The 72,089-nt window shown below is 40.2% G+C and overlaps 1 protein-coding gene across 1 annotated transcript; it reads left to right on the top strand.

The window, feature by feature from the left end:
• The first annotated feature begins 14,385 nt into the window (after positions 1–14,385).
• LOC128737499 (uncharacterized) lies at positions 14,386–66,903 on the top strand. The gene is made up of 6 exons (XM_053832151.1): positions 14,386–14,467; positions 56,036–56,354; positions 56,437–56,582; positions 65,489–66,284; positions 66,533–66,620; positions 66,736–66,903. Exons 1-6 carry the CDS (start codon positions 14,386–14,388, stop codon positions 66,901–66,903), a joined length of 1,599 nt encoding a protein of 532 aa, XP_053688126.1.
• The last annotated feature ends 5,186 nt before the right edge of the window (positions 66,904–72,089 follow it).

The following is a 72,089-nucleotide window of genomic DNA, read 5'->3' as shown; positions in this document are numbered from 1 at the left end:
TATTATTTGCAACAAATTACGTCCGCTGTTGAACAACGACTATTGAAGGAAGAAGCTGTGAAGAACTGCTAGCCATCAACGGCGAGCTGAGATAATAGCTTCCAGATTACATCGTCGTTGTCGTCGTCGTCCGTCGTCGCCGCAGCCGTTAAAATCAGCATCCTCTTGATATGGTCATTGTCTTGCAGACTTGCAGACTGGCGCTCGAAGCTAGACCCGACTGTCCGGTGGGTGTCTTCCCGTGTCATAGGAGCGATTGGATATGGGAACAGAAGCATCATTCAAAGCACCGTCCGGTGCGGTGTTGCAAATTGAAAGTGAAATAAACCTTATGAGAGTGCAATGCTTGGGAGGATCGGATCAAACAAGCGCCAGTGGTTGGTTCATGATTATGATGAGCGCATTACTCAATAGGTTATTGTTACGAGCCGGCAGACGGCTGGCTGGTTTGCTATTCACATGTTTGTTTAGCTGATGAACATCGATTTCTGAAGGCATAATGAATAGAATCCGCATTGTGCGGTATAGCGAAAGCGTACGCGGTAATAATATAATGCCGCCCGACTGGGCGGGAGAAAGGGTTTGACCAATTTTATCCGGTTTTCTCATTAACTTCACAGACTGACCGTCTTACGCTCGCTCGCTCGCAACGATGCTGGTGCGAAAATCGCAACCGGCCGATGGATGTTCAGCGAGAGAATTTGCCTCGAATCAGCCGCAGCCGTCAGCTTGCGTGGCTGGGAAATTAAGTACCCCTCGTGTCAGGTGACTACGGCTCCGGGCGGCGGCCCCAAATTAGTATTGTCAATTCGCGTGATGACAGCGGGTGACATAGGGGAAGGCAAACGATCTGTCGAGATGTTTCGCAGCCAGTTTGATCGGATTTGTACAACTGCGGAATGCCAACGGGCAAACGAGGCCGCCTTCTGGTACAATGGCAATGCAATGGTCTCTTCTCATTCGGCAAATGGCCCGGACGTGTTTTGAACTCCAATTGGAGTAATGGAATTTGTAGGTTTCCAAATGGCATGTTTCGTGCGAGTGCCTGCAGTGGAAAGCATCTTTTTTTTTCGAAACAATGTTTGTACGATTGTTAAAGGATAGGCATGATTGGCATTGGAATGAACCTCAACTCGTTACCAACGATCCATATGGTATTTAACTAACACACCTATCTATTTTTTGTTCTTGCTAAATGGTATTTTATATTAAATAATATTTCAACCATTTTTTTAAAATATTACAGGATAATATAAACTATGGTTGATGAATTTCTTTCAATAACAAAAGGCCATATGCGAAGATTAAGTCTACGTTATTGTGCAATCTTCGATTTAGTTGAAAAATTACCTAAGGTCACCGGGGGAAATGAAATCTAAAAAGTGCAGATTTAAGGTTTATTCGGCTGTGTAGTCTATCACCTATCAATATTTTAAAATTCTTGCAGCACAGAAACGCTTTAGTTGCATCACTTCAGAAGTTTAATTACAAAAAAGGCTACCGATTCACATAACATAAATCTTATCGAAACGGCTGCGGCAAGATTGGGCCCTATATTCTAATTTGATTGAAAACCATAAAATAGTAGAAAATTGAGTGTGCCTAATAAATAGCAACGCTAAAGTGTTAAAAACCCAACCAAAGACAATGTTTCTGCTAATGGTTTATCCAAAAATATATTGTTTTTGCACAACGGGTGGCAACCTATAAGCTTATAAGCAGCATTCAAGCTTAATTATATCAACTGTGTCTTCCTAAATCGAATTGGCATCGGAGTAATTCTCGTTAAAATGGGGCCACTATTGACACGAGGTCTTCAAGTATTGGAACTTTTGCACTTAATTGGCTGAAATTGGGTAAAAAAATGACAATTACAATTTTAATATCTCGAATTAGTGGATCCCCCGTTCACCAAGGGGTCTAACAGTTTCAAAAAAAGTTGAAGTTTTTGACGGTCATCTTGGATTTGGTCGCCATATTGAATTTTATCAATAAATCGTCGTTTTCGCCATGAACCTTCCAACTGATTTTTGTTTTAAGACCACCATTGGAAAGCTGAGAAAAATGCAGCAAGAAATATTCATAAAATTAGGTGTGCAACGGCAATCTATACCTATAAAGAAGGATTTCTGTCTGTCTGTCTGTCTGTCTGTCTGTCTGTCCGTATGTTCCTTATAGAATCGAAAACTACTGAACCAATCGACATGAAAATATGCATGTAGAGGTTTTTGGGGCCAGGAAAGGTTTTAGTGATGGTTAGAAACCCCTCCTTCCACTACGAGGGGGGGGGGGCTCCCATACAAATGAAACACAAATTTCTGCATAACTCGACAACTAATCAAGCAAATAGAACAAAATTTGGCATGTGGGTGTTTTCGGTGACAAGAATTTATTCTATAGTAAATTGAGACCCCTCCCCTCTTTATAAGGGGAATTATAACTCCACTCCTCTTTAAAAGGGGGGGCTTCCATACAAATTTCCTCATAACTCGAGAACTAATCAAGCAAATGGAACCAAATTTGGCATGTGAAGGTTTTCGAGGGCAAGAATATTTTCTATAGTAAATTAGGACCCCTCCCCACTTTAAGAGGGGGGGCTCCTGTACCAAAGAAACACAATTTTCCTCATAACTCGAGAAGTAATTAAGCAAATGGAACCAAATTTGGCATGTGAGTGTTTTTGGAGACAAAAATTTTTTTCTATGATGAATTGGGACCCCTCCCCGTTTTAGGAGGGGGGGATCCTATACACATGAAATACAAATTTCCTCATAACTGAAGAACTAATCAAGCAAATGGAACAAAATTTGGCATGTGAATGTTTTCGAGGGCAAGAATATTTTCTGTGGTGAATAAGGACCCCTCCCCACTTTAAGAGGGGGGGGCTCCTATACAAACGAAATACAAATTTCCTCATAATTTCCTCATGCTGAACTTCCGTGCCGTGCAACGTACCCTTCGATCTACTGGTCTGCTCCAGCTCAGCTTCCATCGAACGGCGTTTGGATTTAACGAACCGTTGGCCTCCAGCGTGCGTACCTTTTGCAGAGTGGAGGATTTGTTCGACTTTGGCGTGCCGTCTCACAAATTTTTGCAAAAAATATTATTGTGTAACTTTTAGAATATTAGACACTGTGTTGCTATACTTTCATTAAAACATACAGTCAGATGAATTTTAAATTAATAATAAACAAACAAATAACTCGAGAACTAATCAAGCAAATGGAACAAAATTTGGCACGTGGGTGTTTTCGGAGACAAATTTTTTTTCTATGATGAACTGGGACCCCTCTCCACTTTAGGAAGGGAGGCTCCTATACAAATGAAATGCAAATTTCCTCATAACTCGAGAATTAATCAAGCAAATGGAACCAAATTTGGCATGTGAAAGTTTTCTAGGGCATGAATATTTTCTGTGGTGAATTAGAACCCCTCCCCACTTTAAGAGGGGGGGCTCCTATACAAACGAAATACAAATTTCCTCATAACTCTAGAACTAATCAAGCAAATGGAACCAAATTTGACATGTAAGTGGTTTTGGACGCAAGATTTTTTTTTATGGTGATCTCCCCTTTAAGAGGGTGGGCTTCCATACAAATGAAATGCAAATTTCCTCTTATATCGAGAACTAATCAATCAAATGGAACCAAATTTGGCATGTGGGAGTTTTAGATGGCAGAAATTTTTTCTATGGTGAATTACGACCCCTTCCCCTTTTAAGAGGGGAGCTCCCATACAAATGAAATTCAAATTTCCTTATAACTTGAGAACTAATCAAGCAAATGGAACCAAATTTGGCATGTGGGAGATTTTGGAGTCTTGAATTTATTTTACTATAGTTAGAGACCTCTCACCCCTGTGGTAGGGGGATATGGACTCTCATACAAATAAAACAGAAATTTTTGCGAAACTCAAAAACTAATCGAACTCGAGAAATTCGAGACTCTTCCATAAAACATTAGTCAATACAAGACCACAAAAACTATCTATAGTAACACTAGATCATTCAGGACGAGACGGTCGCGAGTGTTGCCGGTGGCCCGCCGTCGGAAGCACCGCCCACTGGGGGGCTTGCAAAACTCGAGATTGTGACAAAGATCATCCAAGATTCATGATTTATGTACAACACAGGTTAATTTGTGGCAATACGAAGTTTGTCGGGTCAGCTAGTAACTGAATAAAACAATCAGTTATCTGTAGCAAGGTTCACAATTTTCATATAATTAATGTGATATTTCCAAAATTTGCTATGAAACAAATTACAAACGACACGGTTTCGTAAAAAGAAGAGATAGGGCTTTCAAATGAACTAAAAAAATTAGCGGTCATCTTGGTGGTCTCAAGATTTACAATTCTCATATAATGGTATATCTTGCTACAGAAAACTAATTATTTCATTTAGTTAATGCCATTGCACATCTAATTTAATAAACAATGTTTCTTGCGGCATTTTTTCCTCAGCTTTCCGATGGTGGTCTCAAAATTAAAATCGCTTGAGGGGATCATGTCGAAAACGGCGATTTTTTCATAAAACTCTACATGGCGGCCAGATCCAAGATGGCTGCCAATTTTTTTTTGCGACTTGTTCCGATCTGATTTAACCCGAATCATCCCAATGATGCCATAAAATGAAAACAAATCGCTATTTCCATAATTTGGTAACACTATTTTGAAGGCAGTTAGATATAGTTCGACAAGAAATATCACATTAGGTATTTAAGCTCTGGGCCTTGATGCAATAGCATTTCAAAGTTGAAAATTTGACTGATTTTGTGGGGTAATTCTGGGCTGATTCGTGTTTAACAACGACCAATTATTCATCGTTTGTATGTCACCAGAACGGGACAAAACTTTTTGCTCCCGTTACAAACCTTCCAGATAACAGTGAAGGTTTTATTTCACTCTTATAATGGTTTTGACCAAATGGAACCAAATTTGGCATGTGGGGGTTTTAGAAAATAGAATTTTTTTCATGCTGTACTGAGACCCCTTCCCCTTCTAAGAGGGGGGGGGGCTCCCATACAAATGCAATACAAATTTCCTCAAAACTCGAGAACTAATTAAGCAAATGGAACCAAATTTGGCATGAATTTATTTACCTAAAAATAAAAAATAAGAAAACTTATCCAATTTAATTCTACTATGTGTATTTTATTCAATGACAGATACGTATTTCGCCTACGACTTGCAGGCTTCCTCAGTGTCTGTTTTCGAACAGACACGTAGGCGAAATACGTATCTGTCATTGAATAAAATACACATAGTAGAATTAAATTGGATAAGTTTTCTTATTTTTTATTTTTAGGTTTCGTATTCTACTAAGACGCTCCAAAAACTTCAATGAATTTATTTTATGATGGTTGGAGACCCCTCACCCCTGAGATAGGAGGATAAGGACTCTCATCAAATGAAACAGAAATTTTTGCGTATGTGCCATATTTTCTGCTATGTATGCTATGAAAATAAACTAGTAAAACCTTTTCGGAGCAAAAGAAGTGAATCGACGCCGCTAACTTACGTGCCTGTTGCCATTCAAGTCAAAAGAGAAGGACATTCGAATGGCACCATTGCACTGTGGTCCAGAAAGACAAATTAGGTGGAATAAATTGTTTACTTAGCAGTCGTTGATTTTAGGCTATTTACGTGTTAGTAACAAAATCTTGATTTAGGATGCCGCTTTTTTGGCATGAGCTGTTTTAGGGTGACCCTTAAATTACTCAATCTCGAACCGTTTCCATATTGGCGCGTTTTTCCTGAATCAAGTTAGGGTGACTCTGCTATTTTGCGATATTTCTCCATAACTTTTTTATTTTGCATTTCTCGCAAAACATTTCTACAGATGAGGCTCAATAAGACGCAACTTTTGGTGAAAAAAGAAGTTTTCAAATGTTAGTATCTTAGAAAGATGCAAGCAGAATTGAAATCGGTTGATTGCGTTTGAAAGAACCTGATGTTTTGTGTATAATATCAAAAAAGTGGAGAGGGAATTTTTGTCTATCTCAAATAAATCAACTTTGAAAATGTGGGGTTTTAACAGATTTATATAAAAAAAAATTATCGAATCGCCATAACTCCGGAACGCTTTGACTGTTCTACAGTAAATTTGGCGTACATGTTTCTTGACATAAGTAAATTAGCACAGGGAGTTGACAAAAGGGGGGGGGGGGGTAGTCGCTAAAAAGGGGGGCGGGGGAGGTCCAAATAAGTAAAAGTGGCAGCGATTATCTTGCATTTGGACCGTTAGAAGTTGTACAAGTTACTGGGAGATAAGAAGAAGAGCGTGTGAAAAGATGAAAAATGTGAAAAGTTACAACTACGGGAGGAAAACAATATAAGGAAGGCTTTTGTTTCTCTTTCATTATCTTCGGAGAGACGTATTGGTTACTATAGACAAAAGGAGCGCTGACCGAGGAGAGTTATTTAAGGGGAGGGGTAGATATGTCGAAATGAGAAAAAAGCTTTGTTTTTTTGTATTATAAGAATTTGCAAACTGAAACGTAGTGTTGTGAAGCCCGCATTCATGTGGTCCAATTTTCTTCTAACGAATACACATGCATGAGCACTTTTTTCGGATTCCGTTTGTGATGTTTCCATGCACTGCGACAAGTTTTTGCCAGTGTGTATTTAGTTATCAGCCACGGTCGTCGCTCACGCTCGTCATTGCAACCCAGCAGTTGATACCTATCATCGCTCACAATGACCCGCACTCTTACCCGCGTGTGTAAGTGAGGGTGTAAAATGAAGAAGAAAAGAAGTAAAGTAAAATCCGTATCCATACATCGTAGTGTGCCGCTCGTACTCACGACCTGTTGACAGCTCGTGAGCTTTGGCTTCGCGGACGGGTTGTGTAGATAGTTGCTATGAGGTTGTACACTCGCGAGTGTGTAGGTAGCAGAATGTATGCACACAGTACCAGCAGTTGTTTGTCGTAGGCTTGCGTTAGTGGAGTTAGCTTTTTTCTTTTGCCATGTGTGGACTCATTACTGCGACCAGTATAGTTGATCTATTGTAATATCGCTCGGGTGTTTGCTGTATGACCTGAAAATGCATTTCTTTTTGCTATAATCGCTATTGAATGAGCGATATGCTTATTAAATTGTATGCATGCTTGCGTGTATTGGGGTTTACCCTTCCTTCAATGCTTGATCTACTTTACCCACTTATTCCTCGCTGCCAGCACTATCCCATATTATAGCCGTCCCTGGCGAGGACTCATTCGTACCTCTGACCCAGTACACTTAACTATAGGAGGGACATTTGCACTGTCAAGAGGCTTCAGAGGGTTAAATATAGAATTCAGCACGAAGGAAGGGTAAATGGATGGGCCTGAGAATAAACCCATGCTAAAGTCACTTGACATCGAATGGCTTGATTCTACTAAAATTCGAACACACGACCACTCGCTTGTCAAAGCAGACTCGGTAACCTTGCGGCTACGGAGCCCCCTACGGAGTTAGCTTAGGATGCTATGTCTTTCACACTCCTCGCCTGAGATTTTTAACCTTATCGAGAACAGATGTACAAGTGGCTGAAAGGCTGAAATGGTGGCCTCTAATGAAATGGGAGGTGCGAATCACGGAAATCTCCGTTGCAGGTATAAAACTATCTAAACTTCTCATTCGGTAGTTGACTACAATAGACGTGGGTGAGACACAATACGTGTCTAAAAATAACGCAATTCGTGGCACATTAAACTGCTGTAACGCGCGGATCCCTTAGCTTGGTAAAACGAAATGAATTACAAACCTAGTAAGTGTTTCTTCAATGACTTTGCTTCATCTAATTTTCCGCTATTTCCCCTTCACGTCTTATTCCACTCTATGATACTATGAAATACATTTGATTTCATTACTTTGTCTACCATACCCTCCGTTTATTGGAAAGGCTACCACGCGCGCTATATCTCTGCGTATTAGTGTTGATAGGAGGAAATGCTTATCAACTTAGGGACTATATTGGCACGCTTCATTGTGCCTGATTATTATTAATTTTAAGTATAATAAATTTAAGTTTGTCACGAGGTTTTCGAGCCACTGTAAATCTCGCATATGCATGATATTTCTCGATATAAATTTTCAAACCATGGTTCATTATGTAGTACCGTTGCCATTATATTTTAATTATAAAAAGGTGTATTTTTGATCTTAATTTTCCTAATTACTGGCTTTACAAGAAAAATTCCGAATATCCAGGTTCGTCTCATACAACCTGTGCTTAAATACTGAGAATCCTTTTGTAAGGTAATTTAGCATCGTTTGCTTTCGTGTCTCACTCGTGGCATTTTTCCGACAGCATTGTTTTAGAAGGCCGTTTTGAATTCATTTGAGCACACTTAGTAATGGTGCGATTACAAACCGGAACTTTTATTGAAATCTAATAAGCATGCAAAATCGTTAAATCGCTTACCTAAGAACATCGCGCGTTATTTCTAACATATGGTTAGCAAATATTTGTTTATTTGTTTGTTTATTTCCCATTATCAAATATCAAAAGCTTAATGCATTTGTACATCTTAGGGAGTAGTCAGAGTTTTTAAGCAAGTCCTATGATCAAAGGATTCCCAAATGATATCTCACGCAGTCAATGTTTTTGATTAATTGGCAAATAGACACGTTTGTCTCAAGACAGCTTTCGTGCACAGCAACAAAGGTCTATCGGTATTTAATAACTGTCCGCGCGCGATTTCGAACGAATCGAATATGTTGATAGCACATATCTTTCGGTGCAGTAAACTGATTTCTCATAGTTTTTTCTTATATCGGTATGTCGGATCTCCCCTACCTGTTGGCCACGGAACCAAAAACGTCCTCAAATCGTATGCGAACTCGAATGACAGTGATCGCACCACCTGCCTCGGTGGATCGTGATCAATTCCTTTCTACTAACAACAACTCCTTCCTGTGACACTTGTGGATGATGCAGAGGATTCCTCGGTCTCTAGTAGCAGCAAGTGTCGGACTAACATTCCTTTCCCTCCCAAATTGACCTGCATGGGCATGGCCAGCTTTGCTATTGATCATCACAAAGAATTAGATCACCAGAAAATGCACACTGAGAATGATCTGCTACTCCCAAGCATCATTCTGATGGTTCTTTGTGCAATTTTAGCTGATCTAGATCAATCGCGGGCAACTCACGGGCGGTCAAACTATGTTATGCTATGCTATGCTACCCTCCGTTTATTGGAAAGGCTACCGTTTTTAAAGCTTAAGCTGATTATAAAGGTCAAGTCAACAAACATGAAGTTGAGTTTATACATTCGCTGCCACTTTTACTTATTTGTACCTCCCCCTCTTTTTAACGACCACCCCCCTTTTGTCAACCCCCCTGTGCTGATTCACTTATGTCAAGAAACATGTACGCCAAGTTTACTGTAGAACAGTCAAAGCGTTCCGGAGTTATGGCGCAATTCGATAATTTTTATATATATAAATCTTTTGAAACCCCACATATTCAAAGTTGATTTATTTGAGATAGACAAAAATCCCCTCTCCATTTTTTTAATATCATGCACAAAAAATCACGTTCTTTCCAACGCAATCAACCGATTTCAATTCTGCTTGCATCTTTCTAAGATACTAACATTTGAAAACTGCCTATTTTTAACACAAAAGTTAATATAAGTGTAGAAGTAAAGTAGACAGCCAGTTTCTTTTTTCACCAAAATTTGCGTCTTATTGAGCCTCAAAAGTCATCTGAAGACGTATTTTGCACGAAATGCAAAATAAAAAGGTATGAAGAAAAATCCCAAAATAGCTTGATTGATTCAGGAAAAACGCCCTAATATGGAAACGGTTTGAGATAGAGGAATTCCGTCTTCTGCAATATTACTCGAAATACTTCAAGCTATAAAATTGTTGAAGTGAATATCGCTCTATCTTGTTTCGTTTTGAAGGTAATTTCTGGATCTTGGTTAATTTAAGGGTCACCCTAAAATAGCTCATGCCAAAAAAGCGACATCCTAAATCAAGATTTTGTTACGAACACGTAAATAGTCTAAAATCAACGACTACTAAGTAAACAATCTATTCCACTTAATTTGGCTTTCTGGACCATAGTGCATTGCATTCAATAAAGAATTGAATCTGAATATTTCGCTCTTCTCTTTTAAATATTCACTTAAACAATGGTTCTTATAAACATATGTATGAAATGCCAGAAATGCAGTTAGTCTTTGATCTAATGATCTGATATAGTCCTACGTCACCCTTTCGTAAAACCCTTAGCGCTGTATACCTTGTAGTTTTTTTCAAAATCACATTTTTTGCTGCCTTTTTTCTAAGACCTAAAACATTTTTGACTTGCTCATTAGAGATGGTCGGGTCTCGGGTTTTCAGACCCGAAACCCGAAAAAAACCCGAACCCGTCGGGTTCGGGTCGGGTTCGGGCTTGACGCTTTTACCAGGTGTCGGGTTCGGGTCGGGTACGGGTTTGGCCAAAAAAAAATATTCGGGCTCGGGTCGGGTTCGGGCTTAGCGAAAAAAAATAAGTACGGGTTTCGGGTTTGGGTAATGAGAAACCGAACCATCTCCACATTCAGTTCTTGTAAAAATATTATTTTAACGTAATAAAATATTTAGTATGACTCAGATATCAGTTACACTGGACTGATTGCTTTTTAGACAGTTTAGTGTTTTTAGATTTAGATCGAGTTTAGACCAAAAGTTATATATTCCAGAATTCGCCAGAATTCGTTAGTTGGATCATGTTATAACTGCGCCCAAACTAGTGATTGGGTGGACTGACAAAAGACTAGAATTGTCTGCTATCATAAATTATTGGTTTCTATTCCGATTTCCAAAAAGTTTCGTGCCTCGGAATAGTTGTAAGTTTAGCTGTCTTTAACACTAAACATACCGTGAAGCAGAACTGCCACAAATACAGGTATTTGTGCATGCATAAATTTGGGACCCATCAATTATTTCAATTGCTGTGATTTCTGGCTCTACTGAATGTTCCTGAATTTCAAAGTACTTCATAAACTAGTTATGTTATTTAAAAGATTAGATCGAGAAAATAAAATACTCCGGAGAAAACGGTAGGGTCCCAAATTTATGCATGCACAAATATCTGTATTTATGGCAGCTCTGCCGTGAAGGGGTCATTTGACCCATAGCTTTTTTGGTTCATTTTCACGGCGTTATAACACAATTCTGTTTAGCTACTTTTATTAGAAAATATATTTAAAACATAATGCAAAGTTTGGTCCTCTACTATTTCTTTTTTTTATCGAGAAAAATATTAACGCTAATACGTGGAGTTAAGTCGGTATGTTTAGTGTTAAAATCAATCCCTTTTATGTTTGCTACCTTTAAGCTAAGGTGCTAGTGCTTTAGACCAAGAACAAGCTTTCGGTTACCGGTATAACTTAATGAAACAAGATCCAAGCGTTTCAAAATAATTTTTCATGTAAATTTTTCTTTTCGCTTTCATAGAATTCATAGGTTTCATAGAAAACTTAAGAGATATTCCCGCGAAAAGTAAAAGAAACTATTCTAGTGTATAATTTAATTTTTTAGAATTAACTTAAATAACTTTTTAAGAGGGATGAAAAAAAACCTAAAATTTCTAATGAATTTTAGAGCTCGAACGTTATAGAGAATACGAAAAGAAAACTGCCGAGATTTAAATCGAGGTGAGTTTTATGAAAATTAATATAAAATTCAAGTTCAGGGCTTGATTCAAATTTAACATAATATAAAAATTCGGGTTCGGATCGGGTTTTGGTTTAGCCGAAAAAAAAAAATTCGGGTTCGGGTCGGGTTCGGGTTTAACGAAAAAAATAAATCCGGGTTCGGGTCGGGTTCGGGTTTGACTGAAAATAAAATTTCGGGTTCGGGTCGGGCTCGGGTTTGACAGAAAATAAAAATTCGGGTTCGGGTCGGGTCCGGGTTTGACAGTAAAAAAATTTTCGGGCCCGGGTCGGGTTCGGGCTTGGAAAATATGAAACCCGACCATCTCTATTGCTCATCTAATGCAAACTGCATCAAAAATGCGAAATGCAAGAAACTTGCAGACAATATGTCAATCGTAATTAGGTCAACGATACCAATCAAACCAATCCAACCAACCCATGATAAGGCTTGGTGTCGTTTTGTTCGCATAAAATTTCAGTTGCACTTTCAATTTCACATTCTGTCAAACTTTTGATTTCGCACAAAATGAAATTCCTCGAATTCCACACTTTTCTCGGATTTAATTGTCACTCACTGCGTGCCTGGAAAAACATTTTACAATGGACAAAGCCATCAACGGCACACGTCCAACACCTATCCGCTTCAGTCCACCTTCAGTCCTCCTGCCATTCCATACCGGTAGCCCAAGGCAACGTAACGCGTTGTCTGTCTATATGTCCGTCTGCAGTCTGCTTCGCTCACATCAATGACAGCGATGACACGCGCTATTCGCCCGATCTGTCCGACGGTTGTCATGTGCAGTGATAAAAGCCCGACAGACATCACAGTATATTGCGTTTTTCTTCTTGTCAGCCGGCACACACTGAAGCCGCGTGCCGCTGGCTACTCTCTTTCGCACTTTTATTTTTATTACCACGTACCGACAATAATGATGATGATGATGATGATGATGATGACGATGATGACGGCGATGATGATGATAACTCAACGCTACTACTACGGGTATTCTTCTCTCACCGTCGATTCTCATGGTTGGTTACGTTTTGTTTACAAACGCCCGGCTCCCACATTAAAAACTTAACCACTTTTTAAAGCAGGTTTCCGGCCTTTTACTAACGATTTTGTTTCGTTCCTTCTTGCTTGTTATGTTATCGTACGTAAGCCTATTGTTTACCAAGGGAAGCCCCGGCGGAATAGTTGGCGAATTTTTCCGCTGCTTGCTTTCTGGCCCCCCGGGGCGTGGCGGCCAAACAGGAAGGTGTTTTATGTAATTTAGCTAATAAAAAGCATGATTAGTGGTTTAAAATTAGCAGATTATATTGTGACAAATTGATTTATAAACGATGGGAGTAGCCTTTTTCGTAGTCGGCTCGGCTCTCGGCTGATACCAGGGGGGTTCTATCGGTAAGGAATTGTGAAACTTACATGTGAAGGGACAGGCAGGTGACCATAATTTTCAATGCCGCTCTTGCTACTTCTTTTCGTACCGATTTGCTGCTCTTGCCTGTAGATGTAGCTTGCGAAAAGTTTCTTAGTTTGTTTTATTTACGCTAAAGAGCAGATAAATGCATTATCGGGATCAAATCAACTCAAACGACAATTGCGCTGCGTGTTTGGGTTTGAGTTTCTGTCAACTGCAGCAGACAAAAATAGAGTTGCGAGTCCCCTGACTCGAAATCAATCATAAGCCGTTTGGTCCATGACAGTACAAACGTCATGGACCAAACACCATCTGCGGTAACGCACACATGTAAGGAATTTGATAGCAATAGATCCCCCCTGGCTGATACCCTCCTGCTGGCTGGTTTGGTTTTACCAGCGTTGTTGATGTAGTGTTTTTGCTTATGTCATCATTCACTGGCTGACAGTCCGGGAAGTTTAGGTGAGCATGTAACCTTATTGTGAACTAAATACACAAAAACGAAGTCTTTTGACAGCACAATGAACAATTCGGGATAGCATTGGGCGGTTCAATTGTGCATCCTGAATAGCCATTTCGCTGGAAAACCTCTACACAATTCGTATATTTAGTAACTGATAAACAGCAGGATATGCTTTTACACTGTTCCTAAACTTCTAACCGAAACAAATGCAGCATCCTTGTCGACTTTTTAGAAGCGACGGACCTAGCTTTAGGGCACATGACCTTCCTCGTTGGTTATCATCAAACTTTTTACACTACTCTAAACCACAACCACGATGCATCATTTATATTTGTGCTTGTTATTTTTTTTTCGTTCCAGTGCTTTTCCGAGGACCATTCTCGCAAACAAATCCTCACAGTCAGAGCTGCGACCAGAAAAATACCGCTCACAATGGAAATCTCGCTTGACCACGGGGCGAAATTTCAGTAACTTTTTAATCTGCTGAAGGTATGCAAATTAGATTCGCAAAGAGACCCTGGACCGTGGTTGGTTGTCCTTGTTGCTGCCGGAAGAGTGACCAGTTTGAAAGCAAGATACCGAAATGGAATTAACTGCCGTCGTTGCGGTTGAACAGAATCGCAGGAATCACATTTGCTGTTGTTTCCCTGCCAGGCGTCGTCCGAATGTGAGATAGATGAGGTGAAACCAGTAGTGAAACTCGGAAAAAAAATTGAAAGTGACAAATATCTATCGGTGCAGCCTTCCTAGTGATAGTAAAAGGCACATTTTTGGTGGTGCGAAACGAACGCCAGTTTGGCGTTGATAGGGCTGAACCCCGGGTGCAAAACCAAGGGCCGCAAGGAGGAACAAAGCACCAGGGAACGATGCAAAATGAATACAACATGTGCATGACCATTTTGCTGCTGATCGTAGGGTTTGTTCGAGCGGAGCATTTGTTATTCTCAGGTGAGTGTACACTTTCGTGGAAACGTAACAAGGTTAAGATTAGATGTAAAAATACATTTTTTCAAATATATTAATAACTAGCTGACCCGACAAACTTCGTATTGCCACAAATTAACCTGTGTTGTACATAAATCATGAATCTCGGATGATCTTTGTCACTATCTCGAGTTTTGCAAGCCCCCCAGTGGGCGGCGCTTCCGACGGCGGGTCACCGGCAACACTCGCGACCGGCTCGTCCTGAATGATCTAGTGTTACTATAGATAGTTTTTGTGGTCTTGTTATTGATTAATGTTTTATGGAAGAGTCTCGAATTTCTCGAGTTGGATTAGTTTTTGAGTTTCGCAAAAATTTCTGTTTTATTTGTATGAGAGTCCATATCCTTCTACCACAGGGGTGAGAGGTCTCTAACTATCATAAAATAAATTCAAGACTCAAAAATCTCCTACATGCTAAATTTGGTTCCATTTGCTTGATTAGTACTCAAATTATAAGGAAATTTGTATTTCATTTGTATGGGAGCCCACCCTCTTAAAAGGGAAAGGGGTCGTAATACACCACAGAAAGGAAAGGAAAGGAAAGGAAAGGTCGTAATACACCACAGCCATCTAAAACTCTCACATGCCAAATTTGGTTCCATTTGCTTGATTAGTTCTAAAGTTATGAGCAAATTTGTATTTCGTTTGAATGGGAGCCCCACCCCCCCCTCCTAAAAAGGTAAGAAGTCCTAATTCATAATGGGAAAAATGGTTGCCTCCAAAAACACCCACATGCCAAATATGGTTCCATTTGCTTGATTAGTTCTTGAATTATGAGGAAATTTGTATTTCATTTGTGTAGAAGCCCCCCCTCTTGAAGTGTGGAAGGATTCTAATTCACCGTAGAAAATATTTTTGCCTCCAAAAACCTCCACATGCCGAATTTGGTTCTATTTGCTTGATTAGTTCTCGAGTTATGGGGAAATTTGTATTTCATTTGTATTGTAGCCCCCCCTCCTAATGTGGGAAGAGGTCCTAATTCATCACAGAAAAAATTCTTGCCTCCAAAAACACCTACACGCCAAATTTGGTTCTATTTGCTGGATTAGTTCTCGAGTTATGAGGAAATTTGTATTTCATTTGTACAGGAGCCCCTCCTCTTAAAGTGGGGAGGGGTCCTAATTCACCATAGAAAATTTTCTTGCTCTCGAAAACCTTCACATGCCAAATTTGGTTGCATTTGCTTGATTAGTTCTCGAGTTATGAGGAAATTTGTATGGAAGCCCCCCCTCTTAAAGGGGAGAGGAGTTATAATTCCTCTTATAAAGAGGGGAGGGGTCTCAATTCACCATAGAATAAATTCTTGTCACCAAAAAAAACACCCACATGCCAAATGTTGTTCTATTTGCTTGATTAGTTCTCGAGTTAGGAGGAAATTTGTATTTCATTTGTACAGGAGCCCCCACTCTTAGAGTGGGGAGGGGTCCTAATTCACCGTAGAAAATTTTCCTGCCCTCGAAAACCTTCACATGCCAAATTTGGTTCCATTTGCTTGATTAGTTCTCGAGTTATGAGGAAATTTGTATGGAAGCCCCCCTCTTAAAGGGGAGAGGAGTTACAATTCCCCTTATAAAGAGGGAGTCTCAATTTACCATAGAATAAATTCTTGTCACCGAAAACACCCACATGCCAAATTTGGTTCTATTTGCTTGATTAGTTCTCGAGTTATGAGGAAATTTGTGTTTCATTTGTATAGGAGCCCCCCCTCCTAAAGTGGGGAGAGGTTCTTATTCATCATAGAAAAAGTTCTTGCCTCCAAAAACACCTACATGCCAAATTTGGTTCCATTTGCTGGATTAGCTCTCGAGTTATAAGGAAATTTGTATTTCGTTTGTATAGGAGCCCCCCCCCCCCGCTTAAAGTGGGGAGGGGTCCCAATTCATCATAGAAAAAAATTTTGTCTCCAAAAACACACACATGCCAAATTTGGTTCCATTTGCTTGATTAGTTCTCGAGTTATGAGGAAATTGGTATTTCATTTGTACAGGAGCCCCCCCTCTTAAAGTGAGGAGGGGTCCTAATTCAACATAGAAAATTTTCTTGCCCTCGAAAACTTTCACATGCCAAATTTGGTTCCATTTGCTTGATTAGTTCTCGAGTTATGAGGAAATTTGTATGGAAACCCCCCCTCTTAAAGGGTAGAGGAGTTATAATTCCCCTTATAAAGAGGGGAGGGGTCTCAAATTACCCTAGAATAAATTCTTGTCACCGAAAACACCCACATGCCAAATTTGGTTCTATTTGCTTGATTAGTTCTCGAGTTATGCAGAAATTTGTGTTTCATTTGTATGGGGGCCCCCCATCTTAGTGGGGGGAGCGGTCTCTAACCATCACTAAAACCTTTCCTGGCCCCAAAAACCTCTACATGCAAATTTTCACGCCGATTGGTTCAGTAGTTTTTGATTCTATAAGGAACACAGGACAGACAGACAGACAGACAGACAGACAGACAGACAGACAGACAGACAGACAGACAGACAGACAGACAGACAGACAGACAGACAGACAGACAGACAGACAGACAGACAGACAGACAGACAGACAGACAGACAGACAGACAGACAGACAGACAGACAGACAGACAGACAGACAGACAGACAGACAGACAGACAGACAGACAGACAGACAGACAGACAGACAGACAGACAGACAGACAGACAGACAGACAGACAGACAGACAGACAGACAGACAGACAGACAGACAGACAGACAGACAGACAGACAGACAGACAGACAGACAGACAGACAGACAGACAGACAGACAGACAGACAGACAGACAGACAGACAGACAGACAGACAGACAGACAGACAGACAGACAGACAGACAGACAGACAGACAGACAGACAGACAGACAGACAGACAGACAGACAGACAGACAGACAGACAGACAGACAGACAGACAGACAGACAGACAGACAGACAGACAGACAGACAGACAGACAGACAGACAGACAGACAGACAGACAGACAGACAGACAGACAGACAGACAGACAGACAGACAGACAGACAGACAGACAGACAGACAGACAGACAGACAGACAGACAGACAGACAGACAGACAGACAGACAGACAGACAGACAGACAGACAGACAGACAGACAGACAGACAGACAGACAGACAGACAGACAGACAGACAGACAGACAGACAGACAGACAGACAGACAGACAGACAGACAGACAGACAGACAGACAGACAGACAGACAGACAGACAGACAGACAGACAGACAGACAGACAGACAGACAGACAGACAGACAGACAGACAGACAGACAGACAGACAGACAGACAGACAGACAGACAGACAGACAGACAGACAGACAGACAGACAGACAGACAGACAGACAGACAGACAGACAGACAGACAGACAGACAGACAGACAGACAGACAGACAGACAGACAGACAGACAGACAGACAGACAGACAGACAGACAGACAGACAGACAGACAGACAGACAGACAGACAGACAGACAGACAGACAGACAGACAGACAGACAGACAGACAGACAGACAGACAGACAGACAGACAGACAGACAGACAGACAGACAGACAGACAGACAGACAGACAGACAGACAGACAGACAGACAGACAGACAGACAGACAGACAGACAGACAGACAGACAGACAGACAGACAGACAGACAGACAGACAGACAGACAGACAGACAGACAGACAGACAGACAGACAGACAGACAGACAGACAGACAGACAGACAGACAGACAGACAGACAGACAGACAGACAGACAGACAGACAGACAGACAGACAGACAGACAGACAGACAGACAGACAGACAGACAGACAGACAGACAGACAGACAGACAGACAGACAGACAGACAGACAGACAGACAGACAGACAGACAGACAGACAGACAGACAGACAGACAGACAGACAGACAGACAGACAGACAGACAGACAGACAGACAGACAGACAGACAGACAGACAGACAGACAGACAGACAGACAGACAGACAGACAGACAGACAGACAGACAGACAGACAGACAGACAGACAGACAGACAGACAGACAGACAGACAGACAGACAGACAGACAGACAGACAGACAGACAGACAGACAGACAGACAGACAGACAGACAGACAGACAGACAGACAGACAGACAGACAGACAGACAGACAGACAGACAGACAGACAGACAGACAGACAGACAGACAGACAGACAGACAGACAGACAGACAGACAGACAGACAGACAGACAGACAGACAGACAGACAGACAGACAGACAGACAGACAGACAGACAGACAGACAGACAGACAGACAGACAGACAGACAGACAGACAGACAGACAGACAGACAGACAGACAGACAGACAGACAGACAGACAGACAGACAGACAGACAGACAGACAGACAGACAGACAGACAGACAGACAGACAGACAGACAGACAGACAGACAGACAGACAGACAGACAGACAGACAGACAGACAGACAGACAGACAGACAGACAGACAGACAGACAGACAGACAGACAGACAGACAGACAGACAGACAGACAGACAGACAGACAGACAGACAGACAGACAGACAGACAGACAGACAGACAGACAGACAGACAGACAGACAGACAGACAGACAGACAGACAGACAGACAGACAGACAGACAGACAGACAGACAGACAGACAGACAGACAGACAGACAGACAGACAGACAGACAGACAGACAGACAGACAGACAGACAGACAGACAGACAGACAGACAGACAGACAGACAGACAGACAGACAGACAGACAGACAGACAGACAGACAGACAGACAGACAGACAGACAGACAGACAGACAGACAGACAGACAGACAGACAGACAGACAGACAGACAGACAGACAGACAGACAGACAGACAGACAGACAGACAGACAGACAGACAGACAGACAGACAGACAGACAGACAGACAGACAGACAGACAGACAGACAGACAGACAGACAGACAGACAGACAGACAGACAGACAGACAGACAGACAGACAGACAGACAGACAGACAGACAGACAGACAGACAGACAGACAGACAGACAGACAGACAGACAGACAGACAGACAGACAGACAGACAGACAGACAGACAGACAGACAGACAGACAGACAGACAGACAGACAGACAGACAGACAGACAGACAGACAGACAGACAGACAGACAGACAGACAGACAGACAGACAGACAGACAGACAGACAGACAGACAGACAGACAGACAGACAGACAGACAGACAGACAGACAGACAGACAGACAGACAGACAGACAGACAGACAGACAGACAGACAGACAGACAGACAGACAGACAGACAGACAGACAGACAGACAGACAGACAGACAGACAGACAGACAGACAGACAGACAGACAGACAGACAGACAGACAGACAGACAGACAGACAGACAGACAGACAGACAGACAGACAGACAGACAGACAGACAGACAGACAGACAGACAGACAGACAGACAGACAGACAGACAGACAGACAGACAGACAGACAGACAGACAGACAGACAGACAGACAGACAGACAGACAGACAGACAGACAGACAGACAGACAGACAGACAGACAGACAGACAGACAGACAGACAGACAGACAGACAGACAGACAGACAGACAGACAGACAGACAGACAGACAGACAGACAGACAGACAGACAGACAGACAGACAGACAGACAGACAGACAGACAGACAGACAGACAGACAGACAGACAGACAGACAGACAGACAGACAGACAGACAGACAGACAGACAGACAGACAGACAGACAGACAGACAGACAGACAGACAGACAGACAGACAGACAGACAGACAGACAGACAGACAGACAGACAGACAGACAGACAGACAGACAGACAGACAGACAGACAGACAGACAGACAGACAGACAGACAGACAGACAGACAGACAGACAGACAGACAGACAGACAGACAGACAGACAGACAGACAGACAGACAGACAGACAGACAGACAGACAGACAGACAGACAGACAGACAGACAGACAGACAGACAGACAGACAGACAGACAGACAGACAGACAGACAGACAGACAGACAGACAGACAGACAGACAGACAGACAGACAGACAGACAGACAGACAGACAGACAGACAGACAGACAGACAGACAGACAGACAGACAGACAGACAGACAGACAGACAGACAGACAGACAGACAGACAGACAGACAGACAGACAGACAGACAGACAGACAGACAGACAGACAGACAGACAGACAGACAGACAGACAGACAGACAGACAGACAGACAGACAGACAGACAGACAGACAGACAGACAGACAGACAGACAGACAGACAGACAGACAGACAGACAGACAGACAGACAGACAGACAGACAGACAGACAGACAGACAGACAGACAGACAGACAGACAGACAGACAGACAGACAGACAGACAGACAGACAGACAGACAGACAGACAGACAGACAGACAGACAGACAGACAGACAGACAGACAGACAGACAGACAGACAGACAGACAGACAGACAGACAGACAGACAGACAGACAGACAGACAGACAGACAGACAGACAGACAGACAGACAGACAGACAGACAGACAGACAGACAGACAGACAGACAGACAGACAGACAGACAGACAGACAGACAGACAGACAGACAGACAGACAGACAGACAGACAGACAGACAGACAGACAGACAGACAGACAGACAGACAGACAGACAGACAGACAGACAGACAGACAGACAGACAGACAGACAGACAGACAGACAGACAGACAGACAGACAGACAGACAGACAGACAGACAGACAGACAGACAGACAGACAGACAGACAGACAGACAGACAGACAGACAGACAGACAGACAGACAGACAGACAGACAGACAGACAGACAGACAGACAGACAGACAGACAGACAGACAGACAGACAGACAGACAGACAGACAGACAGACAGACAGACAGACAGACAGACAGACAGACAGACAGACAGACAGACAGACAGACAGACAGACAGACAGACAGACAGACAGACAGACAGACAGACAGACAGACAGACAGACAGACAGACAGACAGACAGACAGACAGACAGACAGACAGACAGACAGACAGACAGACAGACAGACAGACAGACAGACAGACAGACAGACAGACAGACAGACAGACAGACAGACAGACAGACAGACAGACAGACAGACAGACAGACAGACAGACAGACAGACAGACAGACAGACAGACAGACAGACAGACAGACAGACAGACAGACAGACAGACAGACAGACAGACAGACAGACAGACAGACAGACAGACAGACAGACAGACAGACAGACAGACAGACAGACAGACAGACAGACAGACAGACAGACAGACAGACAGACAGACAGACAGACAGACAGACAGACAGACAGACAGACAGACAGACAGACAGACAGACAGACAGACAGACAGACAGACAGACAGACAGACAGACAGACAGACAGACAGACAGACAGACAGACAGACAGACAGACAGACAGACAGACAGACAGACAGACAGACAGACAGACAGACAGACAGACAGACAGACAGACAGACAGACAGACAGACAGACAGACAGACAGACAGACAGACAGACAGACAGACAGACAGACAGACAGACAGACAGACAGACAGACAGACAGACAGACAGACAGACAGACAGACAGACAGACAGACAGACAGACAGACAGACAGACAGACAGACAGACAGACAGACAGACAGACAGACAGACAGACAGACAGACAGACAGACAGACAGACAGACAGACAGACAGACAGACAGACAGACAGACAGACAGACAGACAGACAGACAGACAGACAGACAGACAGACAGACAGACAGACAGACAGACAGACAGACAGACAGACAGACAGACAGACAGACAGACAGACAGACAGACAGACAGACAGACAGACAGACAGACAGACAGACAGACAGACAGACAGACAGACAGACAGACAGACAGACAGACAGACAGACAGACAGACAGACAGACAGACAGACAGACAGACAGACAGACAGACAGACAGACAGACAGACAGACAGACAGACAGACAGACAGACAGACAGACAGACAGACAGACAGACAGACAGACAGACAGACAGACAGACAGACAGACAGACAGACAGACAGACAGACAGACAGACAGACAGACAGACAGACAGACAGACAGACAGACAGACAGACAGACAGACAGACAGACAGACAGACAGACAGACAGACAGACAGACAGACAGACAGACAGACAGACAGACAGACAGACAGACAGACAGACAGACAGACAGACAGACAGACAGACAGACAGACAGACAGACAGACAGACAGACAGACAGACAGACAGACAGACAGACAGACAGACAGACAGACAGACAGACAGACAGACAGACAGACAGACAGACAGACAGACAGACAGACAGACAGACAGACAGACAGACAGACAGACAGACAGACAGACAGACAGACAGACAGACAGACAGACAGACAGACAGACAGACAGACAGACAGACAGACAGACAGACAGACAGACAGACAGACAGACAGACAGACAGACAGACAGACAGACAGACAGACAGACAGACAGACAGACAGACAGACAGACAGACAGACAGACAGACAGACAGACAGAAATCCTTCTTTATAGGTATAGATATCCAAAACGAACGGAACAAGGCGTGATAGGAAAATTAGATAAGGGAGGGTCATTGAAGCAGCGCCTTAGAAGTTGTATATCGCTCCTTTTGATCCAAGCTGGATGATTCGGGGATCGGAACAAGCTATAATCGGAATCAATAACCGGATTCGAGCCCACTTCTCCTCCTTTGACCTACTAGCGTGCGACGTAGTTCAAACTCCACCGACACTGGCGGGTTTTAGGCACAAGATGTGCCTTTTCCTCTGTCTATTGTAGTCAAACTACCGAATGAGAAGTTAAATCTAACTCATTTTACTGACAAGACGACAAAGCTGTACGGCCACAGGTGGAAGTAAAGTTTTTTTTGAGGCATATTTTTCACTGTTTCTTGTTGCGCTATTATTTCTGGCCTGAATTTTGAATAGGTCATAACTGCTAATGAGAGATTCTCTTTGCGTCTCCTCTCTTACGTCTATCACGACGCTGCAAAGACATTTGACGGCATCTTATCCGCACGATATGATTCTTCGCGTCATATACTAGCTAATCGTTAAGAAAAATTGCATTAAAATGCTTCCCTGCACTCGTAATAGACGTAAGAGAGGAGACGCAAAGAGAATCTCTCATTTGCAGTTATGACCTATTCAAAATTCAGGCAAGAATGTGCCAGAAAAGATAATCTGTCTAATCTCACACTTACACAGCCAATTCTTAAAAGCGTTGCCTAAAACTACAGTTGTTAGGTTAGGAACTGAAAACCACGCGACCCGCACCTCCTAGCTTGGCTACTCAATTATACAAATTGAAGTATTATCATGTATGGTCACGTGGAGGCGCTAGGTAGCAGCATTTGTAGTATTTTATTTAAATATCCATACGTTAAGCTGGTCAAATGGTAAAAAGAAAGATTCGATACGATCATAGGTGAACTAAATGGTAAAAACGATTCGGTACGATGATTGTTCAATGAAGTGTATGGTTCGTTACGACCATAGATTTTTTAAACGGTTCGGTACGATCATTTATGTGTAAACTGATTCGGTGCGATAATTATTAAATGAAGTATATAGTTCGGTACGGCCATAGATGAATTAAATGATTCGGTACGAACATTGTTGCTGCACTGTACGGATCGCGACAAAGTGTTTGTCGCTTACAAGTAGTGATGTCAATGAATCTGAATCTGATCGCTGCTATGATCTTAATCGCTAGAAGCGATTTTTTCCATCCCTGCTCTCCGCCACTCTCTCCGCCAAACACCTAAATTTGCAACAAGTGTTACTCTTTGACATTCTCACAAACCACAGCGACTGTCCATCATTACTTGCAAGCATTAATATTTACTCCAGCTCGTATTCGCCGAACTCATGATACAGTATGGTAGAGTGACCCATTCCTTGCCTGCATTTGTGCTTTTAACATTGTCTACGATCAGTTTGTATTTCATATTAGTAAGAACGATTTTGTAAATAGAATTGAGAATTTAATATGAGCAACACTGTGTCCAGTGTTCGAAGATTAATAGTCAATAAATGAATAAATAAAATGATTTGGCGCGATCATTATTAAATGAAGTTTATGGTATGGTACGACCATACATAAATTACATGATTCGGTACGATCATCTTCTATAACTATAGAAATGAATTTCTGTCTGTCTGTCTGTGTGTTCCTTATAGAATCGAAAACTGCTTAACCGATCGGCGTGAAAATTTCCATGCACGGGTTTTTGGGGTTCTTATGACGGTTACCGACCCCTCCCCCCACTAAGAAGGAAGGGGGCTCCCATACAAATGAAACACAAATTTCTGCATAACTCAAGAAGTAATTAAACAACTGGAACCAAATTGGCATGAGGGGGTTTTTGGATGCAAGATTTTTTTCTATGGTGAATTAGGACCCCTCTCCCTTTAAGATGGGGGCAGGATTTTTTTCTATGGCGAATTATGACTCCTCCCCCTTTTAAGAGAGGGAGCTTCTACACAAATGAAATACAAATTTCCTCGTACCTCAAGAACTAATCAAGCAAATGAAACCAAATTTGGCATGTGGGGGTTTTAGGAGGCAGGAATTTGTTTTATGATTGTTTGAGACCCCTCACCCCTGTGGTAAGGACTCTCATACAAATAAAACAGAAATTTTTGCGTAACTAAAAAATTAATCGAACTCGAGATATTTTAGACACATCCACAAAACATTAGTCAGTAACCAGACCACCAAAAACTATCTATAGTAACACTAGATGATTGAACACAAGACGGGCGCAGGCCGCAAGTGTTGTGTTCGACCCGCCGTCGGAAGCGCCGGCCACTGCGGGGGTCTAGGTTTATTTGTTTTCTACTGGTCTACTGACTTTTATTACTTTCCTTCGCTTGGTTTCGAACGAGCGACAGCGAGTAAGGAGAGGATCACCCCTGCGAAATGGTACATCCCGCAAAGAGGTTTTCCGATGGTACATTCCGTGTAAGGTTTTTCACGAAGTGGTATTCTGCGAAATGTTATACAATCACGGCGAATATTGCTAACCGCTTTATTTTATTTGGCTAAGCAATGGAGGGAGTTGTTTTCTATTTTACTGTTAGGAAAAATTGCAAATTTGTATATTAAGCTACCCATGCTTTCATAGTTACGTAACTACCAAAATAAATCATCTAAGGTTGAACTCTTCAGAAACTTGCAAAACTCGAGATGGTGACAAAGGTCATCCGAGATTCACGATTTAGGTACAACACAGTTTAATTTGTGGCAATACGAAGTTTGTCGGGTCTGCTAATTTTTAAATAAAGTAAATGGTTCGGTAAGACCATAGATCATTTAAACGGTTCGGTACAATTATTTATAAGTAGAATTGTTCGGTACTATGATTGTTGAATGAAGTACACGGTTCCGGACGATCATAGACGAATTAAATGATTCGGTACGATTATTGTTGCTTGAAGTATATGGTTCGGTACGGCCATAGATTGTTTAAACGGTTCGGTATGATTATTGCTATGTAAAATGATTCGTTATGAAATCATTCATTATGATCATTATGAAATGAGGTAGGGTACAGAAGGATATTTTCAGCATGCTACTAAATTCAGCCTACATTCGCTTTCTTTTGCTGTGCTTTCCCAAACAAAAACTTTGCCGCTATATTCCTTTCTAAAATTCCTTTCTGATATGAAAATATAAATCTATTTTCATTCACTAGAAATTTGCTGCATTTTGTTTTTAATTTAAGCCTAAACCATAGGGTGCTCCATTTACAGTACTACAAATATGCGACGTAGATACGCCTGGAACACTTCTAGCCTGTTGAAATAGTTATTTTTTGAGTGACAACAGCTTGCTTCTGGCGCTAGTATATGTGCACGGGTTAATATACACTAGTGCCAGATGCAAACTGTTGTCACTGCAAAACTAGTTGCCCTTAACGGGAAATTAGCAGTCAGTAACTTTTCGTCGAAAAGCACAATTTCGGAAGTAGTTTTCGGGTCCAAAACAAGAGTTCTGTTTTTAAAAATATATTCGCTGCATTGTCCTTGCCAATCTGAACACAGCGAATATATTTTCATGTACGGAATTTTTATTTCAAACAAAAAAAAATGCTTTCAAAATTGACAGAATCAATAACGGCCAATTTCACCTTCATGAGCCGCTATGTAGCAAACTTTTGTAAAACACCGACATAAACCACTTGACTCCTTTTTGGTCTGCTGCTGAAGTACAGCAATCCACCGATTATGCCCTTGGTGGTGCTGATGATTCATCGCAATTTCACAGATTTCTTCAAACAGAAATAGCTGGTCGATAATCCTTTGATAAACCCTAGCAATGTACCAAAAATTTGTTTTATTGTTAATTGCGCAACTAAGAAATTACGGTGGTCACGCGCGCAGTACCAACCATTGAGTTATTCGGGAGATTGTTTTATAACTGTTCTGGTTTGTAACATGCAGGCTTTTTCGTCCTGCCGGAAATTTAACACAACAGAGTCACCACAATAAAAAATGAGCCTAAAATAGTCTCAGCAATTTCATCATTTCCAGCGATTATAACTCAAAGTTATCAGCGTTTTGACGTAGGACTACGTCGTTGTTTACTATACTGGGACTGGGTAGCACTTTGTAAAAACGAAAAATAGAAGTGTAACGTTTGAATGAAATATTTCAAACGCTAATAGCTACTATACTACTGAACGAAACATAACAGTTAATATGTCGTTGGATAGATAAAATGTCCAGCAATTTTATAGTAACATATTGATAATAATTTTTTATACGCTAAATAGTGAAAATGTGTGTAAAGTTTTAAGGTCGAATTTTCCCATAAATTTCCCTTGTGATCGCCTAGCTTCACAGGCACGGACGACAATTAGATACACCAAAGGATTTGGATCCAAATGATAACCTTTGAGACCACTTTGTAAGCCACACCCCTTTTCCAATTCAATTGGCAACATCGATGGCTATTGACGGCAACACCGACCCCGAAGACAAGCGGAATCAGCGGGCAATGGCCAATGTGAATCCCACACGATGCACTTTACGTTACATTTTGCATTATCCCCATCGCAGACATGCGAAATTGTTCGATAGCTTGCTCAATCAGTGTTGGACAATCATTTAAGCAGCAGCAGCCGATATGGTTTCCCCCAACACCTACACTAGCTTACAAGTAGCAGCGGCAGTGCCAGTGACAATAAAATAGCACACTTGGTTCGCCGTCTGCTCATTTATCGCACGATTGCATTGACGGACGGTCAGTATTTACCGTCGACGGCTATTGGTGGGGCAACACCAGTAATTGGCGGCAACGCCAATGGCAAATGGAGGCAAAAAGGATGGAATTTCGGCGGAAACACCGGCAATTGGAGGCAAACCAAGGGCTTGGGATGGCAATTGGTGGCAAGACCAAGGACATTTCGCGGCAACACCGGTTGTTAGTGGTAACATTAATGGCAATTGGAGGCAAAGCCGATGGCATTTTGGCGGCAACTTCGATCGCAATTATCGTAAACCAACACTGATGGCAAACGGAAACGGAACGACTGACTGGCAGTAAATTCAGTAGCAGGCCGTTGTGGTCTTAAACAGTTCTTATAAGAGCTATAGTAATTGAAGAATGGATAGATTTTTCTACACTTTCTAAATGGTTAACGTTCCATTCGGATAATTATTTGAGCAGCAGCAGCAGCAGCCGATCTGGTTTCTCCCACACCTACACTAGCTTACAAGTAGCAACGGCAGTGCCAGTGACTATAAAATAGCACACTAGGTTCACCGTCTGCTCATTTATCGCACGATCGCACTGACGGATGGTCAGTAGTTTGATAAAACTAATCCATTTCTACTTTACAGTGATTTGGTATTTCCTATCACTCCTGTATTAGCGGGCAACTATCATCCTAGAGTCTAAAGGACCGAATAGCGACATCCATCTATATATTGGCAACAGTAATTATAGTACTGATTTTTAAGAAGTGCTATCAGCTCAAACATAGTTCTTTTAAGGGCCACCAAACAATTTCAAACGGTTTTTTTCAAAACCACCATTGATTTGATGAAGAATTAAATCAGAATATTTCGCTCTTCTTTTACAAATAAACACTCAAACAACGATACTCACAGACTCTCAAATATGCCTATGCCATAAATGCAGTTTGCATTAGTCTTTGATCTAATGATCAGACATAAAGTTATACTTCATCGATTAAAACATGTTATCAATGTAATGAGTATTATATGACACAGTCCTACGTCACCCTTTCGTACAACCCTTAGGGCTGTATACCTTGTAGTTTTTTAAGACCAAAATGCACTCAAATATCCAGGAAATATTATTCTACCAATTGGTATAAAACTCTTGTTTCGAATAAATATAGTTACAACGTATTTCCTGAATATTGTTCAGGCTACCGCTTAATGGGCCAAAAATACCCAACCGTGCGCAATATGTTTGGCAACGGTCATTTACAACTGAAATGATTCGGTACGATCATTATTGAATGAAGTATGTGGTTCGGTACGACCATACATTATTTAAACGGTTCGGTACGATTATTTCTAAGTAAAATGATTCGGTGCGATCATTATGAAATGAACTATGTAGTTTAGTTCGACAATATATAATTTAAAGAAGTTAGTACGATTATTGTTGCATGAAGTATATAATTCGGTACGACCATAGATAATTTAAATGGTTTCTGTTTATCCGGGATTTCACCTTCCGGATTCAGGCAAGATTCGCATAATTGGGATAAGTAGTGGGCAGGGTCGCTACATCGGTACGATCATATTGAAACGAAGAATATGGTTTGGTACGACCATTTATAAGTAAAATATTTCGGTACGATCAGCGTTGAATGAAGTATATGGTTCGGTACGACCATAAATGGATTAAATGATTCGGTACGATCAATATTGAAATTATTGAATGAAGTATATGGTTCGGTACATCCAAAGTTAAATGAAAAAATATGGTACGGTAAAATCATGGACGAATGAAATAGCTTGATTCGACCATTTAAAAATAAAATAGTTTTGACCGATTATCACCAGATTATGTACATAAGCAGTTATACAGGTTTGAGTTACTGATTTATTTGGATTCATGTCAGATAGATTGGGTGATCCATTTTAAACAGATTTTCAAGGAGAAATGAGTCGTCATTGATTCTGGAAATTTCAACGGAAGCTCTTATATTGAAAAGAGAGACACAGAAGAAGAGTAATATGTTAAGTGGAAATGGACAAGAATCAGACAATTAGACTTGCCTGGGAAACTTAGTTGCCAAAACTCTAGATCGCTGCGGGTCCAGAGAGACACAATAAAGCGTGTGAAGAAAAAATTGCTTAGCAGCCTAGAAGAATTAGTTGCACATTACTGGAAACACAAAAACAGCAATTACATGAAGTCCAAGTTCCTCTAAGGTTTACCTTACGAGTCGAATCATGCTCAACGCCGAACGACCCGGAAACTTCTGTTTCTCCTCAGAAAAAAGTCAATGATATAGGGGAATGCACTAGGCCATTTCGTCCGTTTTCGCCAGATACACCTACCAGGTACCAATAAATGGTGTTCAATTGTTCATTAATTGGTGTCGATTAAAGGCGAATTTCGGAAACTGCTAAGGATTTGAACAATGCAAGTGCTGGTAATTGCGCCAAACTGGTGTACCATACCATGAATATCTCTGATGAAAAATATCCCAGCATCAGAGCATGTCTCGATCAACACGTCATCTCAGCGACGTAACATTGTGCTACCATCGTGACAAACGGTAACAGTAACAGTTCGGTGCGTCATCGTGGCGACAACCATCGGTATCGGCTAGATTTCTCTGACTGCTGAACTCAGTCGGTCGTCTGCAGTTGGTTAACTAGCAGAGCTTGGGCGTTGAATTCTTATTTCATGTATTGACGCAAAAAGTTATTTTTACTTTTAAGCTATTAGGAAAAAGTTAATTGCGGAACTTTTACGTGACACTGATGCGAAGCTGCAGTAGTGAAATTGAAAGCAATGTCACGTGTTCAATCGAGCGAAATAGTTTGAAGGATATTCAACTCATGTTTGTTCCCGCTCTTCCAAAAGATTTTGGAATGGAGGGTTAAGTTAAGATAGACTATAAGAATAGACAAAATTAGCTATTAAAATGCGTGAGAAAGCGAATTCGGTTAAACTGTCACATCTAGTCACGATGACGTGACGTAGTTTAGGAAACAGTCAAGATTCAAGTAGTTCGCGCTGTGAATAATTATTAAAATTATGGAACCCTTCTAATCTGATGTAACTACTAGTTTAACCATATGTCAAAAGCAAATTTAAGATTCAAATCACATCGTAACATAAAAATGTCTACTGTCACGAAAAAAAAATCAAATTATAATCTTTCACCCGAGCTGCAAAATATATTGGGCCATCATTCTGCGGGTCAACAAAAAACTGCATCCGCTTGCCGCGGGTTTATACCCTTCCAGTTCACAAAACCGCAAAAGTAGTGGAACCGCAAATGAAGACTTCGGTAGTTTCGGTAGCTCCCGGTTGCCTGGACAGTGTAGAGTGGACGGTCGGTGGTTTGCCGGACAGTAAATAACAATTATACGGCTGGTCTTCCGTTTCCAACGACGAACTTCGCCTCCGAGACGAGAAGCAATTAAAAAAGTATAAACAAACAAAAATTGCAGTGATTAGCGTGCGGTGCATTCCGGGCTCGTTTTGGCCGAGGCTGCCGAGGATTTTTACGAGTATCACCCACTCGGACTGTGCCGTTGTAGGGTCGCTCGCTCGAATGGCACAGTATTTGCAGCGTATAGATGCAGTTGATAAAACGCGCTCAGCGAAGCGAAAGAATTTACCGTCAAATTGCATAAGATCCCGCCGCATCCGGACTGAACTGGACGATAGTATCAGCATCCGATTCGGACCGAAACAAACTGCGGGCCGGTTTTGGTGGCACCCATCAAACTGACCAATAAAGACAGCCGTCATAATATCAGCAAGCTGTCGTTTTTTTACTGTTGTTGTTTCGACACTAAGGGTCTTATGTCAACTCGCTTAGTATTGCTCTCTTTTGTGCGCTAATTATTGCTCTTAGCTCATCGGAAATGTGACTGGAATTTGGCTGTTGGCTCGCGAGATATCCCGCCGAGTGCCGACTACCGGACTCCGGGTGGGTGAAAGTGAGTTTATAATTTACATAATCCCCCTCGTATGGTATGGTTTCGCTATTCATTATTTGTGCACTGCTCTAGTGGTAGCCAGCGGTCGTAGCTCACTTAGTAGGATTTACTGGAACCCGGTAGACGATGGATTTTTATTATAATTGATATGTCGAACTACCGTGCCGACAGCAGAAATAGCAGCTGTTGCTGCTTTGCCACGGATTAACGAAGACATTTTGATGGGTGAAGAGACAACGGAGAGTACACATAAAACGTGCCGGCAATTAATTATGACCGACGCGCGCAAGGTCCCTTGAAGGCCGGAGGTTTGCAGGCTGTTGAAAACCGTTATTAACTTTCAATTTGATTGACTGCTGATTGCTTTCGAAGCGCGGTGTTCAGAAAAAAAAGTCACTATGCATCAGCATGAAGCGGAAAGGTTTATATCACTTCCTGATTGGCATGCATCTGGCAACCGCCGGCGCTGCATACAGCTCGAGCATTAATTAGGCTACCACAAACATATGAGTTATGCTGTACTAAGCGAAAAAGGTGTACCAACCCTGCAAAGGTCATATTTAAGCGCATTTCACGACCAAAGTGGGAACGTTTACCTTAGGTTATTTGTTGCCCGCAGATGTAAACTTCGAAATCGGTATTGAGCGCGGCTAGTGACGGTTAGCGTGTCATTCCGAAATTGCTCCAATTACACACTCAGTTGCTCAGCTTCGTACTTGGGAGAGAAAGTGTGGCTGTGGAATGCAGGTTGTTAATATCTTCATCCATAAAACACTTGTTTAGAAAATAAAGCCACAAACTTTGAAAATAGGTAAACTGAAATTAGCGTAGAAACCGCAGTGTCTTTGGGCTGGTTTACGCTTAAACCACAAATATATGCCAATAATATTACTGAAAGCTTTCCTCAAGTATTTGAAGGCTCCACCGACTGCAGCAAATGTGAGTTATTTGCCCCTAGCCTAGCAAGCGTCTTCAATTCCCTGCCAATATGTTCACTGCAGGCATATTCACAATTTTGGACGAGGAAGTTGCCAAGGCTATCATCAATTTAAAACAGTCCTATCGTCCCGGACTCGATGGCATTCCCTATGCTCTTCTGAAAAATTGTTATGAGACTCTAAAATCACCGCTTGTCTTCATTTTCTACCTTTCTTTGCAATGCCAAGAGTTCCCTTGAAGCTGGAAAGAGTCCTTTATATTTCCGGTGTTTAAAAAGGGCGACAAGCGTAATGTTGAACAATATCGTGGGATTTGCTGTTTGTGCGCTTGCTCGAAAGTGTTTGAAGCTATTTTTTATAATCATTTGATGTTCACCGTAAAAAATTATATCTCTACTGCACAACACGGATTCTTCCCTGGTAGGTCTGTAACTACAAATTTAATTGAAATAATAGAATTAATAGAACGGACTATCCAAATAGATGCTATCTATACTGACCTAAAAGCTGCATTTGATCGTGTCGATCATGGGTTACTTTGTGCAAAATGTGATAAACTCGGAGCTTCTGCTGCATTGGTAGCATGGTTTGAATCCTACTTACGCAATCGAAAAAATGCTGTAAAGTTGGGTGCATCTCAATCTGGCTGGTCCAGTAACAATTCTGGGATCCCTCAAGGCAGCATACTGGGACCCTTACTGTTTTCATTGTTCATCAACGATGTTACCAAACTATTACCACATGGCACACGATTGTTGTACGCAGATGACACGAAGATCTTTCAGTGTATCGAAACTCGCCATGATTGCAATAGTCTTCAAACGCTGATTGATTTATTCGCAGAACTCCAGAAATGACATATCGCTAAGCATTTCTAAATGCACTATGATCAGCTTTCACCGTAAAAAGCAGTTTATGGTGCGTGACTATCGCATTGACGGAATACTTCTGCAACGCTGCGAAGTTGTCACCGATCTCGGCGTAGTCTTGGATGCTCAACTGACATTCAGGCAGCATTATTCTATGATTATTAGCAATTTCGGCGAAATATTGTACAATCACGGCGAATATATCTATCCGCTTTCTGGCTAAGCAATTAGAGGTGTTGTTTTCTACTTTACTGTGAGGAAAAAATGCAAATTTGTACATTAAACTACCCCTCCTAGGTAACCAAGAAGCATTAACTTAAGTAGCAAATCAGCATATCTGGCATTTTATACTGCACGTTGTTGTATATTAGCTTTTTGACTGCATAGGTGTTGTAAATTGGCATCCAAAATTCAATTCAAATTCTTCGTGTCGGTAATGCAAATAAGGTAAGCTGCAAATCAGCATTGTCAGCACTATAAGAAGGTTAGCAGTAAAGTAGCTGTATATTTTGCCAAAGTAGCATTTAAGTGGCATTTAAGGCGACTTTAATGCTTATTGGCTTGCATTTGAATAGCATTGGTGATGCTTATTGGTTACCTGGGATGCATTCATAGTTACGTAACTGCCAAAATGAATCATCTAAGGTTGAACTCCTCAGAAACTTGCAAAACTGGAGATTATGGCAGAGATCATCATTCATGGAGATTCAGTTTGATTTGTTGTAATACGAAGTCTGTCGGGTCAGCTAGTAAATAAATAAATAATTTTAAACAAATAAAAAACGAAGAAAAGGATGTGGCAGAAAAAGAGGAAAAACGGAAGAACGGAACCGATGAAAACAACAAAAAATAAGAAAAGGCGTTAACGGGATAGAAAAGAAGTTAAAAAAAATTCATGGGACTCTTGAGGACAGGAAACGGGACAGAAAAGAGGTAAATGGAAGAATAAAGATGCAAAACGGAACAGAAAAGAGAAAAAGAAGTGGGAAATCAAAGACAGAAGAGGGCGAAAAGTGAAAAACGGGTCGGAAAGAGCAGAGAAAGGGGAAAAAGCGAGCAGAAAAAACAAGCAGGAGTGAGAAAAAGGGGCAAATACAGGGAAGACGTGATAGTAAAAGGCGTGATACAAAAGTTGGAAAAACAAGACACGCAAGGGAAAACGGAACCGAAAAGAAGAGAAACTACAAAGAAAAGGAACAATAGCGAGAGAAAAAAGACTGACTGAACAAACAAGCGAAACGGGAAAAAACGTCAAACGAGATATATAAGGAGAAAGATGGGACAAATGGAATGGAAAATGGGATTGAAATGAGACAATGGGACAGAAAAAGAAGAAAAGAGAAGTAGGAAAAGATGACAAAAGAAAAGGGTAAAGTGAAGCGAAGAAAAAACGAAAAATGGGAAATGAAAATGGAAAACCGAAGGGCGAAGGGAAAAAGAGAACCAAAAACAGAATAAACAGAAAAGAAAAAAAACAGGGCATCTAAAAGACGAAAAGCGGTATAAAGAAATAAAGAAAAAGGGAAGAGAAAAGACGGAGAACGATAAGGAAAATTACAACAAATGAGTGAAATACAAAAGAAAAAATGGGACTGAAAATAATAAAACTGAGACAGGAAGAAGAAGAAAATAGTGCAAATTCAAATCTAATTTAATGCCCTATATCAAATCAGATTTCCTTTTTACCTTTTTTCGAGCTATCCAGCTTATAAAACTCTATGCCGGACCCTTTTGTATTGTCAACATTAGAGGGGGACCTATCAGGGAGACCTCACACACCAGTTCTGCCTGTCGAAACAAGCAATATCGCCCACCAAAATTCAGGTAGGCTATGCCCCAAGCATAACCGACACGCCTATGCCCGCAGGCGAATGCATTTCGCCACTGCACGGACTCCACAAACTGGCTCTGAGATCTTTCTACCAAATGCCGGGATGTCATATTATATGTTAATGATGATGATGATGATGATGATGATGATGATGATGATGATGATGATGAGAGGAAAAATGATATATAGATCGAATTTGTAACAGTGCTTTGCGCTGGGCATTTTGTACTACTTGAACTGTAAAACTTAGTATAAGGAAGAAGTGGAGATCTTGTCAGCCCCACATAACACTGGCTGTCCTGAACCATGCGCCCGCCATCAATTTTGCAACACAAACTACTACTAATGAACCAATAGGAAGACAAAACTCGGACCATCAGTGGTTATCAACTTATCGGGGCTTGACACATGGAACAAATTTCATTTTCCATCCCCCTGGCATTTATGCACTGCCTCAAGAGGAGGTAGGAGGTCAACAACGTAAATTGAGCATGACGTGGCGTTCGCGGTAGTCGACAGAAGCTTTATAGCAGAGAGTCGCGCCCGCTTCCCAAACCTAGTGCCCAGTATTTATAAAGGGGAATCCGTCGCCAAACCCCATAAACCTACCGCTGTCCCCGCCTATCTCTGTAACTATGGTCGAATGACCATCCATGTCAACGTTAGGATGTCGAAACGTATTTCTCTCCCTTCTGAATTTATATTAAATTAACTAAAATTTGTAAACTAAATTTTGCTTTAACCTTTCTCTAGCGGTTCACATTACCTCTTCTCATCATCTCGCTGGTCAGCTTTATCTGAAATTCGTTGCTTATCGAGATGACTTTATACAGTCCAGAACACTTCGATCAACACTTGCAGAAATCTGACTTGACTTAAATGGGAGCATTTAGCATTTAGGAAGGAATTATGTAAAATATAGGATAGAAATCAACATGAATTTTTACTCCCCCCAATATTATTTGTATTTTCATCATTTATTAGATTGATTGTAGGATTTTTCTTCGATATACAAACGGATCTGGTGATTTTACTTATTTGACTTTATACTTACTTATTTTACTCCGCCTAGTATGTTCAGTAGATTTTAAAGAGAATTAGGGATATTCAAGAGTTTTTAGTGCTGTTAGTTATCTGGCCTCATTCTTATTCAGAATAAAGTCACCTTCTGAACAACGCAACAATCACATTTGGTCATTTTTACCCCGAATCCCACTTGAACTCACAAAAGTATTCTAATATACCCACATTCAGAATTAAACGTGAAAGTAAGAGAACGACCGGTGTTCATTAACTGATTAGACCAATACAAATATTTTAAAAAGTTTTTGTCCCTCCGGTGTTGGGCCACTGAAAAGAAGGTGAGGAGGAGTAACAGAGAGAATTTTTTAACCGAGCAAAAAAAATATGGATTTTAGGCATTTTTACTTAAAGTATAAATGTAGAAACCAAAGCTATTCTTGCTTTTAATATATATGTTATTATTTTCCATGCAAAAATCTACGAAAAAAGACAAGAACGAATGAAATTTGGCCGATTTTCGGAAATTTCACTGTTTGAATTTCTATTTTTATTTCGTGCTAGAAGCGTTAACTAAACTCGTACACTCATTTGTCGAATTTTTCAGGCTGTAGAGCCCACAGACCATTGATCTTATAGAAAAATTTAACTCAACCTACAAATTATTTTTTAGCCCCCTGAATTTTCAAGCCAATTTCCAAGGGGGGAGGAGACAAAAACTTTAAAAATAATTAGCAATAGCCTTAATTAAAAAGCCCTACACCACGTCACGGTTCAGTTTTATCGTAAAGAATGCCCAACGTCAAATCTGATTTCAACTCTAATTTCTAGTTTAAGTTCCAAGTCTATTTTTTACTCCAATTTCAACTTTGATTATAAATCCATTTGTGTCTGACAGTTCGGAATATTTAACATAATCGGCCGGTTTTTAAGTATAACAGACTCGCCATCCTACGATCACTCGATTTTCCAGACCAAAACATTCTTCTAAATGGTCGGGTGCCCAACCTTTTGTCGGGTGGGGATTGGGAAAGGGATTAGGAAATGGATTGGGATTGGGATTGGGATTGCGATTGGGATTGGGATTGGGATTGGGATTGGGATTGGGATTGGGATTGGGATTGGGATTGGGATTGGGATTGGGATTGGGATTGGGATTGGGATTGGGATTGGGATTGGGATTGGGATTGGGATTGGGATTGGGATTGGGATTGGGATTGGGATTGGGATTGGGATTGGGATTGGGATTGGGATTGGGATTGGGATTGGGATTGGGATTGGGATTGGGATTGGGATTGGGATTGGGATTGGGATTGGGATTGGGATTGGGATTGGGATTGGGATTGGGATTGGGATTGGGATTGGGATTGGGATTGGGATTGGGATTGGGATTGGGATTGGGATTGGGATTGGGATTGGGATTGGGATTGGGATTGGGATTGGGATTGGGATTGGGATTGGGATTGGGATTGGGATTGGGATTGGGATTGGGATTGGGATTGGGATTGGGATTGGGATTGGGATTGGGATTGGGATTGGGATTGGGATTGGGATTGGGATTGGGATTGGGATTGGGATTGGGATTGGGATTGGGATTGGGATTGGGATTGGGATTGGGATTGGGATTGGGATTGGGATTGGGATTGGGATTGGGATTGGGATTGGGATTGGGATTGGGATTGGGATTTGGATTGGGATTGGGATTGGGATTGGGATTGGGATTGGGTTTGGGATTGGGATTGGTTATGAATTGGCATTGGTTATGAATTGGCATTGCAACTAAGATTGAGACTTTTCCCAGCGATCAAAACGATGAAGTTTTTAAAAATCAGAAACTGAACTGAACTGAACAAAAACAGTCGCCTCTGACTGTTTTTGGTCTGCGTCATTTAGCTGCATTCTAGCTGCATTCAGATAAGTTCGGACTTTACCCTATTCCATAAAGAAACTTGCCAATAAAGTCATAATTTGTATGCCTAAAATCTATACGAAGAAACATCAAAGAAGGCCTGCACAGGGCAATAGTGAAACGCCACTTGATTATAGGATGGAGGATCGGCAATGACAGGAAGAATGCTCTGTTGAACGTTATTCGCCCAGTATTAGATGATGAGAAAATTCCATACTGGGAGAATCTGACCGAGAAGGAGTGTGATGACGTCGTTAACGAAGATTTAATTGGGTAATGTCTTCGGAGTTTCAACGTTTAGATTTAAATAAAACGTATCCTTCATTTGAATTGTATTTTACCTTTTCTTGAAACTGTTTTGGCTGAAATCTCTTCCTAGGAGTAATTATTTATAATTTGCTTTTTTGGATTCATAGTGTGGTCGCATGATGGGGTTTAGTACAACTCAAAAATTGTTCGTTTTTCTGAGTGTCCAGAACGCTCCCAGAACGTGTCCGGGTATTACCAATGTGATCCTGGGCACTTTATATGACACACATGAACTAGTTTTGGAGTTTCGAGTACCTGGACATGTAACATGTTGTATTTTAGTTCACTTTATACAACTACCATTGATCTAGTTTTGCAAATCCGAGTACAGCAGTCTCCCGAAAAAGGCGGTTTGGTAGTTGTGTACGCCCACGACGATTTCTTAGTTGTCTAATAATCAATAAAGTAGATTTTTGGTACATTGTTAGTATGTGATATAAATTAGTTAACTACCAAAAACAAACTTTATTGATTATAGGACAGCTGAGATATCGCGATGGGCGTACTGCACCACCCATCGCCTTATTCGGAGGATTACTGTACTTGAAGGTGTCGCGTGATGGGTTTGTTATGATTCAGGGTGCTTCTATTTTTCATTTCTATATATTCCGGAACTTATTTCGGCTATATATTCGAAACCGTACGTCCGATACAATTTCTGTTCAACTGCGTTCTTCTAGGTCACAACACCTTCCGTTTGGTAGTTGTTGAAGTCAAATCGGTCCATTCATTTGCAAAAAGGAAGTGTTTATTGATAGATTTTCACTACTGAGACTGTTATGCGTTTATTTGTAACTTGTGACTGATAAAGTTTGTTTTTTTTTCAACATTTTGGGAACAAATATAGCTTTACTGTTTGAAATATTGAAAGAATAAGTAATTTAAAGTTGATTTCCGGGCTTATCCCGAAAGTGGTGAAAAATTACATAGGACTGTTATGAGTTTATGGGCAGTAAAGAAACTACGAGTGACTGGTTCGAAGAGATTGCTTTCTTTATTGAAGAAGTAAAAGATGATAATCCTGTTCTCCGACTGTTCAGTATCGATGATGTGTCCAACAGCAGCACAGATCTGTTTACTTCACCGAACTGTTTCCCAGTTGGTACTTCCGAACAGTTCGCAAGGTGAAGCGACATGTCACACCTTCAGTCGGACCCAACTTTGGTTGATGGAAAACATGAGGTATTGTGGCCCGAAAGATTTGTGGTTGAAACACAAGCATGCAAAACATCTCACCCAAAGAAGATCCAGAATCAAAATGCTGCTTAATCTAAAAGCCATGCTCAAGTTAATCCATTGATACACTGTTCAACCAAAATATACAACTTAGTAGAGTAAGGAAATTAAATTTCTTTCAACAACAGAATTTATTCAATGTGCTAACTTTGCTTTCACGGTAGAAGTTCTGACTGGAACAAGCTAAAGTGGTGCAATACTTTATCGATGCGAATATTTTAAGTTCATGCACTGGAATTTAATCTGTAGATCGCTCATTGAATAAGGAATTACTCCAATCGTAATACAGACTCATTCACAAAAAGACCCACTGCAGTTGCCCCCGTTGCCACAGTGCGTCAAAAAGAGATTTTTCATCGCAGTTCTCAATTCAATCATCCTCGACACTTCAGTGATTTAAAAAAAACCTCCCAACAACTCTTGTGATGAGTCAATCAATTTGTCTCCATTTGTGCACTGTGCGGCCCTTTTTCCACGCCTTCAAATTGGTTAAGTATCTCCACACCCCGCCCCCTCCGTTCATCGATACACCCTATCGATTATCACTCTTATCGTACACCCCGAAACCGAAGAAGCGAAACCACAGAAAAACCACAAAACGATCAATCAATCAATCAAACCGAGTCTAAGAGGGTAATCATTTCGAATCGCTTCTGAGCATCATCAACATCATCATTATCATCGGGCGCACCGTTTAGGCAGCAAGTGTGTGTAAGATGATCCGGAACTATTATTTCTTCCTCCGCTTTCGGTTTCCTTCTACACAGCAGCAGTCAGCAGTCAGTCAGTCAGTCAGTCAGTCAGTGCACACATGGAGTCTTTTTCAATTGCCCAGCTTGGCTTACCCACTGCTGTTGTCTCAGCTCGTTAGCCTCTTCAACCCACCCAGCTCGGTGGGCGGCCCCAGGAGGTGCCAGTCGGAATTCACCGCGGCAAAGTCTAGTAGTACGGCAAATTGTATAATGATGCGTAACTATTCAGTAGTTGAAGTTGGGCGCGGGGGGAGTAGGTAGAGCATTACTATTATGTGAGCACCGTGAAACAATTCGCCTCATCATATAGTTGTTTTCTCGGTTTTATTTTGATATGTTAATTGATATTGTTTCGAATCGAGCTAGTTTTTATCTCTTTCTTTTCGTTTGCGGTTTGGTTACCAGTTTTATAGGCCACCAGTGTTATGTCGATCCGATGGAAATGATACGAAAGTGGAGATTTAGCAACCGTGTACTGGCCGGCAGTAGGCAAGAATTGTAAATTCGTTTTCCACTGGTAACCTACTGTACGACTGTAGATGATTTGGAAGAGGAAATTGATCAATGTTTGTTTGTTATGTGAATTCGGACGATGTGATTTGGTTACGGCAGGCGTTGTTTGTGGTCGTTGATTATTTCAATAGGCTTTTCAGTTGCATTTGCCACTTTTTTCAGGATATTTGTGCATGACTGTCTTCGATTCGCACAGTCGTTTGAGTCAGTTTGAGACAAATTATGATGCTTCTCATTGGAGCGCAAAAAGATAAAGTTTCAAAAAATCTTTGCACGCCAAAAAAAACTCGAGAAGGATGGTAGTGTTGATTAGATTAGAATTAGATGGAACATTTTCCACATTGCTTCTTAACTTTTTTTCCATTTGAAATTTACTGGTGAAAGTTAGATTGCAAACAAGTTCAACATAACCATTATAATTTTTTATGAGGAACAGTTTACAACACCCCACGCTTTCGCTTTCCTTAACCACAGCATTGCCGAGCTTTATGAATCATTCGTACTCACCAAGTTAGAACCCAAGAGAAAAAGAAAAGTTAAAGTTTTACCGTCAAATTATCCTGATCGATTCAGCCATCACAATAAAGTCCGATAGAATAAATAATAAATTTTCAGTTTCAGTAATTGTGCAGCATATGCGCATTGAATGTAATCGTGCATATTGGCATGATTGGCAAAAAAATTAACGCACCATCGAAATCTGCACCCGGCAATATGAATGCGTTCACATTAAAAAATGATCAAGCGTCACACACAGGTGACGGTTAAGTTGATCGGGCAAATTGGAAAAAAGCAAAAAAAAGTATAAGGGTCCATGCCTAGTGGCACGGGCGCAGGCTTGAAGTAGGACTACGAATGTAGAGCAATTCGTCTCCCAATCGTAACACCGGACAGAGCATTTCCCACCAATTTAAGCCGTTCTGCTTCCGCGACCAAAATTTGGGTTTTCTAGCTTATTTAATATTCTATTATAGCAGCTTATTGTCAATTGCAAGTAAAATTGTACCATCCAAAGTGCGATATCGCTCATAAAAGTGCTATTTTGCATTAAATCGTTTCGGTATCTTCGGCGCACTTTTTCGTTATCTTCCAAGCAATAAGTGCGCCGAAGAAACCGAAACGATTTAAGCTAAAATAGCACTTTTATGAGCGATTGCACACTTATTGATTGGACAATTTTCCTTGCAATTGACAATAATAGATCGATGTTTCGAATCCAACACGGTTGGCGTAATTTACACTCCACACCAAACAATAACCGGCTGCTGCCGAGTTTTACCACCTTTGCCGTGTCCAGAAAGGGAGATAAAATCGTAACTCTCATTATTATTTGTAACTCAAACAACGCGAAAATGATGCCGTTCGCAAAATCAATTCAACTGCTTTATATACTTATTCAGTAGTTCTTAAAAGAACTGATTGTTTTTTACCAGCTGTTAGTAATACGAATCGAAGAAATTTACTGCTTGGCAGCAGCTTTTTTCGGACCGCATTCTCCGTTAGAACTTGTTTTGGCTTTGGAGTTTTCGATGCCTTTGCTATGGTCTTCATTGACTTAGTAATCTTGCTTCTCGCTAGCAAGTTTGGAAGGCGAACGAACCGGAAGCGCCAGTTCTTTGTTTGGACCAGCTTTCTCTTGTTGAAAACTAACTTCAAAGCCTTTTTCACGAATGTGTCCAACTTTGAAACGTCACAATTGTAGCTGGCGGCGATATACTTCTAGACGGCTTGCAACGAAGATCCGTTGACTCTTCGGTTTATTGGCGTCTCGCTTAGTGAATTTGGATGTCTTCGTTGCCTTATTCCGGGGAAGTAGCAACAGTTGAAGCTCAACGATTTTCGAGCGGATTCTATAGAGCGTAAATTAAATACAATCAAACTTTGATCCCTTTGATTCAAAGGGAATTTAATCCATAGCTCTTCTCCTATATATTTCTGTCATCCGTGTTAGGGAAGCATTGGCGTGGGAAGGCAAAAATTTTTAGCAAAAATTTTTAGCAAAAATAAAATTAAAGCAACGTCATGAGTTAGAAGACCGCGAGTCACCACATATTTAACGTTTTATAGATCAAATCAGAAGAAATTCTTCATGATTTAAAGAATCAGCGACATTTGGAAATTTAATTAAAGAAATTTAGTATACAGAAAATTTTCATCTCTTCATAAACAAATTTGTTCGTCCTAAAAAGGACGGGTTGTGGTTAAAAATCCGACCAGCAGAATGGCTTGAATGTTTGAAACAACACCTCCCAGGGCAATGGTGACAATGGTTACCGGACCGAGCATTTTCCATTGATTCAAGCTCTTCCGCTCCCGCAACCAAATATTCTAATATAGCAGATAATAGATCGATGCTCCGGTACCAACGCGTTCGGCGCACTCTACACCAAACAATAATCGGCTGCTGCCGAGTTTTACCACCTTTGTCGCGTCCGGACAGGGAGATAAAATCGTAACTCTCACTCACTAAATCGTAACCCAAACAACGCGAAAATGATGCCGTTCGCAAAATCAATTCAACTGCTTCATATACTTATTCAGTAGTTCTTAAAAGAACTGATTGTTTTCTACCAGCTGTTAATAATACGAATTGAAGAAATTTACTGCTTGGCAGCAGCTTTCTTCGGACCAGATTCTCCGTTAGAACTTCTTTTGGCTTTAGAGTTTTCGATGCCTTTGCTATGGTCTTCATTGACTTAGTAATCTTGCTTCTCGCTAGCAAGTTTGGTAGGCGAACGAACCGGAAGCGCCAGTTCTTTGCTTGGACCAGAAAATTTTCATCTCTTCATAAACAAATTCGTTCGTCCTAAAAAGGACGGGTTGTGGTAAATTATGTGGTTGAAAATCCGGCCAGCAGAATGGCTTGAATGTTTGAAACAACACCTCCCAGGTGACAATGGTTACCGGACAGAGCATTTTCCATTGATTCAAGCTCTTCCGCTCCCCGCAACTATTTGGTTCTAATATAGCTGATAATAGATCGATGCTCCGGCAACCAACGCGTTCGGCGCACTCTACACCAAACAATGATCCGCTGCTGCTGCTGCTGCCGCTGCGCTGCGTTTTACTAGTTTGTCCTTGCCGAGTCCAGTGAGGGAGATACAATCGCAACTCTCTGCTGTCTGTTCGGCACCGTACCGATGCCAATGCGAAAATGATGCCGTTCGCCGGCTTACTTCTGATTATATACCAGAGCAAACGGCAGCAAGTTGTAACAAAGGCGGATCAACGTAGGGTAGAGAATCATAGACACGAAAGAAAGGCGGTACAACGTACAACGAAACCGTACATTGTTTGAACAAAACCGGTGTCCGGTGGTTCCTTAATGAAGAGCTACCAGTTTCTGCAGAGCAACCTAATATGAAGCATCGTGGGTATGAAATGGGGAAGGCAAATGAGGAGCGTCCAATATAGCTCTAGCCATCCCAAGCCCCTACCTAGCGCCTCCACGTGGCCATACCTGGTAATGCTCTATTGAGTAGCCAAGCTAGGAGGTGCGATGCTGGGTGGTTTCCGGCTGCCTGACTTCAAAACCGAGGTTTTGGACAGACGGCGGAGCCACACGGCCTAGCTAATTGGTAAGCCTAATGAGTTATTTTAATTATTTTTTTCGTTTTAGCTTATGAAGCATCTACTGCTATATAGTAAAAACTTTGGCCAAAACGAGTTTTAATACTGCACATGGATACCAGAATGAAAAATTAAATTAACTATTAGAAGCACTTATGGAACCTCAAAGGACGCTACTTTATTTCATACGAAGGACTGCTGGTGAGATTGTTCTATTTTTACCACATTTCATCTTAATATCATATTATTAACAGTATTATTATTGAAATCATAAATGTGGAAGGCTGGATGATGGAGTGGATTGCCAACCTGAATCCTTAAGGTCTGAAGCAAATATGGCACTTCTCAATTTAAAACAAACAAATCATCACGTGGGTTAAAGTTGGTACAGCGAAATTGATTATTACATGGAAGAATCCTAATGCTGGAAGGCGACTCTTATATCCCCGGAATGCGCACAAGTGCCTCTGCTTGTGGGTCCGCCCAATCCCTTTTGGCCCTTCTGTAACAGCATTAGTGTGAAACTCATTTGATAACCAAATTTGGATCTACTGTAATTCTACCCACATACATTGGCAAGTCCTTGAAATGATGATGGCTTTCCCCTACTACTACTACTACTAGCAACCTAATATGAAGCATCGTCTTCATGCCACCGAAAACCAGTGGAAAGGCCGCAAAGCGCGATAGGAAAAAGAAGAAGAAGCCACGCCACTAGGAGAGCAACGCTATTTTCTTTCATTTAATGCCGACAGGGATGGCACGGCAACGGGCATGGCAGACGTGCACTCACAGTTGTGTGTGGTTGTGCCGGGTGAGTTTGCCAAGCGCGCCGTCTCGGAAGGTACCAAAGTATAGCGGCCTATAGTAAATGTGTCTTGTCAGGCTTCTGTAACTATACAATTAGCCCTTTTTAGGGCCTAATATATAAATGAAGATGCAATTCGATTTTCTCACTAAACGCTTTGCCTCGAATTACGAAGTGGCGCAGTTTTCTTTTCAAAGAATTTTGCCAGGTAATGTGGCTTTTCCGTTTCATGCTTTCCAGAAAGAATCACGAAATGGCATAATTTTGCATATGTAGGTAGGTATATGATCAGTTGTATTCAGTAAGTATGTTACAGGACAATTATTCAATAACTTTTTCTGCTCATTAACGAGCGCTTTTATTGAAACTGTTGGAAATTGGTGTGGAACTTTTATATTTAATAATTTGTCTAAACTATAATGGTCTTTTCGACTCCATAATGGATCTGTTGTGGGAAAGTTGCTGGAAAGAAGGCAACTTATTAAAACAAAATGAAACTGTGAATGCTTGCATCTGTTTGTTCATTTGTTACAATAACCTGATGCTTTTAACATGAGTTCGCAATATTTGTCGTAATGCCGTTTAAACATCCAATTACTGTACGTGTTAAAGCTTGGATAAATAAACTGCCAACTTGTCATGTGCATTTTTAAATGAGGAATATCATTCATGAGAAAAATCAATTCAACTGCTTCATATACTTATTCAGTAGTTCTTAAAAGAACTGATTGTTTTCTACCAGATATTAATAATACAAATCGAAGAAATTTACTGCTTGGCAGCAGCTTTTTTCGGACCGCATTCTCCTTGGAACGACTTTTTTTGGCTTTGGATCGTTATTCTCGGTACCGATGCCCATGCGAAAATGATGTGGTTCCTCGGATTACCGTTGGTTATATATCATAGCAAACGGCAGCAATTTGTAACAAAGGCTGATCCACGTAGAAAAGGGAATGGCAGAGAAGAAAATAAGGCGTGACTTTGTACGTTGTTTGAAGCTTCCAGTTTCTGTAGATCAAGCATCGTCTTCATGTCATGGCACCGACAACCAGTGGAAAGGCCGCAAAAAGCGATAGGAAGAAGAAGAAGCCACGCCGCTAGGAGAGCTACGCTATTTTCTTTCGTTTGTTGACTACGGCTCAGTCAAGCATAATATCAAGTTATAGTGAGTGTGGCTGGCTGCCGGGTGAGTTTGCCATGCGCGCGCCGTCTCGGAACGTACCGAAACAGTCACCAAAGTACAAATACTCATAGTAAATGTATCTGGTCAGGTTTCTGTAACTATCCAACAATTAGCCCTTTTTAGGGCCAAATATATACATGAAGATGCAATTCGATTTTCTCACTAAACGCTTCGTCTCGAATTACGAAGTGGCGCAGTTTGCTTTTCAGAGGATTTTGCCATGTAATATAGTTTAAACATTACTGGCGGGCTCGTACGTTCATACTTGATAAACTTCCAATTTGTCATGTTCATTTTAAATTGAGGAAAAATGTGAGAAAAATCAATTTAACTGCTTCGTACACTTATTCAGTAGTTCTTAAAAGAACTGATTGTTTTCTACCAGATACTAGTAATGCAAATCAAGGAAATTTACATCTGGGCAGCAGCTTTTTTCGTGCCACCTTCTCCGCTGGAACGACTTCTTTTGGCGGCTTTCGGTGCCTTTGCTGTGGATTCCATTGGCTTAGTAGATTTTTGTTCGGGGGCAGCCGCATATTTACTCCAGTAGTACAGCTTTAATCGGAGCCGCCTTTACAGCAGTTAGCAAATTTAATTTGTTATCGTCCGTTTTATCAACCTTGAACGAATCGGAAGCGCCTGCTCTCTTTGTTTGGACCAGCTTTTCGACCTTTTCGACAGCTACCTAATTTCAAAACCATTTTCACGAATGTGACCAAGCTTGAAACGTCACAATTGTGGCTGGCGGCGATTTACTTGAAGACGGCTTGCAGCGAAGATCCGTTGATTATTCAGGGCATTGATAGCAGCGAAAACCATATCGTTCGCTGGCGGACGAGTCGATGGCTTCTTCGGTTTGTTGGCGTCTCGCTCAGTGAATTTGGATGTCTTCGATGCCTTATTCCGGAGAAGCAGCAAGCAGCAACAGCTAAAGCCTAACAATTTTCGAACGGATTCTATTACAAGGCGTAAACTAAATACAATCAAAGGAAGCTTAAACCATAGCTCATCTCGTATATATTTCTGTCATCTGTGCTTGGGAAGCATTGACGTAGGGAGGGAAAAAAATGAAAATATTGAATTAATGAATGTTCGTCTAATATTTTCTTAATTATTACATGTCTGTTAGGGAAACATGTAATAAACTATGTAGAAATGAATTTTTTGAAAAATTTCCAATCGATTGATACCAATATCTCTAGAATCTATTGAGGGATGACTGAGTTATAAGCGTGTAAACCATAACCACTTTTCGTTACATGTTCCCTTTTCGTTTTTCTGAAGTGCACCCCAATATAGAAATCAAAGAAGTAGTCCTACTTCAAAACACTAAATATGTTTCCTCTAGCTTAGCAGCTCTGGCAATACAGCTCATATGGAACTTACCTCTCTTCAGCGCCCAAAAAAAGACCGTTTTAGTCGGAATTGTCGAGCAAATGTTACATCTTCTACAATTCGGACGTTGACAGTTCGCGCACATTTCTTGCGTTTTCAAAGTGTTTGTTTTCGTTAAATCCAAACAACAAATTCATAGGGTACGCGCCTTCCCCGTATGAGAAAATAAATAGAGTTATCAAATATTCACGGTATGTGTGGGAACCAAATACCACGCAAGGTGCGTGGATCAGCAAGGTATTCCAGTATCTAACTTTGTTCTCATTTATGAAGGTATAAAATGAACATATAATTTCACATTGAATCAATTTCGCATTTAATGTCCTTCGAAAACGACATCCTAATTTGATGAAAAGCTAGATTTCCGTTAGAAAACAGTGGATACATGTTAAGAGGCCTGTTGCTGCTATTATTCAAGTGAAAAAGCCATTAAATTTATGGTCGACAGGCCGTTCCTGTAATTACTCTATACTTATCTTGCTTTTAATGTGATTTTTATTAATTCCACACCATTTACGTGCCTCGATTTCAATGCATTTGTGTATTGCAGCTATGTTTTAGTATCTCATTTCCATGCACATAACGATGTTTACGGCGTAATCAATATAGGGTACGGGAGGGTATTTTCAGCCTACTTCTAATTCAGTTTAATTTTTTTTCTTTCGCTAAATAAATACTTTTCCGATAAACAACTTCAATATGTTATAACAATTTTTTCAAAAATGTATGTAATCTGCTGTTTTTTTTATTGAAAGAACATAAAAACCACCTCTTCTTCCACTAGAACTAGACTTAGGCTGAAGAAACAGAAGCAATCGTTTAAGAGGCTGAAAATAGCTTCCCGTACCCTACATAACCAATGTTCCTCTGATAGTATTAGTGCAACTTACATTTTCCATGGTTTACTGGCATCGTGCATTCGTCGCTGCTGTCAAAAATACTGAAAACACGTAAATCGGGTGTAGGTGTCCATTTGGTATAGCTACAGGCTGTGTTTGCCAATTCTGACCTTTGTTATACTAGGGTATGGTATTTTCGGCATGCTTCTAATTATTGGGCCTACTCTGATTTCATGTTACGAGAACCTTAAGAATCAATTTGTCACCAAGAATGGAATTAGCAATCATAGTAGTGTTAATTCTTCGGGGTACGATGCTGGCCTAACAAGCCAGTCGTCGTATGTTCGAATCTCGGCTGGGAGGTGCTGCTATATAGGGTCAGTAGGATCGTTGCACTAGCCTCGTAATTGTCCTGTACGCTAATAGCCGGCTGCGAAGTCTGTCGATAAAGAAGGGCAAGTTCTCAACAGGACGTTTGCATTTGTTGGCTTTGGCTTTGCATTTTTTCGTTCACTTTGACTCAATTTTAATTCATTTGACAGTACCGTCTCTGCCGAGCAAAATTTGACAAAGTGGTATATGGAACATATGTAGAACTAGTTATCATCTACAATTTTACTGAATAAAGTTTTGCTGTATCTATTGTTGTTACGATGCTACAATGCTAGTACGTCATTAGTAACTAAATGAACGTTCATTTAGTCACTAATAAGATAAAGGTTTCTTTTTTCTGCCCGCTGATTCCTCTTTCTTTGTTCCTTTTCTCTTCTTTTTCTGTTCTGTTTTTCGTTCTGAGTTCTGATCAGGCATGGTCAAAAATCGCATCAAAATGTTGTCATCGATACTCAATCACCGATTCAACTTACACAACCATCACCTTATGCACACCATAATATCACTCAGAGAGACCAAGCGTGCTCTCATAGCAGCATATTTCACTCTCTGACCCTAACGAAGCGATCCAAACGTTTGCCACTGAGCGAATCTGACCCGATTTTATTTTGCTTTTTATCTTCTCAATCGTTCATGAACCGAAAATGATTGCAATCATCATTTGAATCAGCTTTAATTTTACTCCAATAAGTTATGTAACTTCTGGAAAAGTTACAAAGTGCTTGAATATTTAAAATATATGGAGAATAATTACTCTATATATTAATAGCAGAAGTGTGAATACCATTGAGTTAAAACTGAACGATCAGTAAGCGTAAGTGAACCAAGTTCATACCGATTCCCATCGCTTACGTTCGTCCTGTTATTGTGCCGGTTCTGAACCAATCACTATTTTTTCATACCCCTTTTGAATCATTTCTCTTTCGAGACTGCTTCGTGCACAGCTAACAACGAGAGCGAATCAGTACAGTTCTGGATCACTGCTGAGCGTTAGCGGTAGTAATCTTTTTGCCTTCGACAACTTATGATCGTAAATCAGCGATGCTCACTTGAGTGACTGACTTTTTATATCGTTGGTTCTGATTTTCCGAATTCGCCTTTCCTGAGTTTTAATTTTCCTTCGTTCTCTGTTTCGTCGTGTGTCATTTTCTGTTGCAATTAATTTTTGTTGTTGTTTTGCCTGGTTTTCGCCTGTTTTTTGCGTAAACTCCTTTTCAATCAGGTTTTTTGTTTCTCGCTTTTACTCCATTTATATCACGTTCTGTTTTTATTTTTCGTTTCCATTTTTTGGTCTGTTCTCTCTTTTTCTGTCCCGTATTTTCTCTTTTTCTTTACCTCCTTCATCTAGTTTGTACTTATATATCTTTTTGTTTGCTTCATGGTTTTTCCTTATTTCTGATTTTTCTGCTTTTCTCTTCCTCAATAATTTCCTCATTTACATTTTTTTCACCCGTTTCTCTCTTACCTGTCTCCCGTTTTCTTCTTTATCACTTTTCTAATTTCTCTCCAATTTAAAGTCTAGTTTCGTGTCCAATTCCAAATATGATTGCAACAATTTGAATCTAATTAGTATAAATTTCAAGTCTAATTTCATGTCCATTTGTCTAATTTCAAGATCTATTTCTGATAACATTTTTAGCTATTCATGAGCTATGACCGTAAAAAAAGGAAAAGACTACAGGGGAAAATTTGGCACAAACTGAACAAACGGTAACGAAAACAAAAGAAATACTTGAGAGAGAAAAAGAAGAAAAACTAGAATGAAGAAAAAAGCACGAAAGAAAGAAGAACAAAAGCAAAACTGTGCCAAAATGGGAGGAAAACGGGAGGCAAAAAAAGTGGAAAAGAAGAAAACGGGTGAAAATAACATGGATAACGAGGCAAATGGACAGAAAAAGAGGGAGTACATAAGAGAAAAAAACGGAAAGAAGAGAATAGAACGAAAAACGATAAAGAAAACAAGGAAAAACCAGCTGGCCAGAAACGAAGAAAAACGAAACAAAAAAGGATAAAAATGGGTTATAAGGTTATGAGGAAAAGGAAAGGAGAAAATCTGAGAAAATATAAATATAAAACGAAAAATAGAATGTAACAGAAAAGGAGGTAAACCAGGACATAATAAGCAGAGGAACGCTATCAGACGAAAACGAAAAAAATAGAAAGGGGACAATTCCGGTGTAGTTGTTCGCATTCACGCCACTCCCCAATCCCAACCCCGCAGAAGTCACGAATGACGCAAGCTGTTGAAGCGACTCTAATCAAAGAACAACAAAAAATAGAAAATTAGTTAGCTGGAAAGAAAATAAACAACGTGACTGGAAAAGAGGAAAAACGTACCTGAGATTGCGGAAACACGAAAGAAAAAACACGAAGAACGAAACAAATCAGAACTAAGGGAATCAGAACTGAAAAAGGCGAAAAACGTGGCAGGTAAACAAGAGAAAGAGGAATCTACGGACAGTACATTATAAAATATGAGAGAAAAGGAGGGTAATCGAGACAAATAGATGGGACCGAAAAAGTAGAGAAAGTGACAGAAAAGGTAACCAAACGTGAAAGAAAAAACAAATCTGATAGGGGAAACGAGGAAAACGAAAAAAAGAGGTCAAACGGTATATTAAATGCGAATGACAGAACTAAATTGGACAGAAAAAGAAGAAACGAGAAACAGTAACGGACCAGAAAACGGTGAAACTGAAGAAAAAGGAGACGAAAACGACTGATAAAAAGGAAAAGAGCAAAAGAAAAAAGCAAGCTAGAGGACAGAAAGTGGCGTGACAAAAAGGAAGAAAAAACGAAGTATCTAAAATAGGAAAAGCAGAACAGACTAAGACGAAAATCGAGAAGAAAAGAGATCAAAAGAGTTAGAAAAAGGCGTCAACTGGAAACGAAAAAGAGAAAAGGGAAGAGAAAATGGATTTTAAAATCAAATTTTTAGCACAACTCGAAACCCAATTTCAAGCCTAATTTCAAATGTAATTCCAAGCCTAATCACAAGCCCAATTTAAATCCAATTTCAATTCCAATTTTAAGTTTAATTTCGAGCTTAGTTTCAAATCCATTTTAAGTTCAATTGCAAATTAAAACTTCCAACGCTCTTTCAAGTCCGATTTCAAGTCTAATATTAAGTGAACTTCCAGTCCAAGTAACTCCGCATTTAAATCCAGCTACAAATCCAACCTTGAGTTTAACTTCCTGCTCAATTTGAAATGAAGCTTCAAGTCAAGTTCAAGTCTAGCTCAATGCCTGTTTTAACTTCGTTTTCAAGTTCTATTTATACTCTAATTGTTAGTCCAGTTCCAAGTCTAATTTCAAATCCAACTTAAACCTTGGTTTTAAATCTAATTACACCCGAAACATCGGAATTTTCAGATTAACCGGCCGGAATTTTAGTGTTAAGTAAGGCCATTACAAACATTTTATAAAGCTTTTGTCCTTCCAATGGTGGATGACAAACTGAAGGGGGAGGAAGGGGGATGGATTTACTAGCGTGCCTAGGCTGGGGCGCATTGACTTGATTTTTGATTTTATTTTTAAATTTTGATTTTTTAAATTTTAAATTTTTATTTTTCCCAAATTTTTTTTGGGAAGCTTAATCTTTGATTTCGAACTTTCGCCTTTTGAGTTTTTACTTTTAAGTAAAATTTTGTCGATATTATTGATTTTTTGTCTTGAATTATGACTTCTCACTTTTGATTTTTGGCCATTAGCTTTCAAACTTCGGCACTAACTATTACCTATAAACTTTTAATGTTGGATCTCGATCGCCGACTCTTTGTTGCAACTTTTGTTTTTTTTTATTTTGAATTTTGTTTATTTTAAAATCCATTTTGAAATCTAAATTCTAGTTCAATTTCAAGTCCATTTTCAAAATAAACAAAGTTTTAACGCGAATTCAAAAGCAATTTCATGCCAAATTTATGTATAATGTCAACTCCAATTTTATAACCAGTTTACAATTTAACTTCAAGTTCAGTGATGAACCCAGGCTGGGTCCTCTACCCTATTTTCTCAATAATAGGGTATGATGCTGCTCTGTCGTAATTGCCTATTCCCGTCTTATTCTACACAAATAACACAAAATATCAGTGTTTTGTATGACACACAATGCAAAATTAGTTATTCTCTAATATTTTAGTTTGTTGACTATCATACGCGTTCAATCAAAGTGAGCTGCGATCTATTTACTTTTTTTTACTAAAGAATTCCTACCAGCCAAGCTTCCTACGTTTTTTCGTGCGACGAAGAAGAAAATGTCGACTAATCGTTTCAATTTCCGTCATTCATAAAATGAAAATAACTCACGCAACGCATTGTCGTTATTCTACAGCTAGGAAAACTTGCCTGACCTGCAGAAATTTTGCAGAACAACATATGTCATGCCGTCCTACACAAATACATGCGCGCTAGCTTCGTAAACATTGTTGTGATTTTTACTTCGGACGATGAAAAATTTTGATGGACGAATTTTAAAACGGTACGACGAATTTAAGAAATAAAGTCAGTTGCGTAATTTCAATAAAATGCTTTAATAATCGCTTTTTAATGAATTCAAAGTGCACGGATCGGAAGGTAAGTGTGTTTGTGTCAAATCAGCACAGGAACTTTTGGAGTATTCATCAATTCTATCCAAGAAATGATGAAAATTAGAGTGGCTTTAGTTACTACGACGGGAATTAGAAATAAACCCTATTCAATGTTAGTTACATACTCGCAACCGAACCCGAAGCACCATCATGCAAGATAAATGCGGCTAAATGAAGCAAAAAGAGTGAACTTTCTTTTGATTAGTTTTTAATGTGATACAGTGTAGAGAGTAGCGTAATTTAGTTGACATCGTATCAGATAGTATCAGATATTTACCAGCCACTAAACGAAAATAACTCTTATAAATTGAAAGTCGCATTCAACTCATCAACGAGCGTCATATTCAAAAAAAAATAGCAACCATTCAGCGTTGATTTCAATAATGTTAAAAATGCATCTGGTTATTGTTAATAAACCAAGGACCTCTTAAGTGTCCACGTTTTCCTATCCATCATCGTTTTGCCAAAGTGCGTATACTTTCTCGTTTCACACGAATCCGAACAACTAAACAGGCAAAATTATGTAGGAGAGAACCGAGTCTTCGGCACCGACTTTCTGTCAGATGTGCCAATGTCTATTTAGCGTCGGCCCTTCGTACTTTCGACTGACAGAAACTGCTCGTTAAGACGGTGGTGATAGCTAATCTTTGCACCGACCGTCTATGTCATCGGCCCAAGAGCATTTCATTTCGTTTTCTTCACGCCAACATGGGGGAAAATAAGCTTATAACTAAATAAGCAAGTAGAAAAATGAATAGACAAAACAGTAAAAGGTCGTGTTTCTTCGATGGAATAAATTGGCATAACACGAATTGATAAACTAGTTTGTGCAGACAGCCGGCTAGTTACTCCAGCAGCGTTTCCAGATCTTTTAATACGGTTCCCTTTTTAGTAGTGGAACAAACCAGTTTATTGTGTGGTGGCTTCCAGCAAATGTGGCAGCACTGCTTTTTTGCAGGGCTATTGCCTGAATGAGCCCTTAGCTGAGAAGTACACACGCTGAATCGAGATGTGAATCAACAGGTAATGAAATAGGCAGGATCAAAGCCGTAGTTAAACCAGCACCGAGTTAATCTGTCTGCGCACATGACGGCAATTGAAAAGCCCTTCACCGATCTCCGTTATGCGGTAACACATTTCCTCCGACCGGGTACCGAAAGGAAAAGTGAATTTCGTAATGTCCAGGGAACCCCCCTTATGCTAAACGATTAGGAAGCCTCTCGATCACGTTTATGAATAATGAAAGCCGTATAATGGTCGGTGATAGAAGGTGATGCACTTACAGGTTGCTTCCAGCGGCCATGAAGTGGAAACCGGAGATGGAGACAAGTGATGTAATGCAGCGTGAAGCGTGCTTGCCGTGCGGTGGGTACTTTTCTTGGACAAGGCCATCAGCCGTGCCGTTGAAGGTAGCTCGATAAATCATTATGATGATCATGCAAATGATCGTGCGAAGTGATCAAGTGCCTCCGAATGGAATAATTATGACAAGCAGCTGCACTAGTCATCAGTAATCGGCAGGAGGAAATAAGGAAGTCATAATAAGACAACCCCCATTTCTGTTTTCCAAGTGAAAGTGTGCGCATGACCCAAACAAATATTAAATAAGTAATCAGTTTTACGATTATATCTAAGTACGATGTAATTAAATGTTAAGCAAACAAGCCCCCGTGGCAGTTTTGTACGGAAAAAGCTTATCGTGCATGTCGGCTGTAAAATGATTACCTCCGGAATACCTATCATGTCTTACACTTCGTTGCATCAAATTGAACCATTAATTCAACCTGCTCGCTCCCGGCCGATTTGCTAGCATAAACATTACATTTGCACTATTACCACAAACTAGGTACCATCGTTAATAAATTAAGCACCTCCCGGGGTTCGCTTCGGATGCTGATAACTGTTTTTCCCGTTTTGTACCTTCACCTTCTCTCGCCCACTCACACAAAAAGTTGCCCTTTCATGATTATGTTTCACAGGTTATACCTATGCGTGTTTCCAGAATAAATTTAGCATGTAGTACACGATTAATGGTATTCAATTTTGATCAAATTTAACCATAAAGTTTTGCCTCCTATTTCAGATTGCGGAATTCGCACGTCCCGTAGGCAGCCGCGAAGCAGCACCAGCTGGAACAGTTACTATAGCCGACCGGATCCGTCCCGAACGAGCACTCAGCAGACCACCTCACCCCGTCCGGAAGACCTGGAAGGCGGCGAAACAACGGACAGCCCGAGCCGGAATCCGAAAATTATGCACGGCGTTCCGACCCTTGAGGGACAATACCCGTGGCAGGTATCGCTGGAGCTAATGCACCCGTCGTACGGTTTCATCGGCCACTGGTGCGGTGGGGTGTTGATCGACCGGAATTGGGTCCTTTCGGCGGCGCACTGCATTCACAAGTGGGTGGTAGCGAATGAATGTTCCAGGCGCGGCATTGCGATAGTCAGGAGGGTGTTTATTTTTATTTTTTGTTTATTCTAGCGATCTGTTCAATTTGCCTTTGCCAGCACTGTGGACCGTAGTGCTGGGCGAATACGACAGGGGTCACGAGTCCGGCTACGAACAACGCATTCCGGTCGATAAGATCATCCTGCATGAGAAGTACCACAATTTTAAGCACGATCTCGGTACGTTTAGGGGATATTTGATTGAATTCATTTTGACCTGTTTTTTGATACACTTACTTTCAAATGATTTATTTAGCCTTTTTCTCTGAAATGCCAATTGCCACTAGTTTTAATCTCCGCCGGTTTGTGGTTAACGTTGAGGCTTTCACTCTCGAAAATTGTTGAACGTTTGGTCCTTTAGAAAGCAAAACATTAAGGGAACGAAAAGAAGTCCAAATCTAGAAGAAAAGTCAACGAAGAGACGAAAATGCAATGAAAAAGTGATGAGAAGATAGCGAAAACACGATGAAAAGTTGACAGATAACGAAAAACGACTAAAATACGACGGAAACAACATGAAAATTCGGTGCAAAGCCGCCAAAACAGCGAAAACAAAGACCAAAACATGTCAAAAAAGGTTTAAAAGCGTCAAAAAAGCGACTTGTTGTCTTAAGAACAAACCGAATGACGAAAAATTGACAAAAAGTGACGAAGAGTCAACAAAAAAACGACGAAACGACAAAAAAAAAACGATGAAAAGACGATTAAATAACGACGAAAAGAAGCCATAACAGCGACAATAATAGATATATTTACATACGACAAAGTAAACAAAAAAATCGACAAAAAGACGTTCAAAAATGTCAAAAAGGCGTCAGAACAGAAAACACGGTGAAAACGGCAAAATCCGATAAAAAGCGACAAAAAATACTAAATGCAGACTTCAAAAAACGACGAATATACGTTAAAATGGTGGTAAAAAGACAACGGAAAGACGACAAAAATATAGCAGGGAGATGACTAAAAGACGGCAAAAAACTATAGAAGACAACAATAATATCAAGATTGAAAATTAGAAAAAATAGGACTGAAAAGGTAGAAAAACGCAACAGTGAAACAGAAAATATGGAACAGCAAAACGAAAAAAACATCACTCTTTTTACGCGATAATCAAAAATTGAAATTTGAAATTTTGAGCCATCAGAAATCAGAACAATAAGGCCAATACAAATATTTTTTAAAGTTTTTGGCCTTCCGATGCTGGGCAACTGAAGGGGATGGGGGCGGGGCGAAAAATAAACAGATTTTTTTAATCACGCAAAAAAATTAAAATGTTTTTTTTTTAGAATTTTTACTTGAAGTTTAATCGTGAAACCCGAATCTATTCTTGCTTTTCATATATACGATATTATTTTCCATGCAAAAATCTTCCGAAATAGAATCCAAATAAAAAAAATTTCTGCCTATTTTTGGAAATTACATTATTTTATTTTACTTTAGTTTCGTGCTAGAAGCGTTAACACTCTGTACACTCTTTTTTCGAGTTCTTTAGGCTGTAAAACCCATAGGTGACCGATTTTATACAAAATTTTTTTACTCAAATTTAACAATTTTTTTGCCCCCCGATTTTTGAAGACAATTTCGAAGGGCGGGGGGACAAAAACTTTAAAAATAATTTAAAATGGCCTAAGGCGACAAAAAGCAGCCGAAAATACGTAGAAAAGACAACGAAGTGACGCCTTGAAGACGACGAAAATGCGATAAAAAAATGTAAAAAAATGAGAAGATGTCGAAAATGAAATGTTGACAAAAAGACAACGAAAAACGATAAAAACAAAAGGGCGACAAAACAAGCTAAAAATGACAATGAAAGAACGACTAAAGACAATGAAAAGGCAACATCTTCGTTTAGGGGCGAACCAACTACCGGTTCGAAGCCCAATTAAAAAAGTAAATAAATAACATTTTTGTTGTTTTGAGAATAAACGCGATGACGAAAAATAACAAAAAAGCGACGAAGAGACAACAAAAAAAAATAGTGAAACGACGACCAAAGACGGCGAAAAGATGACAAAAACGATGAAAAGGCAATGACGACTAAAAGACGCCAGAACAGCAACAAAACAGTGCACAAAAATGGCACAACGCAAGAACAAAAATTTAACAGAGAGATGACAAAAAGACTACGAATACATACGAAGAAAGATGACAAAGAGACAACAAAAACAACAAAACAGCCACAAAAACCACGACTAAACACGACAAAGAAAACAAAAATTCGACAAAAAGAAGTTCAGAAGTGCCAAAAAGTTGTCGAACAAAAAAAAAAGATGAAAACGGAAAAAACCGATGAAAAAGGGACAAAAAATGCCAAATGCAGACATCACGAAACGACGAACATACGACGAAAATACATTGAAATGCTGATAAAAAGACCATGAAAGCGCAACAAAAATCTGGCTGAGGAAAAACGAAAAGACAGCGAAATGGTATCGAAAAGGCAACAATTAGACGAATTAGGTGGCGAAAATATAACAAAAAAAAAAGCGGTAAAACGGGGACAAAAGCAATTGAAAAACTTTGAAAAGGCAACAAAATACGCAAAAACCCGACGAAAAATGCAAAAATGGAGTCAAAAAATGACGAATGGACTATGGAAATGTGATGTAAAGATGGCAAAACAACGATGAAATGATGACAAAAATAGGACGGAGAGCTAACAAAAAGGCGGTTAAAACGCGACGAAAAAAACAACAGAAAACATTACAAAAAGGCAACATAAGAGCGATGAAAGGGCAGCAAATAGATGAAAATGGAAAACGACAAACAGACAGTAAAAAGACCACTTTTTGTTATCTTGATAACAAATAGGACGACAATAAAATTGCAATAAAACAAAAAAAAAAACACAAAAACAGTGAGACGAGGGCAGAAGATAACGAAATATGACAAACAAAAAAACGAAGAAAAGACGGCAAAAAGATGCCAAAACAGCAATGAAAATAACGACAAAAGCGTCAAAAGGCCGTTAGAAAATCAACGAAAAATGCTAAACACAGAAGTCAACCAATGACGGGCGGTCAAAAGACGGCGGAAATAATGTTTAAAACTACAAAAAGATGCCAAAATAGCAACAGAAAAAAAACAAAATAAACGATTATGTTGCAGAAAGCCGACAAAATGACGACCAAAAGACGCAAAAAAGCGAGAAAAATGGCAAAAAGCTGTAAAAAACCGGTAAAAACAGAACACACGCCAAAGAAACGACAAAAAAAATTTTAAAAGGCATAAAAAAGACGAAAAACTTTTTGCACAAGACGACAAATATATAGCAGCAAAGAACAACAACAAAGAAAGCAACATTTTGGTTATATTTTTTATGTCCAAAGGGTATAAAGGAGGATAATAGGCCACTGCGACAGTCTTTCTGGTCTTTTGTGGTAGTTTTAGTTGTCTTGATAACAAACAGTATGACGAGAAAAGGTGTCAAAAAGATGACATACAACAAAAAATGATCGAAAGATGGCAAGAAAAACGAAATTGACAAAATGACAATGCCCAAACGAAGGTGCCAAATCAGCAACAAAAATACGATAACTACAGGAAATAACCGTTGAAAAATGCAAAACTGGAGTCAAGAAATGACGAACAGACGACGAAAATGTGATGTAAGGATGGCAAAACAACCATGAAGAGACGACAAAAATACGTAGGCGTAAAGCGGATGAAAATAAAAGACGAAAGACTATAAAAATTTGAAAAGACGATAAAAAGACGCGGCAAAAACACCAAAGAAATGACTTAAAATGAGATGAGATGACAGTAAAACAGTGACAAGAAATGCTAAAACAGACTACAAATGAGAACAAAAAGACACAATTAAGAACAACCAAAGAGCAATAAAAGATAACAAATAACAACTAATTGCTGAAAATAGACAAAACAGGAAAGGTAAAATAGGAAAGAAAATGACGAAAAACGGAATCTAACAAAGAAAGACCGGCGAATAAAAAGGGAAAAGAGGGAGCCAAAAACAGAATAAAAGTAACAAAAAAGAAATCAAAAGGAGACATCCGAATAGAGGAAAAACTTGGGGCGAACCAACCTCCAGTTGAAATCCCCATTAAAAAAAGTTAATTAATTTATTTTATTTTATTTATTTTTTTATAGAGGAAAAACGAAACAGACGAAGATGAAAAATGAGAAGGAAAGGAAATGAAAAAAGTTAGAAAAAACGAAACTGGAATCATAAAATAGAAATAGGCGAGCGAAAAAACTTGCGAGAAAACGAAGAAAACGGAAAAATAAAAAAAAAACCAGCGAAAAGAAAAACGAAGCAAAACGGAAAGAAAAGTGATAGCAAAACCCGAAAAATAACGGTACAGAAATGGAGAATACGGAACGAAAAGTGAAAAAACGTAACTTCAAGAGCAATTTGAATCCAATTTATGTACAATTCAATTTCTACTTTAAGTTCAATCCATTACCAAGGCTAATTTCTAGCCAACTTAACTTCAACTCCAATTTGATGTCCATTCTTTCCAAGTTCAATTTCAAGTCCGATATCAAATCCAATTTTAAGTCCAAGTTATATAGTTACGTTCAATTCTATTTCGAGTTTCAAGTTCAATTATAGATTAGCTAAAAGTGGATACATAAAAAATGTAAAAGAAGAAATGGGAGAATAAAACGGGCATAAAAGGTAAAAAAAGGAAGCGAAAGAAAAGAGAAGAAAAATGAGAGAAAAGAAGAAAAACCGACAAAGACAACGAAGACAAAATGGACAGAAAAGGAGAAAATACGGGATAGAAAAAAAGAAGAAAAGGAAAAGATAACATTTTGGTAGCAGCAGAAATGAGCACAGAAAATGGAGAAAAAAAATTATAGCGGAAGAGAAAAAGGATAAAACGTAAAGAAAAACATAACGTGAGGCAGGGATCAAACAGAACAGACTCCTTTTCTGTAGTTTAAAAGGGAAAAAAGACGAAAAGGGAAAGAAAATTACAAAAAACCGAAACGGATAAGACGAACCACGAGACGAAAAGTGGGATAATAAAAGAAAAGAAACCGAGAAAGAGAAGTCAGGGGAACAAAAAAAATGAAAATGGAGAGAAAACGAGACAAATATAAGAAAGACGATACAGAACAACTAAACCATAACGTGACAGAAAAGGTGGGAAACCGGGAGAAAAAAAGTAGAAAACAAGATAAGAAAATTGACAGAAGAAACAAGGCAAACGGTAAAAATATATCAAACGAGATATAATAGAAGAAAGATAGCACAAAAACGAGAAAATGGAACAGTAAAAGAAAAAATACGAACCAAAAAAAAAGTAAAACAGGAAAGAAAAGACGAAAAACGTTTTCTTCCGTTATCCAAGACCTACGGACAAAGAGAAAAAGCGAACTAAAAACAGAATCAAAATGGAACAGAGGAAAAACGAAAAGGAAAGGAAACAAAAAGAGTTAGAAAAAAGATGGAAATTGGTATAGAAAAAGGGGAAAAAGAAGCGAAAAGACGTAAAACGGGAAAGAAAATAGCCAACAAAAAACAAGTGACAAACAATAGGAAAATCAGGATTGAATATGAGGAAAAATAGAACTGAAAACGAAGAAAAACGGAACAATGAAACAGGAAACACGGGACAGCAAAAAGAAAAACGTTAGAAAACGAGGGAAAACGGAAGGAAAAGGAAGAAAACAGAAGGCATAAACATAAAACGGTACAGTAACACAAAAAAAGGAAAAGGAAGAAAAACAAAACAAAAAGTGAAAAAACTGGACTGGAAAGGAAAACTACAGAACAGAAAAAAGGTAAAGGTCGAGAGTAAAACGAAAACCCTTCTTTATCGACAAACTTCGCCGCAAGCTGTTGGAATGCAGGACAAGTACGTGGCTAGTGCAACAATCCCTCGGTCTCTATCTAGCAGCACCGCCTAGCCGAGATTCGAACATTGGCTTAATTGTTAGACCAGCATCGTACCTCGAAGCTAACTGGGTGTGCCAATTCCAGTTTCAATTATTACTTGTTCAGTTTTGCATCCAAGCCAAATTTGAAGTTTAATTTATTGCCAATTTTAAGTTCAATTTTGAATAAATTTTAACTTTGACTTCAAGTCTAATTTCTAGTACAAACGGAATTCCATGGTTAGGTTCAATTTCAAGTTTAATTTCAAATCTAATTTCATGTCTAACTCAGATCCAGTTTCATGGAAAATTTATGGTACACTTTCAAGTTCGAAGGCAAGTGGAGTTATGAATTCAATGCTTCATCTGAAAGCTTAAGTCGAGTACTATAAACTTGTATGAGTTCGGCTTGTCCCCAACCACCCAAATGAGAGTGCGCAAGCATATATTTTATGCGTTTCGCGTTCGCTAAAGGCTCAATACACGTCCATATTTTGTGTTCGTAGATAGATACATGGTTTCTTCGGCAAAGTTATAGAAAATATAAAGGTAAACAATTTTTCCTAAGAAAATGATATTTTTATCTCTAGTGAGTGCAGAGCTATAGAGCATTTTCTTTGGAAATTCTTGAAAAATAAGTTTATCATATTTAGCGTATGTTGGTTGCATTTTACAAGAGTATATGGTTCTAGGCGTTTATTGAAGGACTCAAAATACACGTTTTTGCAGAAGATTGCAAACCTCTAGGACGTTTCCTTACAAAGTTATCGCTTATTTAAGCTTTATTTTTCCTTAACTTCACGAGCCAAAAGCGATAACTTTGTAAGGAAAGGTTCCTGTAAAATGCAACCAACATAAGCTAAGTATGGAAAACTTATTTTTAAAGAATTTCCAAGGAAAATGCTCTATAACTCGATACGCGACAGAGAAAGAAATGTCATTTCTTTATCAAAGTTGTTTGCCTTTATATTTTCCATAACTTTTCCGAAGAAACCATGTGTCTATCTACGAACACAAAAAAATGGACGAGTATCGAGCCTCTAGCTAACACAAAACACATAAAACGTATGCTTGCCGTACTATTATTTGGGTGGTTGGGAACAAGCGGAACCCGTACAAGTTTATAGTACTCGTACTCTTTTAGCCCATGGGCTCATCAAGCTACGGAAATTTAAAGCTTGAATAGTTGATAACTTAGAATGTATAAGTCCCAGAGATTTGCCGTCTTCTGTCAAAACGTGTGTTTTGAGAGCTTCGGTAATTGCCTAGAACTTTGTATTCTTGTAAAATGCAACTAACAAAAGCTAAGAATGAAAAACTAATTTTTAAAGAAATTTCAAAGAATATGCCCTATAGTTCAGCACTCGATAAAGATAGAAATTTTATTTCTTCAGCAAAGTGGCTTGTTTTTACAATATTTACAATTTTGCCGAAGAAACTATGTCTATATTTCCCCACACAGAAAAGTATTTTTTTTATTTTCATTATAGTAAGTAATGACTAACTTTTGACAGTTTTAGATTAAGTATGTCCCTTCATACGAAAAAAAGTGCTGAAGACCATAAATGACAAAATGAAAGTAAAAGACACTAGGAACAAAGTTCCGTTTTTCGCCCATTTGGACCACTGTGCAGTGCACAATGGGCAAAAACGAGCACGTAATCCCAAGAATTAGAAGCCGCTGGTTTGGAATGTTACAAGATACCTAATACCTAATAGCCTGTTTTAGCCTTTGAGTTAGTTTTAATCGCTTTAATTAGGTTTTACTATGTAGGGTACGGGAGGGTATTCCCATCACGCTACTAATTTCGGCATACATTACCTTTTTTGGCTACACTTTCCCAAATAAAAACTTTGCCGCTATATAACAATACTGAAACGAATGTAGCACTCATAGGCTTTAATGTGTTATAACTATTGTCATAAAAATGTAAGTAGTTTGCTTAATTTTATTCAATAAACATCAAAACCACTGTTTTTCCACTAGCACGTAACCAGGCTGAAAAAACTAGCAGCAATCGCTTACGCGTATCCGCTCTTGATGTTGGTTTGGAAAACACACAATTATGATCACTTTTACTTATTCTAGAAACTAAACAGCTGTGAATATGCTATCACAGAACAATTCTATTTCTTTTTATCACGGAAGAACACAAAAATTCCCCTCTGATATGTAAATATAAATCAATTTTCATTCACTAGCCGTTAGCAGCATTTTGTTTTTAATTCCAGCGTATGGTGCGTTACTTGCACTACTACCAATATATGTGCTGACATATCTGGTATTTGAGTGACAACTGGCGCTAGTGTATATGACCGATTCAGTGATACAGTAGCGCTAGCAGCAAGCTGTTGTCACTGCAAAACTAGTTATCTTCAATGAGCCCGGAATGTAGGCAATAGCGAGGAGTTATTTTTCGGTCTCTCTTTTCTTGTCTCTTTTGATCTGTTTTTGAAAAGCATTTAATTGCCGTGCTAGCTATTTCGGCCTGTCGGATTTAAAAAACACAGACACCACTATAGAAAATGAGCTCAATTTAGCCGCAGCGACTTCATCACTTCTCGCGACTATAACTCAAATTCAGTAGCGTTTTATTAAGACCAAAATACACGCCGATGTTCAGTAAACATTATTCTATCAACTGGTATAAAAATCTTGTCTCGAATAAATATAGTTTCAACGTAGTTCCTGAATATTGTTCAGGCTACCGCTTAATGGGCTGGAAATACCCACCCGTACCCTATTTGGGGGTGAATTGGGACTATTCACACAGTATGGAATGGATGGGATTTAATTTTTCTGATCATTGGACAACGCTTGGAAGCTATTTGAGTTCACTTCACCGGCGGCAAATAAGTTTCTATATTGTTTAATTAGCTTTTATCATGATTTTTAGGGAAAATAGGGCAAAATGGACCACTTTTTACATAGGAATAGGTATCTTGTAACATTCCAAACCAGCGGCTTCTAATTTTTGGTAATACGAGCTTGTTTTTGCCCATTGTGAACTGTCAGAAAGTTCTAGTGCGCAGAGTTTTGAGATTTTTTTCTTCTCTTTTATGAACCGAACCATTTTCTTATGCCAAATACAATACTTTTTCTTGCATTCTTCCTTGAATCAAACATTTTTCTTCAACAACTGGCGAGCGTCAAACAATTCCAGATGGTCCGGTTTCGAAATTCGAATCAGTCGAAAATTCTCGCTTTAACATAATTTATTCTCTTCCATTGCTTCCAGTGCTGCTCAAACTAAACCGACCGGCCAACATGGCGTCCGATTCGCGCGTTAAGAAGATCTGCCTGCCATTCGCCGACATCAAGGTCAACAGTGTGGCGTACGATCCGCGACCGGAGCTGGACCGACTGAACATGAAAGCCACCGGCGGAACGTTGTTCTTCTACGATTACCTCGGGCGACCACCGGATGGTGCGGCAGAAAACGGTCCCAACGATGAGGCTGGAACTGGTGCTGAAAGCGACACAGGATCACCGGCATTTCCGGAACCTTTACCGGAACGGGACGATAACTACCTGCGGCGGTTGCGTCTTCTCGGGGAAAGTCCCAGATGGCCGCGGCGAACCACGGCACGGGTCCTCGTTACCCAATTGGTGCGACAGCAGCTGCAACGAAACAGCACTGTGACCAGCACGAAACGGACCAACCACCGGAGAGGCCGTCGGTTGCAGCACAAAGCTGATTTCGACGATGACGACGATGATGACGATGATGTTAATAGTGAGGATTACAATTACAGCGGCAGGAACCGTCGGCCTGGGGGCAAACAACGTCGACGGAATGATAAGTTCGTTCACGGTGGATTCTACCGAAACGAGCACTACCGGAACGAGTTCGGCGAGGAGGACAACAGCAGCAGCAGCAGCAGCAGTAGTGGTGGTGGAGGTGTAGTCAGTGCCATCCCCGATACCACCCAGTACGTGGACTGCCTGGCAACAGGTTGGGGCAAATCGACAATCGACGATGAATTAACTGACATCCTGCTGCAGACGAAGGCCCCCATCCAGAATAGTAAAAAGTATTGCTTTTGTACATTTTTTTTCTGCCTCCACTGAAGCTAGAATGTAGAACGGTCTTTTACGGTTATTGGACGGATTTTCCATTCTGGGAATCGAATCGAAAGTCATCTGACGTATGGGTGCTTTTGCGACGATTGCATTCTTTCTTCGACTCGCCGAATGAACATTCATGATGGTTAACGTTTTTTTTTTCTTTTTTTATTTGCACTTCCATTATTGTTTTTGTGTGCTTTTTTCGATCGTCCAGATGTGAGGAAGCGTATGGAGATTTCATCAAGCTACATCGGGGCCATCTGTGCGCGGGCAACGTCGACGGAACAGGCGGCACGTGCGTGGTAACTATGCCCTTTTAAAATTATCCATTTTGCTTCAATTCAGATCAGCTGTGTTCGCAACGAATCAATTTGTAGCAGTACAAAACCACTTTTTTATTGCTTTATCCTTCCACAGGGTGACTCCGGTGGACCGCTGCAGTGCCGAATAACCAAGCATGGTCCATGGATTCTAGTCGGAATAACGTCGTTTGGATCAGGATGTGCCTTCAAAAACTATCCGGATGTCTACACGAAGATATCCTTTTACCGGCAGTGGATAATGGACACAATTCGGGAGAATTGAATAGCATCCACTTCAGCACAGGCAGAGGGCAATTATCGTATCGAACTATACCGCCAATCAGGAACAACTGGTTTTCCCACCGGAAAGACAGGAGAGTAGAGAAAAACAACAAAACGTATATTGTGATATTACTTTTTAGCTGGAGGAAGCGAACCCGGATTGTGGTTGACCGGACAGTTGAACCCTGGAATGGAAACGGTAGCATTCTGGCAGTAATCCCATACAATGACAAGCTGGCCGAATTCAATTTCGCTGGCTCGTTTGGTTTAGACCGCGTAGAGCGAAGAAGAAAAGCCAACATAATACATTGAGCACCCTATGATGATTCCATACAATCAAACCGCAGCAGCTAAGGTGGTTCAGAATTACGAACCGGTAGTAAAGTTTCCCTTTGGTGCGTCAATCTAAGTGCAATCGGTTGCGATTTTGCTCGGCATTATAGCCTTCTAGTTTAGAAAATATCCTTTAGTAATAACAAAATCAGAATGAGTCAACGTTTGTTACCAATAGCCATCGACAGAAGAAACCATCCGTTTCCTCGTGTTGAATATCAATTGATTTACACAGCCCGGGTGCGAAGTCGAAGCGCGACCGATTTCGCCAGGAAAAAAAACGGAGGACGAAAAAACAAAACATTCCTGCCGTTTGGAAGAGAGCTTTCGGGAACATACTGCTAGTTCGGTACCGATTCGAACACCTACTTCTCAATGATTGCCATATAAGTTACATACAAACCGCCCCATCGCCGCGCCGTACGGGCAGCTCCGTTGTTTCCTATCGTTCCCTTCTCGTGGTATGAATTCTTTCGCCGAACGAAACGGCCATCCGCCAGCCGTGGCGTGGCTTGGCGTGGCGTGCGGCAGCGCTTGGGGGAAACCTTTTACTTTTGTTCTGTTTTATCCACCGTTGACAGTTACCATCGTTGTTAGTTAAACCGAATCGTTGTTATATTTGTTTTTATTGCTTGTTCAACCTATCGCCACTCGTTCGAAATCGTTCGTTTGTTAGCTGTAGGACGTAGGTACTAGCTAGTTTAGTAATAAAAATAAAACTGTGGCTGATCCTGCGAGTGAGCAAGGCATGGGAAGCGCGTAGTTCGGTTTTGCAATATAAGATTGTATCGCGTTGAAAGCGGAGGCGAGTATATTGTTCAACTTGTTACCATTTTACGAGAAATTAGCTAAAGAGAATTAGAATAATACGTTTTTAATTGTATACATTTAGTTAGGTTTGTACACTTGTTGACTATGTAGGTTTTTAGAATGTTGTTGGTAAGAAATTGTTGTTAAAAATTATGTTTTTACTATATTTTTCCGAAAGTCAACTGATCCACAGACTACCGTTCATCTATATGAAGGTTAGCGTCACATTCTAGGGTGCAGGGCTCTCTTTCCTTTATATATCGTTTATATCGTATAATGAGGGGGTGCAAATTGATGCAGTGTACACAGACCGGAAAGCTGCGTTTGATCGGGTGGATCACGGCATCCTCCTTGCTAGGCTGAAGAAGCTGGGAGTTTCCTCACCGTTCTGCAAGTGGCTACACTCGTACCTGACACACCGTAGGCTGAGTGTGAAGATCGGATCAGAGTTTTCCGACTCGTTCAGCAATATCTCTGGCGTACCACAGGGGAGCAACCTAGGACCCTTGCTCTTTTCCCTTTTTATAAACGAACTATCAGCTCTTCTACCACCAGGCTGTCGATCTTTTTATGCCAACGATGTAAAAACCTTTAAAGTAATTGAAATGGCTTCCGACTGCATTGAACTGCAACACCTTGTGGACAAATTTGAAGATTGGTGATCGAACAAAATGCTTACCGTCAGCATCTCAAAGTGCTTTGCCATCTCCTTTAACCGTAAAAATAAGCCTATAGGTTTTAGCTACAACATGGCAGGACATTTGTTACAACGCATCTATCACATGCGTGATCTTGGTGTCGTCCTGGATAGCGCATCAACTTTCCATATACACTACAACGATATTATCTCCAGAGCCAATAAGCAATAAGGTCTGTTTTGAAATTCGGATCAGTGATCTGGTGTCCATATCAACAAATCTGGATCGCTAGAATCTAAGCAGTGCAGAAAAAATTTATACGGTATGCTTTGCGTAGTCTTCCATGACGCGATCCCAGAAACCTTCCGCCATATGAGGAACGCTGCCGTTTGCTTAACTCTTGAAAGAGACTTGGAGACTCTTGAAAGAAGACGAGCCAACGCTCAAGTCACGTTCCTGGCTAGATTGCTATTAGGAGATATTGACTGCCTCGATCTTCAGAGTCAACTAAATTCGTATGCTCCTGAACGACCCCTCAGAATTAGGTATTTCCTGCACCTACAGGGACGGAAAACGGAATGCAAACTACGGACTGTACGACCCTGTCCGATTTATGGCAATGCGGTTCAACGAATTCTACGGTTGGTTCGATTTCAACATGACGCCTAATAACTTTCAACGACGACTCTCTCGAAGACGATAATTTTGTAATCGCGCTATTGTATGTGGGCTGGTACCGAATGGCCGAAACACAAATGGCCGAATTTCAATAACAGTATCAGAACGCCGAATCACAAATGGCCGAATCACGAAAGGCCGAACTTTTTCGGAATGCCTAAATATAGTGTTCAATAAAAAAACGTGAAAACCAGCCGCGCGTTTAATAAGAGGGTTGTGCAGTCTCCTTTTGTCCAGCGCCTCTATGGTTCAAAAGGTACATTAGTGCCAGCGAGCCACATGCCCTGGCGGGTGTTGTGGGTTCGAATCCACTCATAATCTCAGATTATAGCTTGGTTCGACCCAAGCACCTTCCAGCATTGGACAAAAAGTAGGAGTACAGCGACTACTTGTTAAGCGTAGCTACTAACTACTCCCCCTCTCACCTTTCCGCTCTTTCGCCTTCACTCTAAAAGTTCATTACTTTCTTCTACCGTCCCCTCGTCAATTGTAAAAAGACTACCATTAAAAAAATGGTAGTAAACTATACTACCATTTCAAAACATATTGAAAAAACCTAAATTGGCAAGCAGGTAACAAATATCTTTAATCAAACAAAAAATTCTATAAGTAACACAACTATTTAATACAGAGTATAGATGATTGATGCCTCCCAGTTGGTCTCGAGGTATGATGCTGGCCTAATAAACCAGTCGTTGTATGTTGGAATCTCGACTCGGCCAATTCTGTAACCGATAGTTACATCCCAGTTTCCCCTATCTAGCTAGTTCATGCTCCAACAGGGAGGGGATCTCAGGGTCGGTTAAGCTCACCACTACCGCGATCGGCAATCATGTGAGCCACAGTGAACAGATCTCAGTGGACAGAGGGAAACTAGCTCACCTAACTAATTTTTAGTACACGAACTAGCGAGCCGCCGTGAGCAACATCCCAGAACGGAATCTAACTATTATCTATTAGGGAATGCTCAAAAGCCACGTATGCTCGTTTCCGAACGGACTCGGAACCTGCTAGGAATGAAAACCCCTTTTGACGGTTTGCGTATGATGAAAAATTCAATGAAAAACGTGAATTGGCAAGTAGTTAACAAATAACTTTAATCAAACAAAAACCAAAATAAACAACACAACTATTTACTATAGAGTATAGATCTTCTATAGATCTTCCCGATTGATAGTTCTTTGTTCCTCTAAGCGCAAATGAACTTCGTTCATTATAATGTGCGAGACCTATTTACCCTGTTAGTAGCAAATAGTTTCTGAATGATTCAGCGAGAGACGGCCGCAGGCCGTGAGTGTGCGCCGGTGACCAGCCGTCGGAAACGCCGGCCACTGCGGAGGGACGACCCCCTGCAGAAAACACTTCTATTTAGGTGCATGCATTTTCCTAGGTTTACTGACTAATAGGGATTATCTCTTAGTTAAGTCCGAACGAGCGATAGCGAGTAAGGACAGCATGTACCCAACGTTTTTGTAGGTTGAAGGCCGTGAATATCTTCGGCCATATATATGACGACGTTCGGCCTTTTGTGATTCGGCTTTTTGTGATTCGGCCATTAGATATATTATGCCATTTGTGTTTCGACCATTCGTGATTCATCCATTTGTGTTTCGGCCATTCGTAGGTAATCCATTTTAATGACGAATCTGATGACATGGCATTTGTTTACTGCACCTGGTTATTTATTGATGTTTTGGTCAAATAAACGGCATTTGACCATAGTTTCATTAAGGTGGGACTCTACCCCGGTAAGTCGAAAATCGAATTTTATTTTTTTTTGCATTTTCGAGACGAGATATAAATTCAGAAATGTTATGCCAAAAGGATTTTTTGATATCTGATCTAGTTGAAAAGTTACGACGAAAACTGTGGGATCACCTTAAGGGAATTGCATTGCTGTGCGAAACTTTAAACGCGTTTATCTCGAAACTGTGTTTTTTCAGCTGGCGGTACGTGTATCTCAGAATTTAGTAGTCCGATTAAGTTGAATTTTTTTCAGCATGTAAAAATGAATTATCTAAATTGTTACGTAGCCGTTTTATGATATCTCAAATTTTCTATTTTTCATGAGCTCTTAATCGGCGATTTTTGATGAAAAACACCTTTGTACTTTGGAAACATGGGCCCCATTTTGACAATTTTTCGTATTTTCAAAAACCGCTAACAATTTAGGTTATGACCTAAAGCTTCAAAATCATCCTTGAAATCCGTTGGTCCCCGGCACGTACCGCCAGTAAGGAATTGTTTTCTTGTGCCGCCAGTAAGGAATCCACGCGTCCAGCTGCCAACAGCATAATAATCACTATCCAAAAAATATATAATAGGTCTTCAAACATACCTTAAACAATAACAAAAATACTTTCTACCTTCCAGAGTAGGGCCCCCCTTAAAGTAAAAGTGAATATCTTAGGATTCCGCTGAGATAAATTTAGTCTTTTTTCACCAAAAGAAGTTTTTTTTAAATATGCTTTCCAATGGTTTAGTGTTTGTTCACAGCACCTGTTTGTTTCTTGTAGTTTTAGTCAAAATCCACATGAAGATAGCTTTCTATTGGCGAATATAGATCGGTTTAATCCCAGCGGTTTCCAGAGTTATTGGTCAATACATCTCTGTATTTCTGAAAAGTAGGGCAAAATCACCTTCCTTTGACAAAAAAATACTAGAAACAGATATATGCCGTGGGCAAGAAGCACTTCACAAAATTGAATGTAGCCCAGCGGTATTTTGA

This window comes from Sabethes cyaneus, chromosome 1 (genome assembly GCF_943734655.1).
Source record: "Sabethes cyaneus chromosome 1, idSabCyanKW18_F2, whole genome shotgun sequence".
In the NCBI taxonomy this organism is placed as follows: domain Eukaryota; kingdom Metazoa; phylum Arthropoda; class Insecta; order Diptera; family Culicidae; genus Sabethes; species Sabethes cyaneus.
The sequence above is the reverse complement of the archived record's forward strand: the minus strand, read 5'-3'. Positions and strand labels throughout refer to the sequence as shown.

What these genes read in the sequence shown, in the direction of transcription:
- LOC128737499 (XM_053832151.1), top strand. Translation starts at nt 14,386, where the DNA reads ATGCAAAATGAATACAACATGTGCATGACCATTTTGCTGCTGATCGTA. An exon ending in GGAGCATTTGTTATTCTCAG is followed by an intron (nt 14,468 to 56,035) that starts GTGAGTGTACAC and finishes CTCCTATTTCAG; the next exon opens with ATTGCGGAATTCGCACGTCC. An exon ending in GCGGCGCACTGCATTCACAA is followed by an intron (nt 56,355 to 56,436) that starts GTGGGTGGTAGC and finishes TGTTTATTCTAG; the next exon opens with CGATCTGTTCAATTTGCCTT.